General features: G+C 39.6%; 1 protein-coding gene and 1 long non-coding RNA gene across 2 annotated transcripts; both read right to left on the reverse strand.

Moving 5' to 3' along the window:
• Positions 1–28429: 28429 nt before the first annotated feature.
• On the reverse strand, positions 28430–32330 carry lysmd4 (LysM, putative peptidoglycan-binding, domain containing 4). The gene is made up of 3 exons (XM_065279097.2): positions 32218–32330; positions 29679–29965; positions 28430–29578 (listed from the first exon to the last, which is right to left on the reverse strand). Exons 2-3 carry the CDS (start codon positions 29943–29945, stop codon positions 28991–28993), a joined length of 855 nt encoding a protein of 284 aa, XP_065135169.1. The 5' UTR covers positions 29946–29965; positions 32218–32330; the 3' UTR covers positions 28430–28990.
• Positions 32331–44128: 11798 nt separating this feature from the next.
• On the reverse strand, positions 44129–47502 carry LOC135773520 (uncharacterized). The gene is made up of 4 exons (XR_010543538.2): positions 47209–47502; positions 46240–46317; positions 45308–45385; positions 44129–44864 (listed from the first exon to the last, which is right to left on the reverse strand). It is a non-coding gene; the product is annotated as an uncharacterized lncRNA (long non-coding RNA).
• Positions 47503–72089: the final 24587 nt, after the last annotated feature.

Genomic DNA, 72089 nt, shown 5'->3' on the forward strand with positions numbered 1-72089 from the left:
TCTGTTCTCACTCACTCATTGCTGTGCTGAGAGGGGCATCAGAGTCACTGCAAGGGCCTGACAAACCGCCGCAGACCCTGCAGGGCAGGCAGATGGCTGTAATGAGGACGCACTGGGAGAAGGTGCAGGCATCTGGCTCTCTCCCCTTCTCTTCTCTTCTCATCTTTTCTCCTCACCTGAGCTGCGAACAGAGTACTCCAGGCACTCATCTGCCAGAAATTAAGCGAGACGTGATGTAAGGGAAATTTATCACAGAGCGCTCTGAGCAGCTGGTTTATCTCACAGGATTTAGATTTTTAATTTCTGTGCCACACACTCAGAAATAAAGGTACACAAGTTGTCACTGAAGGGAACACTTTTGTACCCAAAGAGTGAATATAAGTACTTTAAAGGTCCCGTTCTTTCTGTGTTTTTGAAGCTTTGATTGTGTTTACAGTGCGCAATATATAACATGTGTTCATGTTTCATTTGTAAAAAAACATGGTATTTTTCACACAATTTACTTATCTGTATACCGCTGTTTTCACTGTCCTACTGTATAAACAGGCTGATGTCTTCCTTGTTCAATGCGTCCCACCTTCAGAAATACGTAATGAGTTCTGATTGTTTAGTTTGTTTAGTGTGTTGTGATTCGATAGAAACTTAGCTTGCAGTTAGCTTAGCTGGCGACTGACGTATTCCTGTGGGCGGAGTTTAGTCCAAAAACTGTTTTATTGACGTCATTAAAGCAGGAAGTAGAGGGCTGTAGTCCAAACCGGCCGTTCGCTGTAGGCTTTGAAATGTGAATCCTGTTTAAAAAAAATATATATCGCCTGGCAGTGAACTTTGAGCTTTATTATTTTACAGGTATTATTTATGCTATTATAGAAACATTACACACTAACTAGGGTTTAAAAAATGGGATCAGACCTTTAAAGGTACATATTGGTAGTTCAAAGACATATTTGTACCTAAATGGTACATATTAGGACCTTTTTTAAAGGGTATTGTCAGTGACAGTGCACTAAGGATTTGGCAGATATGGTGCAAGTGGGCACGTTTGCTGCATTTTTTCTATACTAAAGGTTGTAATGTATACTGTACTGTAGGTTTACAATGTACAGATTTGGATCTAACTGATTTTGCCAAGTGAGGGATGTTCATGCACTGTTAGTCAATATATGGACCCCTGTCACTGGGGTAGGCCTACTGAAAAATATGTAACATTAGGTACAGATAAAGTATGTTTTCATATCTGTACAAATATGTACCTTTAAAATACTAATATGAATCTCTGAGGTAATAAGCTCTAATTGGTTCCAATAGGCGCTGAACCCTTTAGGCGCAAAGCTGTACTTTTTGAAAGGGTACCACCCCAGAGACAGCTGGGGTACATATTTTGTTTTTATGACAGTGTTGGAAAAAATTACAATCAACAAATCATTTTACAGCTAATGTTAAGTTAGGCTTACACTTAAGAGTTATGTGGTTTTACACTATTGTTATTCACCTATAATTCCCTTTGGATTTTAGGGATATATTATGGTTTGGAGTATGGGTAGGAATTTCTACAGAAATGTTTTTCCAGGGTCAAAATCTCAAAAGCTTTTACTGGGATGGTACCCTTTCAAAATGTCCTAATATGAACCATGTAGGTAAATATATGTATACAATTGGTGCAAATATATACCTTTTAGGTATGCACTCTTTTGGTACAAATGTTTACTTTTTTTGTCCCAGTGACAACTTTTGTATCTGTATGAACATCTCCGACATGGCAATGGAAGATTTTTGGGTGTGTGTGTTGTGCAAATTACTCTCTGTGGGCATGTGATCCATCATTTGAAATAATGCTCAATCATTTCCAAGAACATATAAGTAAGAGCAGTTTTGTGTGTGTTGTGTGTGTGTGTGTGTGTGTGTGTGTGTGTGTGTGTGTGTGTGTGTGTGTGTGTGTGTGTGTGTGTGTGTGTGTGTGTGTGTGTGTGTGTGTGTGTGTGGTAATTATCACGTTGTTGTGTACCCACAAAGATAGGAATACCAGTATTTTTGTGACATTGTGGGGACATTTTGAGGACCCCATGAGGAAACAAGCTTATAAATCAAACAGAATGATGTTTCTTGAAAATGTGAAGTATCAAAGTTTTCTGGGATGGTTGGGGTTATAGAATATACAGTTTGTAGAGTATAAAATGCATTACGTCTATGAAATGTCCCCACAAAACATGGAAACCAGAATGTGTGTGTATGTGTGTGTGTGTGTGTGTGTGTGTGTGTGTGTGTGTGTGTGTGTGTGTGTGTGTGTGTGTGTGTGTGTGTGTGTGTGTGTGTGTGTGTGCTTGCGTGCGTGCGTGCGTGCGTGCGTGCGTGCATGTGTGCGTGCATGCATGTGTGTGCAGTGAATCTGGCAGAAATTTTGCTCGACAACTGTTGCCATGCATGTGAGAACATTTATCTGCAATTATTAGTGAATGAGACCCAGTGTTTGTATGGTGGGATAGGACAGGCATTGCTTGGGTAAGCAGTTCTTCTGTTCACACCTTGTTTTCTCATTCAGATTACTTTTGGATTACAGTATTTTCATAATTTAAATCCAAATATCATTAAAACCCATCGACAAGAAGATAAATGTCATATCACAGCGCTGTTATTTCAGTCAAATTCAAGCACCCGGTGTATGGCAGTGCATTAAGAGGAATGTTAAAGACAAATTAATGATAGTCTAGGAGCCCACGCCAGTTCAATTTCTGCCGGAGGGCCAATGAAGGCTGAGTGAATATACAAACTGCATGGAACAGAGCCTTCATTCAATGTCCATTCAATGTGTCTGCTGAACTTGGCTGTAAAACACACACACACAGAGTAAAATAGCCTGTTGGTTTTCAGCAAAGCCAGTAAAGGTGTTTATCTGATCTCGGTTCAGGTCCCAAACAGGACCATCTCCGTACCGATGATGAGAGACATGTGCCTGGATCCTGTGTCCATCCTCAGTGCAAGCTAATCCATCTATCATGTCCGTAGCTGATAACCTTCCCTTTTTGGCCTCTTATGTCACCAGTGCTTTGTACACTTATCTGCACCATACCGTTGGGTTGTGCGAGATCAGAGACTGTTAAGTAAAGCCAGAAACTGTGTTGTGTATGTTGAAAATGAACAGTTTTACAAACAGAACAAATTGGGTTCTCACAAAAAAAATGAGTGTTAGAAATATTGAGATCTACTTGTTGAAAAAAATACATTAAAGTGTAGAAACAATCACAGCTTTTATACATAAAGGGACGTGGCTAAATGTGCAAAAGTTCGCAGCAAAAAATATAGCTTTTTCTTGAACAATGTCAAATCCTTTGTGTAAAGAAAAAATACAATTCAAGAGTTTATCCATAAAACATGTGAGTGAAATCCACGTTTGTGTCTATCAGATGCAGACGTGTTAGATGTAAACTGGATGAACAGTATTTAATCTGCTGCTGACTACAATTTGGAGGCACATTTGGAGCAAATGGTTTGTTTGTCTTTTCCATCATGGCCTACTAGCCCGAGGCTAATTTGCTAAACACAAGCGCCTACATGCAACATGATACACCAACATACACAGTGTTCGCAAACTGTATACAACACATACAAATGATAAACAATACACAGTCACAGATGCACACACAAAAGATCTCAGTTTTTAGGCTGCCCTAAGACAACAGGCCCCGGGTAACATTTGTTTCCCAGCTGTGCGGGCACATCTGGAATGGCAGGAAATTCAGCGGCTGTCAGCGTGACGTGCAATGAATGTTTTCCAAGAACTTCAGAGGATGAGCTACACCCCCCCCCCCCCCTTTCTGAATTGATGGAGTCCTGCAACAAGTGTTTCTCATTAACCATGTCATCTTCCTAACAAATTGCTGTGTTGCTCTCGCAGCTGGGGCTGTGCTTATGGGGACTAATTTTGTTATTTACCCCATGTTGTGCTGAATTAAAATAGCTTGAACCGTTTCTAAGTTCATTCATTCTGCTTTATTGTTTAGGTAGTGTTTAATGTAATGGGAACTTTTTATGTGTTTGATGTGTGCCAACCTGTGCATATACATACAAATGTTTCTTGGAAGTTTAACCCTTTCAGGTTGTTTGTATACAAAAAAGGCATTAAATTAAACGGCTGTAAAAATGTAGCAGATTTTTTAAAACCTATAGCGGATGTCTGGTTCGGACTACGGTGTTTGACTAACCTTCGCCTACAGCAATATGGCACCAGCTAAGCTCAAACGGCTTTTGCTTAAGTTTGTTCGTGTACAAAAAGGCCATTAAATTAAACGGCTGTAAAAATAGATTTTCATAAATCTGTTAATCACCCCGAGTACTGATCAAAAATACCAAATGTTTACAAATTTCTATGATTTTATCTCTTTAATAGCCAAGTTCATAAGTGGTGTCACTGATTTGGGGGGGGAACACACAAATTGACCAATTTTCAATATAAAAAGTGATTGTGGACTGGATGTTTTTACCTTTTTGGTAAACACATTGGCTTTGATGCATTTTTAGTTTTTGTGCAGCATCAGTTTAATTTTTTTTCTCCCTCATTTACTGTTTTTGCCCCATGAATGCATGATAATATGGTGTCGTGGCTTTGCATCAAAAAATGTGGTTATAATGGAATTCAATGGGACAAGCCACAAAGAACGAATTAGGGAGAAAAGAATAAAAAATGATGCTGCACAAAAACTAAAAATGCATCAAAGCCAATGTGTTTACTAATCTTTGACATGCCCAAGACTGTAAAAAAGGTTTTAAAAAATCCAGTCCACAATCACTTTTTATATTAAAAATCTGTAATTTTGTGGGTTTTTTCATCAAATCAGTGACACCACTTATGAACTTGGCAATTAAAGAGTTAAAATCATAGAAATTTTGTAAGCATTTGGTAGTTTTGATCAGTACTTTTTTACATTTTTACAGCCGTTTAATTTAATGGCTTTTTTGTACACGTACACATAGGGAATTTGCCTACGGTATATTGTAGAGTTTTTGAAAAATTTCAAAGCATTTTATCAAAATATGTGTCAATATAAGATTTGTCACCAAAAATCAATCCACCTCCTGAAACACAGAGAAAGTTGTGGCCAATTTAAGACATAAAAATGACCAAAAATGACCTTAACAATCCATAAGAGTTAAAGTGCCCATCTTATGACTGCTTTTCCACAAGTTATATAGGTGTATGAGTTCCATAAAGCATGTTTCAAAAGTTGTTTGCTCGAAATAGCTTGTAGGAAAATATTGTTACCCATCTCTAGTAGCCTCTGTTTCAGGGCAGTTCAGATTGTGCCGTTTTGAGCTAGTCTTACATATTTATGAGCTGCTGCTCCTTTGATCACGCCCCACTACTAACGTCATGTGCCCGTGCGCGTGCTCAGTGGTATCGTGAGCAGTACAGACCATACTGTGTTATTATTTTATATATTATTATTATTAACGGTTTATGTTGCCAACAGACAAATCATGCAGAAAAGTATCACTAATAAGTACACTACAGGAGAAGAAACTCATGACACACAATGATTCCAGAGTAAATTGTGATGTTACGTTAGCAGTCACAACAATAAACTCGTTTTCCCTGGACAATGCTAACATTTTCCCATTATAAAACATTTTCAAGCGCATTATTTTCGCAAATTACAGAAATTAAGACCCGGCGGGGGATGTATACTGCTTGTGGACCGCGTGCTAATTGCTAGAAGCTAGCGGGAGGTCCGGACCGTAAAGTTATAAGAGGCTCGGGGGTTAGCCTCATCAGAAAAGCCGGGGCGGTAAGGCCCGGTCTCGGTGTGTCAAACTCATCATGACACACAAAATTCCAGCGTAAATTGTGATGTAGCAGTCTGAACAATACACTCGTTTTCCCTGGACCATACTAACATATTCCCGTTATAAACATTTTCAAACGCATTATTTTCGCAAATTACAGAAATTAAGACTCGGCGGGGGATGTATACTGCTTGTGGACCGCGTGCTAACTGCTAGAAGCTAGCGGGAGGGCCGGACCGACCGTGTATATATCTATGCGGACCGTAAAGTTATTAAGAGGCTCGCCTCGTCAGAAAAGCCGGGGCGTACGGTCTCGAGAAGACCGGTCTTAGTTTGGCAAAAAGCTTTTAGCTCTAGCATCATAAATGTAGTATTTTGTGACAGAAGATGACAACATGCAAAATATAACGTGACTTCTTACCTTTTGTGATGAAACAACGCGAATCGAATCCAGTCTGTTTCAGATGTGTGAATGATCCATGAAAGTCCAATAAAATACATCCAATTACCATTTTTGTCCACAAATGCTTATAATCCGTGAAATATAGATACATAGTCTGTTGTTTACATCAGATTTCGCATGAAGGTCTTATCGCCTACAATCTGAGGACTGTTTGCGTCGTAACACACTGTATATAAGATTTCTCCGGGTTCCAATAACCACGCGTTAAAACTTTGTTTTTAAAAGTAGGTGGGAGTATAATCCATAATATCCAAATAGCGCTGTTATTTCCGTGAGAGATGATAACAGCACAGAGGGTCTCATTCAAGTGACTGCTCTATGCTCTCTAGCTACCTGGTGGGTGGAGACCTGCGAGTGGGGTGGTGGGCGGGAAAATTCAAACTGAATGTGACGAAACTTTTTGTTACGTCACAACGGAGCTGAGTTTGAACTCCCGCAATCTGAGACTCAAGGCAGAGGACATTCAGAAACCTGTATCTCACTCAAAACAGCATGGATGGATTTTTTTCCAAGTTTGTATGCGTGTGGGAGCATCAGAGACACAAATGAACACCCCAAAACCCAGAAAAAGTTAGTTTTTCATAATACGGGCACTTTAAACAAACTTAAGCAAAAGCCATCGAGCTCAGCTGGCGACTGCCATATTCCTGTGGGCGGAGGTTAGTCAAACACTGTAGTGTAGTCCAAACCAGACGTTCGCAGTAGGTTTTAACTAAAAGTGAATTTTATTAAAGAAAATATATCGCTTGGCAGTGAACCTTGAGCTTTATAATTTTGCAGGTATTATTTATGCTCTAAAAAGCTATTACTAAAGTTTGCAAAATGGGATCAGGAAAAACGTGACCTTTAAAAATAAAATGCTACATGAATTTAAAATTCCTGTGCTGTGCTGCCACAAAGCATTACTGCCCATTATTTGTCATAATTTCGCAATAAACTAATCTAAAAGATTTCTGTCTGAAATAAATGTAAACTCTCAAGTGCACCTGATGCTGTTTGCTGGAAGAATTGTCACATTATTAGATTTAGGATGGGGTTAAGGGTAATTTGGGGTTTCTTTGATTAAAACGTTGATCCAGGACCAACAAAAAATGTTGATTCAGGATCACATCTTACTTTATGAAATTACAGCGACCCTATAATTACGGGGTGGGGGGCTTAGCTGCTCTCCTGATTTTGCCAAGTGAGAGATGTTGTGTTGACCCAAGGACAACATTTTTGTAAATAAAACCTACAGTAAACCCACCCCAAACACCAACCCTAACCATAACCAAACCCTAAAATCAGAGGAAAATGTAAACTTATTTTTGAAATATGATTGGTTGATTAAAATGTTGTCCCAGGGTCAACATAATGTTGCCCTGAGGACATCAACCACTTGGCAAAATCAGGAGAGCTGGGCTTAGCTAGGGGACCCCCATAATATTTGACACAATTCGAACACTGGGCGCTAATAGATTTTATGATACAGTATGTCAGAGCAAGTTGTTCTCAGTTAAGACAGGTCAAACATGCATTTCAGTCTGGGACTAGACTTGAGGCCTTGTCTGCGAAACCGGGCCCAGGAATGTGTATTTTCTATAACTGAAATGCCTCGATTCGAAATGATTTGAAGCATCTGTTTGGTTGAGAGTCCAGTCAAGCTGACAGGAAAAATAATCACAAAGGAGACTTGAAGCTGAGCAAAAGATCCTGAAATGCACACCTTTATGGAGAGGTGTTTTTGTTTCCAAAGCCACCCGGCATTAACAGCTTTCATCTGGTTTTCCTTGGCAGCCAAGAACTAAGACTTATCCAGCAGGCGTTATGGCATAAATTGTTTTTCAGACAGCAGAAACGAACCGACTGCACCTGGACTGACACAGCTGTTTTGCACATAGCATGAAAATCAATAGTCATCCAATTGTTCATCAACCTGAGAAAGCTCTCGAGAGCAAATAAAACATTCAAGCCTGTTAGAATCAAGCAATGGCCACATCAGCAGAAAAGTGATGGTTCTTCACAAAAAGCTTTTAGATCCAACTAAAATCCTCAATACTTTGCCAAGGGTCCACATTCAGTAGAGAAGCAGAAATGTTTGGTATATACTTTCATTTTTGGCATACACAAGTTATATACCAAACAGTATAGAACACAGTATATATTTTTCAAAGACCACCACATTAAGTTTATGTAACACTTGTAAAAAAAGCCACATTTTGTGAGATGATATGGATGTTAAGTCTGGTAAAAGTTTAACAAAACTAAAAAATACATACAGTATATTATAGAACACAGCGTTTTTTGGTATGACACAGTGTACAGTGTTTACTGTACAATATTTGAAGTGTAAAAGAGCTCATACATTTAGCATAGTTCAGGGGATGTTGCTATTAAATAGACATTGTGTGCCACCGTGGAGTTCTTCTGCAGAAGAGAAATGAGACGAGTCCTGCCGCACATACAGATGGAGCTCTTCCAGTATGAAACATACCATGAGCAGCTTGTCATATTTCAAACCCAGGCTCATATCCTGATGGACTTGCACACAGCTGCTGAACAGTACAGTACAGTTATATTGACCCCGAACATGTGAGCACAGTATGGGGCCGGTGTATCAATCAAACAATAATAAATTACTAAATAAAAGGTTTCAGCACCAAACCCGAGGCAGCACATGTGAAACAGATGAAGTGTATAAAAGAGGCTAATTTCACAGCTGAGCTTCAATTATGGGATTTGTTGTGCTTTTGAAACCATAGAGATTTGATTTTGTTACATTTATATTTAGTCATATCTTTAATAGTTCCCTGACCGAATGATCTGAATAGGCCTTTGTTTCCACAGAAAAGTAGCCAAAAGTAGTTTTGAATATGACTAGCACACAAAGTTGGATTCATCTTTTTAGCATTAATCAAACATCTACTTCAGCAACAATGCAAAGTTACGCAGTGCCCTTGGCTGGGATCTGCAAGACAACAAAGTCCATTAAAGCAGACATATCATGCTTTTAAATCTGTCCTTTTTACATATAAATCATCTATTTGTGGTCTATATAAAGCGAAACTGCAATGCTTGGGTCTGAATTCCTCATTATTATAGCCCCACAGGCCCCCTTTCTACCCCTTTTCTGATGTGCATCTGAGAGCAACTCGTTTTGGTACTGTCTTTTTAAATGCACGTCATACCCTGCCCCCTCTCCAGGTTGCAGAGGTGACACTCGGTTAAACTCCACCCCGTTCGGCCATTTTTGTAGTTTTATAGCAGAGATACGATTATCTAGCTGCACAGAAACTTTTTATTTACTCGTTATTCACAAAATGTCAACAACGGAAGACTTGTCTATCCAGCCGTACATGTTCGCGCCAGAGTCGGAAATGGAGCGAGATGAAAATGAAGACGACGAACCTGCAGAACAACGTCTTCATATGGAGGTATCGCAATGGTGTGTTAATGCCGGCTGTCTTATTTCAGAATATTAACAATTATAAAGTTGACTATTACTCTTAGTTCATTGTAAGTTGTTGTAATATGCTATAACTTAATCCCGAGTTGATGACCACATGCGACATCCGCAGGCTGCAGCCTTCGGATTGAGAAACAGCACTGCTAAACCATGACAACCGTGTACTTTACACGTGTTTTTAAAGTTATTTACAGCTTACCGAAGTGCTCTGCTCGTCGTCTCCAAAGATAGAAGTAATTGACCCCTCAATCAGACGAAGTCTATCGGCAAATCCTACTTTATACTGGTGGAGGTTGGTGAAATAGTTATCCTTGAAGTGCTTTGCGCACTAAAAAATGACATTTCCGTGAAAAATAAAACTGAACCAGGCACAGGTTCAACAACCGAACATTTTGATTTACTCTCTCGTAACTTCTGCATCCTTGAGCTTGGACTACAATATCGCAGCGAGAAATTGAAAATGGCGGATTGCTCGTATAGTGTTGGGCTGGAAGTCGATGTCCTTATTTAGCAGTTCCGCTGCAAATACTGTGACGTAATTGTTCAAAAAACGTAATAGATAATAGAGAAATCATAACCTGTTGGAAAATATGACCAAAACAGAATATAAAGATATCAACAAAGCACCTGAAGAGACTAATTTCAACTTTTATGTACTTCTAAACACTACAAATATACAACAAAATGCATTTAAGAGCTAAGAAAGTAGATTTAGCATGATATGTCTCCTTTAAAGTCAGCAGACCAAAAGGTAGCCTGTCATAGATAAAGCCCAAATCCACTTCATACTGCTGTATTGTTTGATGTCCCGTCTCTACACTCTCATAAATAAAGGTACAAGGTACAAAAGTTGTCACTGTAGCTGTACACTTTTGTAGCTAAAAGATGCATATTGGTATCTCAAAGTTAAGTAAAGTTGGGGGTGGCAGTGGTTCATGTAGGTTGTCTACAAATCGGAAGGTTGGTGGTTCAATTCCCGACTGTGTGCAAGACACCTAACCCCAGCCACTCCCAACGAGCTGGATGGTGCCTTCTGACACCGTCGGTGCGTGAATGTAAGGCAAAACTTGTAAAGTGCTTTGGACGGCCATTGGTCTGTGAAAGCGCTATATGAATGCAGTCCATTTACCATATATGTACCGAAATGGTACTTTTTAAAAGGTATCGTCAAAGTCACAACATTTGCATCGTTTTGATTGCAAATGAGAGTGTAAAGTTGTGACACTCATGTTTCTTTGTGAAATGACTTTAAGGGTACCTAACGCAGTAAATAAACATGCAACCTTCACCAGTGGCAGTATCATACGGATGTGTGTCATTCATACAGCATTAAATACAAGGAAAGTGTTTATTACAACGTGTTTCTTCAAATTATATGCATTATATAGATAAATGTCCAATATATATGAAAAACATATAAAGAGTTTGGTTCCAAAACGCAATACATCCATTTTAAATAAATTCGGTTAAAACGTTTTTTTTTTCATAATGCTATAAATCTGTTGAAAATGTACATTCATCTTTGCCATGTTATTTTCATTTAGTTGACTAGTGGTATACACTGATTAAACATTAATGGCATTAATCAAAACACTTTTTCATATTAAGAACACCGCCATTGCTGCGGTTATACTTGGGACGTCGTCGGTGAACTTTTTTTTACAGCCATCAGCTATAAAATGTTTTTGGTTTTGCTTGATTTTCGTTGGCTTTGAGTAAAATAATAGAAAGTTTTCATAAGGTCCCTGGGGTTAATGTATTGGAGGAGGAATGGCGTTTATTGCATTTTGGGGGAAAAGGGAGAAAAGATGACAGAATAACACGGGGGATAATGGAATTTCCATAAAATTATGAATTTACTTTTTAATACTTACCTGATACAATACTGATTTTGGCAATAACTATTTTTTTTTCGTTTATTGAGTTTTGGAACCAAATTCTTCATATATATATATAAGTAATGCAAAATCAGTTTCCTGTAAATGAATATACAGCAAATATTTCTGTGTTCAAATATTTAAATACTTGCACGCAAGCAAACAACTCTGGGCCGGCTCCACACCAGAGCTGCTAACTTTGGAGCAGATCTGGTGCAGGTCTGGCCCGGAGTCGTTTGCTGCCTGTAACCTTAAAGAGGCCAGAAATAGAAGACGCAAAAGGTAAATTGACATGCATTCTAATTTAGGCTACTGATGTATAATGAAGTTACAAGATATGAATGTACATCTATACATAAGCCAGACTGATCTCACGGAAAGTTGTGTTATAGTCACAAAAAATGTGATGCATTTATTTGTGTCCATTGCACGAAATTCAGCTTTTTTCATGCCTTGAGCACGAATGTCTTTTTTGTGTCACTTGCACTAATTTCTATAAATAGTTTGTGGTGTCTGTGGCATTTTATGTATTGTAGCTTTTTCCTATCGGTTGGGGTTAGAATCACTTTTTGTTACATTTTTAGACATCCTAACCGAAACCCCAACTTGAACCCCAACTCCAGGCAAGAGTAGTTTTAAAAGCAGAAGAAAAACATGTAGAAACCAGTACATAAATGTACATCCTAACCCAAACTCCAAATCTAACCCCAAACCCAAGCGAAAATTATTTAAAAATAGGGGTGAAAAAGAAAAAACAATACATAATAGGACATGAAAAAGAAAGTTGTGCCATGGACATGAAAAACTATTTCTAGAAATACGTGCTGAGTGACATGAAAAAGAAATTTGTGCTCAAGGCACGGATAAAGCTGAATTTTGTTGCATGGACAATTAATACACTTTTTCGTGACTATAACACGACTTGCCATGAGATCATGTTGACATGAACAGTGTACTGTACAACAGAAAAGTCCCATTTAAAACAAAGCAGAAACACATGAAAATGATGTGCCAGGAATATAACCTTACCAAAACATTATTACAATTATGTAATTGCGGACTGTACAAAAAGACATTTATTATGTAAAATCAGTCTTAATGTTACAGGCCTTAAGCTAATTCAAATAAATGCTGTTAGTTAGAAAGCACAGCTTTGTCTGCATTTGTCATAAAGATATGATGGCCCTTCAGCAGCAGCAGAAACTTGGATACACCGCAAATGAAATCAGTGCAGAGAAATCACATTTTGACTGCTTTATTCCATACGCCATGCCTGAGAAGCTTTTGCTGGAATCAGACCCGGCTTTCCAGAACCCAACGCCTCTTGGTGGAATGTAAAACAGGTGCCATGCCATTGGTTCCCCCCACAGTGGGGGAGTAAGAAAAACTCCCCACCCACGCTTAAGCCAGAACATGACTGACAACACATCACATTCTTCGGCCAGCTGCCTCTTTGCTGATTTTCCATAAAGACATTCCCAAAGAAACGACGAGAAGGAGATGCTCACCAGCAGGGCAAAAATCATCCGAAAGAGTAACACATGTCTTTGACCACACGCACGCGGCCGTGAGCTTTGCTGTGGTTCGTCTCATCACACCTTGCTTATTGCGTTTTATGCTTTCTCAGGTCTTTTCTTTAGATATATAGCACTTAGAAAAAAAGATGGAGGACTCTGCCAAGAATACAAATTTGCTGAAGAATCAAACAACCCAATTTCTCCCGGTGCCCCATGTGTGTTTCCACGCTGTGTTTTTTCCTCTGCTATGACCTAAGCCATGTAGGAGACTGCTGGCAGGGGATTTAAAGAGCTGAATTGCTATTTGAATCAGCACCAAAGCCTTAAAGATTACCATAATTCTTCTTGGAATAAAACTGCCAAATGCACGCTCGTGTGTCTCATGATATAACCTTCACCTCACACATTGATGCTCAAGTCTGCATATCAATGCAATTCAGTTATTAAAACAAAGCAAAGAAACAAAGTGTGTGTTCTTGGTGCACAAATTCAATGGGAATTTAAAGGGGACATATCATGAAAATCTGACTTTTTTCATGTTTAAGTTCTATAATTGGGTCCACAGTGCTTCTAGAAAATGTGAAAAAGATTAACCAAGTAACTTAGTTTTGGTAAACGATTCTCTGCAAGCATGTGAAAAAATAGGTCATTGAAATTTGGCTCCCCCTGTGATGTCAGAAGGGGATAATACCGCCCCTTAATCTGCACTTTCCAACCACAACACTGCCATTTAGAAAAGAGATCAGCACATTTGCATATAAAGGGACACACACAAAACAGCACATTTTTGCTCACACCAACAAAGTGGCGATTTTATACATGCTATAATAAATTATCTATATGGTTTACCTCCTCTGGAGACACCAAAGATTTATTTTACATCTAACCGTCTTGTGAAATGTCCCCTTTAACATTTGACCTCCCAGAAACAACAAACAGCATAAAGTCAAAAACAACTGTGCATGTGATCTCATATACAGTTGCATGCATAATTTCTCATGCAAATATTTAAAACAAGCTTAGAAAATAACCAGACCTCATCATACTGTAAATGCAAAAGCCCATTAAGTAAATGAGAGTGTGGAAATGTCCATTGCAGTCACAGATTACAGATTCAATTTGACAAATAAGTACAATTATGTTATACTGTAGACAGCAGACCAGGGTCAATGATCATCCTCTTGTTAAGGTGCATCTCACCCCCTCACCTTTACTACCACAAAAACATGCTTGATCTCCAAGCACATAGCCTCGGTGACCCAACCTGCTGCTGTGCAACAATGCTCATATTCACAGCTCTCAGACAGCAAATTGCTTCTCTCGTTCCCCACCACGCCCTATGCTCTCAGCCACCTGCAAAACGAACCCTGCTGGAAATTTCACTACAAATTACCCTGTGTCTGCACAGTCCCCTCGGGAGCAGAATAAAACCCTGTTCTCTCCGGCTCTCACTGTAACATCGCTTATCAACACACATACTGTAAATCCATTAAAAAGTTAAATAAATAAACACCTGAAATGAAGTAAAAATTTACATTCGCACCCAAAGTCCTGTTTACATAATACTTATTCATGTGTATTTATTCGTGTCATTTTTGTATTTATTTTCATAACTCCAGACTGAAATTCCTCGGTGCAATAAAGTTTCGAGGTGTGAATGGAAGCAAGACACACCTGAGGGTTAAATATCTGCATTGTATGCTTTTACAAGTCTGGAACTTTATGCTAAGACTGCCCCCTGGTGGATATTTCACCCAATAACTGCTGACTTGGTGATGGTGTGCTTGCACAAGAATGAGTTCGAGGCACAACTGCTAAAAAGAAGAGTGTTGAAAGCTACTTGGAAAAAGGATTAGGGGTGGTTTTTTGGCCATGTTGAAGTTTGCCAGCTACACGAGTGAGCAAATTCTTTAAAGCCACAGTACAAGAACTGTTTTTTCTCAATGCATGCTTCAGATGGACTAAAGCTTTGCCTGACAAGTACAGTACAAGAAAACAAAACAGTTCTCAACAAACACTAAACAACGTATACTTACATACTTGGCTTTACTTCCCAGACTGAGAATCTCTCACACTTGTATTGCCTATGGCAATCAGCGTTACATATTCTGTGCATGCTTCCACATGAGTTGTTTTGGAACATATTTTAATAAAATGGTAAATGTGATCGCTGATCAGGCCCTTTTCAATCACAAGTCTTGTTAAAGTCTTTAAAGCAGGCACATTTTTGGGACAATACTCCTAAATCAGGGATCATGCAGACATCTAGCACTATAGAACAGATCACATCAGGACTTGCTCTGGCAGCTTTAAGGTTTGCGTAATAACTGCGGTTAGGGTTTGCAGACAAAGAAGGGGTGGTCCTCACACCCCCAGTCTGTGCTGGAGCAGTGGAAGAGCAGACGGAGACGTGGCACAGGGCCAAAGCTGCGGGGCCTGAAGCAGGATCACAGCAGCAGCGCCTGTGTTTCAGAGCTGTGCCTGAGATGAAACTCTCAGGTTGGGAGAGCGCATGGGACTGAGTGTAAGCAGCTGTTGAGCGAACGTTAACAATTACCTTTTCTTTCCATGTGATGTTATTTAGATTTTTTAGGCAAATACCTCGCATTCTCATTGACTTGTATTAGCACATAATAAACATATTAATAAGATGCTTTAATTTGCATTATTGTTTTAATCATCATTTGGATTAATCTGAGGGAAATATTTATAAATGCTGGGAATGTTTTGGGGCTATTTTTGTAAAGTAAATAGTTGTAATTACAGGGCTCATGCTAATGTGGAAAGAAAAAAAGAAGAGGACAATGAAAAAATATATTTGGAACTGAAGCACGAAAAGATTGGAAACACATGGTGTAATGTATGATGGAAAAAGCTGAAAATAGTCTAATTATGGGTGGAGACTATTGGTTGGTGGCCCATTTTTTTTGACGGAGCAGTGAATGACACGATTTTAAGCCCCTCTAAATATGTTAAGACATAACTATTGAAGTTGCTAAACTATTGCAGCTCCTTTGAAACATGTACACATCTAATTTATGTATGTATGTGTAGTGTAATTTAGTGTGACGTAGTGTGAAGTGATCAAGTCAAGCTGAGCCCCATTACATTTCCATCAATTTCCCTTTTTCTCCGTGTACAAGGTAAGTGTGTTCTCATTATAAAAAGTATTTTGTGTGCTTCTATCATTATCACATTTTTCTGTCTTAAATGTCATTTAGCTGCACCACCTAGTGGTCAAAAGTTATAAAGTTGTAGTGATCCAATGTTAAGGGTGTTAAAAATGAATAATAAGAGTTCTGTACATGGTAATGACATGTTGTGAGCCTCAAACACTATTGTTTTCTCATTCTTACCTTTTGCATGCAAAAGACCACTGAAAAACAGGCCAATCTCAACATTAGACCGACTGTGATGTTTCAGTCGGGATGTACGCCCCAACATTAAATTAATTACAATGTTGTTTCAATGCTATAAACAGTTTTGAATGCCAAGTTAGCTCTATATGCTAGTTCAGTGCTCACCAACCATTTTACACCCAAGATCCACAATCATCTGCCTTGATGAAAGGCAAGATCTACCTATCAAAGTGCCCAGAATGAAACTCCAACATGAGGAATTTTTTTAGGCTAATCATAATTAAATTAAAAATGCATTGATCCAATTTCAAGTGCCAAGAAAACTCATAATATTTGACAGTTCCAACTTTCAGTGTTTCAAAATGAGTGGGAAACATGCACCATTGTTTGGCAGTGTGTCATAACAATGAGAAACTTTATCAAAATAATGACTTAGTAATGAGAAAACTTTCTCAAAATTAAACCTTAACACGCGCATGCGCAATATCGCCAGAACACTGCATGCTGGCGACATCCATTGGTAAAAGCGGTGTAGTAAATGCAATGAAAATAAATGATTTTACAAACAAAAAAGTAATGAATTACTAGTTATTTATTACATCTTCAATCATGCAATTAGATTACTGTACAAATTACTCTTTGCAAAAAATATTTAATTACTTATTATAACTTTCTAAATCAGGGATGGGCAACTTCGGTCTTGGAGGGTCGGTGTCCTGCAGAGTTTAGCTCCATCTTGCATCAGCACACCTGCCTAAAAGTTTCCAGTATGTCTAGTAAGACCTTAATTGGCTGCTTCAGGTGTGTTTAATTATGGTTGTAGCTAAACTCTGCAGGACACCAGCCCACCAGGACCGAAGTTGCCCATCCTTGTTCTAAATCCTATTTAGTAAATGATACAAAGATAGGCTTCAAAGGTTTAAATAAATCATATAAAAGTGAATCTATTATTCTGGTCATACTTTTTAAGGTCCAATTCTCACTATTAACTATACTTCTGCCTCAATATACTCCTAATTACTGCTTATTAATACTTAGTGAAGTGGTTGTTAAGTTTAAGTATCTGTAGGAATTAGGTAGGATAAAGGATGTAGAATAAGGTTTTGCAGAATCAGGCATTATTATGTGCTTTTAAGTGTTAATAAACAGCCAATATCTCAGTAATATCAATGCTGTTAACCAACCAGTTAATAGTGAGAGTTGTAAACTACACTTTGTGTTACCAATATTCTTATTAACTCACCAAAGTAAAGTTGAGAAGGATACATAAAAACATGCATTTTAATGTTAATCTTTAAAATACGATGTTAAAGGAATAGTCTACCCTTTTGCCATATTAAACTATGTAATTACCTCAACCTGTCCTAGACGAATTAATACATACTTTTTTTTTCAAAGCGTGTACTGTACAGCACGTTGTGAATGTGTTAGCATTTAGCCTAGCCCCATTCATTCCTATGGTAGCCTAATTGTTTTATCAGAACTGGTCCATGGTTTAAATGTTAACAATACCATGTTGTCTCTGTTGAAAATACATGTTGCAATGTTTTCAAATATCATTATATTTGTTTCTTTGTTGTTTTAATAAGAAAATGCATTATTTAAAGGAAGTCACCAAATAAGGTCTGACAACGTATTGAATTTTATACTAATTGATAAATGAGCTCAATTCAAGCGAGCAGGGATTTGACTGTATGACTGTGTCAAATGATACTTAAAACTGTGCAATCATCAGTTCATCATCAGTCACGATTAGGGTTGGGAATCGTTAAAAAATTTTCCGGTTCTGATTCCGCTTCCATATAATAAAAAATGATGCACAATACTTAAACAATTCAATTTGTGTTTATTAATTACTGATAAAATATTTTAAATGTAAAATGATTAATATTTTCACTTTTTCAGTCACTAGGCCTATATCATTTATTCCTGTTGTAGTCCTCGTAAGATCCTACCTGTTGAAGTGAACATGATAGCAGCAGTAGTTCTCAAACATATGATTTGAGATTTATATGCTGGAGCAAGTGTTTTGTCATATATCCTGAAAAGGCTGCTGTACAAGTAATAATTTTTGTATGTGCATGCGTATAGGCTTATATATAATGCATACATATATTTTGAAATATAAAAATGTAAATGAGGATCAGATATACGTTTCTTAACCACTTACCTGTCACTCCACCCTTTTGAGTGGGGGGTGAAAAGTTAATGTGTAGCTTCAAATTAATATAACTTTGGCATTTTTTGGTCTAAAAGACTAATCTTGGTCTTGTTTTAAAGAAGACAATGTAAGGTTTTTCACTGATGTTTCTGGATGTGAAAATATTTAACAGAAAAATTGTTATAGCAGTTTAAATTTATTATAATAATTAAAAATAATGCAATAACATATTAATTTGATAAATAAAATTATAAAAATGAAAATGTTTCACAAAAGTAATAATGTAAACATGAGGCCATATGTCTCAAGCAGTTGTTATCCAAATTTTAAGTTAAAATCACAAAAAATGAGGTTTGTGTAACACTTTTAGTGGTTTTACCAACAACGGCCACTAGATGTCAACGGTTTGCTGCATTCTCTTGTCACAAATTGATGAAATACTGTCACTGCATTATTATAACTGCTAAAACGTTTTGAAATATGAAAACTACATTCTTGGAGCTTTCCAATGATATATAGTTTGTCAACATTTTTGAAGTTTTATAATATGATATTAGAATTATGAATATATAAAATTAATATGCATTCCTATGGGGGGTGGGGTCATGTATCTAAAAACTGTCACTACATTATGTCTATCATCAGATGACCTTGAAATATAAAAACAACATTCTGAGAGCTTTCCAGTGATATATAGTTTATCAAGATTTTTTCAACATGATCTCACAAAGTTCCGTGGGATAGTCACGGAATTTTGTGCTCATTTTTCCGTGGCATTCTCACGGATCTCCGCATTTTTCCGTGGCCCTGCTACGGACTGTCTTTTTCCGTGGCATTCTCACGGATTGGTTACTCAACTGCTTTTTCCTATTTTCAAACCATTTTCGCTTCGGTTTAGGGTTAGATTTGGTGTTTGCATTAGTATGTCACTTTAACTATTGGTTTATATAATTTTTTCTGATTTATTCTTTTATATTTTCTAAACTTTAAACAATTGTCGCCTGGCGTTGGGGTTAGAGTTGGGTTTGGGTAGGGATGTCATTTCATGTAAATCTAACCCTAAACCGAAGGGAAAATGGTAAGAAAATAGGACAAAACAGTTGAGTAACCAATCCGTGAGAATGCCACGGAAAAAGACAGTCCGTAGCAGGGCCACGGAAAAATGCGGAGATCCGTGAGAATGCCACGGAAAAATGAGCACAAAATTCCGTGACTATGCCACGGAAATTCGTGAGATCAGGTTGGATTTTTTAGGTTTACAGTAGGGGTTTAGTGCTAGACATATGTAAAAACAAATTGGGGTTACATGTTGGTCTGTGACCTTTTAGAAATTGACTCTCACTACGTCATTTCTTTCCCAAAATTTTGATGAAATATGAAAACTACACTCTAAGAGCTTTCCAAAGATATATAGTTTGTCAAGATTTTTTAGGTTTAGAACGCTTAGGTTACTCACGTAACCCCGGTTCCCTGAAATAACGGGAACGAAGCATTGCGTCAGTTTGCTGACGCTATGGGGGGAAACTCCTGTTTACTCCGTGATTGAAGCCTATTGGTTAACGTCTGTAGAAAATACAGACCAATGACGTTTGAGCCCGCGCGGGGGCGTGGCACACGTCCCTATATAAGCCGGTGAAATACGTCAAGAGCTCATTATTATTCGACTGAAGCGCGCAGCCGAATAACACTCGCTGCGTAGACGTTTGTAGCACGGCCAGCGACGCAATGCTTCGTTCCCGTTATTTCAGGGAACCGGGGTTACGTGAGTAACCTAAGCGTTCCCTTTCAATACGGTTCACTTCGCATTGCGTCAGTTTGCTGACGCTATGGGGGAACGTAATCCCATCCCGCCGTGCATACACAACGGACTGAGGTGCCCTTACCGGAGAGACACTGCATGTGGCCCTAACCCAGCATATACATAGCTCTAGCGAGCGCAAGTGTAAGCACCATATATGAGACAGTAATACGCATACAGTGAAGTTTCTAAACGCACCATGATGCATATACAATAGAGCACGAGACGGCGGGTTCCCTGAGCGCGCCGCGAGCTGTGCATGAATTATTAATAGGTAGCCATGACGGTGAGCTAGCAACGCACCGTGAAGGCATACAGAAACGCAGTCGCGTGAATCATTAAGCCGATAAGACCTGTGCTTGTAAGGCAGGGACATCCAGGCTATAAAATCTGACAAACGTAGACGGCGAGGACCAGCCGGCCGCGTTACAAATGTCAACGATAGAAATCCCCGTAGACCAAGCCCAAGATGAAGCCATACCCCTCGTGGAGTGAGCTTTTAAACCAACTGGACAATGTTCATTCAGGGAGGCGTAAGCCAAAGCAATGGCTTCGACGATCCATTTAGATAGCCTCTGTTTAGTGAGCGGCATACCTAAGGAATGTTGTGCGAAGCTTACGAACAGCTGATCTGACTTGCGATATGAGGCAGAACGGTCCGTGTATATTCTTAACGCTCTGACGGGGCAGAGCGTGTTCGGGGTTTGTTCGCCGTCCGCCGTCGGAAGGGCGAGAAGTGAAACCACCTGAACTCTAAATGGCGTGGTCAAAACTTTAGGAATGTATCCCGCTCTCGGTCTAAGGATCACTTTGCTATCGTTAGGACCGAATTCCAGACACGACGGGTCAATTGAAAACGCGTGTAAATCGCCCACTCGTTTAACCGATGCCAACGCCAGGAGGAGAGCGGTTTTAAACGAGAGAGCGCGCAGGTCAGCCTGTTCGAGGGGCTCGAAAGGGGGACCGCGCAGCGCTTTCAGGACCGTGGACAGATCCCAAGACGGGACCGTGTTAGGTCGCGGTGGGTTTAGTCTGCGAGCGCCTCTGAGGAATTTAATGATGAGATCATGTTTTCCCACGGTGCGACCGGCGATAAGGGCGTGATTCGCCGTTATCGCCGCCACATACACTTTAAGCGTCGAGGGCGCGCGACCGCTGTCCAGCATTTCCTGCAGAAAGGAGAGAATATGCTCCACTTCACAGGTGTTTGGGTTTAAGTCTTTCGTCGTGCACCAGTCAGAAAAAATAGACCACTTTTGAGCGTAAAGGCGCCTGGTAGATGGGGCCCTAGCTTCAGTTAGAGTATTTAACACCCGTCCTGAAAGGCGTGATGGTTGCCGTTCAGAGACCAAACGTGTAGATTCCATAGCTCCGGCTGTGGATGCCATATCGTCCCTCTCGCCTGAGATAGGAGGTCTTTCCTCAGCGGTACTGGCCATGGTGCTGATGTTTTCAGCTGCCATAGGTCGGGGAGCCATGGTTGATTGTGCCAAAACGGGGCGACCAGAATTATCGCGCATTTCGTCTCTCTTATCCTCTGAAGGACCTGTGGTAACAGAGCCACCGGAGGAAAAGCATACAGAAGACACGCCGGCCATGCTTGCGACAGGGCATCGTGGTGTCTCGAGAAGAAGATCGGGCAATGCGCGTTCTCGTCTGACGCAAACAGATCGATCTCCGCCCGGCCGAAGACGGTCCATATTCTCTCGACCGTCTGAGGATGCAGTCTCCATTCTCCCGGCGGCGGACCGTTGCGCGAGAGAATGTCTGCACCCGTATTGGCTACACCCGGTACGTGAGTCGCTTTTAACGAAAGTACGTTCACGTGAGCCCATAATAAAAGCCGTCTCGCCAGCCTGGATAGGGAGCGAGATCTCAGCCCTCCTTGGTGGTTTATGAACGAAACCACCGTCATACTGTCCGACCGCACTAGAACGTGTTGATGTTGGAGTTTCGGTCGAAAGTGTCGTAGCGCCAAGATAACCGCCCACATCTCGAGGTGGTTGATATGTAGCTGAGACAACTGGTTGTTCCACGCACCGAAGGCGAGCTCGCCGTCGCAGTGAGCGCCCCAACCCGTCGCAGACGCATCCGTAGTCACCACTTTCCTCCTGCTCACGGAGCCGAGCTCCATGCCCGAGAGGAAAAGGTGAGGGGATGTCCATATCGAAAGCGCTTTCACGCAGCTGTACGTGATTTTGATTAATAAGCGGCCCGACAACCAAGCACGGGGCGGAACTTTCGCTTTCAACCAAAACTGAAGCGGCCTCATGAACAGCATTCCCAACGGTATTAGTGGGGATGCTGCTGCCATCAGACCCAGCATTTTTTGGAATCGTTTGAGAGGGAGATGTGAACCCGCTTTGAACGATGCCGCCTCGCGTCTGACCGTGAGCGCGCGTTCCTGTGTAAGCCATGCCCGCATCTTTAATGAGTCGAGTGTCGTGCCTAAGAACGCGATTCGCTGCGTGGGGGTGAGCAAACTCTTCTGAAGGTTGATTTTGAACCCCAAATTCTCCAAATGCTGGAGTACAACGGTCTTGTGCGCAGTAATTTCCCTCTCTGACTGTGCTAGAATAAGCCAATCGTCGAGGTAATTCAATATGCGGATGCCGCTCTGTCTGAGAGGGGCGAGAGCCGCATCCGCACATTTGGTAAATGTGCGTGGTGCCAGAGATAATCCGAAGGGCAGAACTTTGTACTGGTATGCTGTCCCGTCGAGCGCGAATCTTAGGAACGGCCTGTGACGTGGCGCTATCGGAATGTGAAAGTAAGCGTCTTTCAGATCCACTGATATGAACCAATCGCCCGGTCGAATTAACGCCATGATTCGTCTGGCTGTAAGCATTTTGAACGGCCGTTTGGCAAGAGCGCGATTCAAAACGCGTAGATCCAATATCGGTCTGAGGCCGCCGTCTTTCTTTGGAATGAGAAAATAACGACTGTAAAAGCCTGATTCGCTTTGATCCGCCGGGACCGTCTCTATCGCGTCTTTTAGTAATAAAGAACGCACCTCTTCCCTGAGGATCTGCATACGATCGTCTGGGACAGTGGTGTAGAGAACGCCGCGAAACCGGGGTGGTCTCCGGGCGAATTGAAGTGAATAACCGTGTTGGATTACGTTTAGAATCCAGCCCGGCATACCGGGGGTGGATTGCCAAACGTGAAATTTGACGGCGAGCGTCGATATGCTTATGGACGTTAAGCCGTGTGTGTGTGTTTGTGTGTACAGAGGAGGAAATTTGCTCTTTTTGTGAAAAGGTAAAAATTTGTGTTTCGCTGTTACAGCGAGGGTGTGTCCAGCGCCCGAGGGGACTGAAACACGCAGAACTTTCGAGGGCGGGCCGGCCGAAGCGGGACCAGAGCCTCTTTTCCTCCTCAGACTCTCTTCAGGGAGGCGGCGCCGGGTCCAGCGTAATCCGAGGACGGGGACCGCGGCGTCGAGGCGGGCCAGCCGGTCGTGCAGGACGCTGGCGCTTGACCTCCGGTTCAGCTCTCTGCTGGGGCTGAGCTGGTGCTGGCTTAGGGCGTTGAGCTGGCGGCGGTTTTGGGCGGCCGGTCTCAGACGCTGAGGCAGATCGTTTTGGTAGAAAATGCCGCATAGCCTGCGACGATTTCTGTGCCTCAGTGAAGCGCTGGGTGAACCCCTCCACAGCGGAGCCGAAGAGCCCCGACGGTGACACGGGCGAGTCAAGAAGGGCAACCCGATCCGTGTCCTTTATCTCCGTCAAGTTCAGCCACAGATGTCTCTCCAGAACAACCAGGCTGGCCATGGCTCTTCCTACAGCCTGAGTGGCGACTTTAGTGGCGCGAAGGGCCAGATCAGTCGCGCTGCGCAGGTTCTGAAAGGTCGACGGGTCCGGACCTGTCTCGTCCATGTCACGGAGGAGTTTTGCCTGGTATACCTGCAGCACCGCCATCGCATGGAGAGCGGATGCAGCGTGGCCGTCGGCGGCGTAAGATTTCGACGCCAGGGTCGATGTCAGGCGACAGGGCTTTGACGGATGGTTCAATTTAGCCCTCCATCCGCCGGCTGAAGACGGGCAGAGATGGGCGGCGACAGTTTCCTCGAGCGGCGGCATCTTGGAGTAGCCGTGTTCATCAGCGCCGTCCACTACGGAGAGGACGTGGGAGACGGCGCTCTGAGCTCGGGTGGAGTGGGGAGCACGCCAAGATTTGGTGAGCTCCTGGTGAACCTCAGGGAAAAACGGCGCCTGCCGTTGGCGGGACGATTGACGGCGCCCGGGCTGCAGAAACCACTCGTCCAACCGGCTGAGTTGAGGCTCTGACGGCGGCGACCACTTGATGTTGAGCTCCGTCGTAGCTTGTGTCAAGATGCGGATGAGCTCAGAGTCGTGAGGACGCGACTCGGTAGGTTCATCAGCGGCGGCTGCGTGGGCGTCGTCATCCGAAGCCGCCCAATCCTCTAACTCCTCAGAGGATGACATCACTTCCAAGTTGTCACCGGACCCAAAGGAAACCATGCCGCTAGCACTCGGCAGGGGGCGTAGGTCTTCATGGGCGAAGGTGACAGGGTGACGGCGGGGAGACAGAGCACGCGGGGGATGAGCCGGCGTGGACTCGGTCTCAGGGCGTCTTCCAGCTTCACGGCTCCGCTGCTGTTTAGGCGGGAGAGCACGGGAAGCCTTCCGTTTAAAGATCTCGAGGCGGGAGCGCAGCACCGCGATAGGAAGGAGCTCGCAGTGGGCGCAGCCCGCCTCGGCGAGTACGGCCTCGGCGTGGGCAGGACCCAGACAGATGACGCACTCCTTGTGGAAATCCTCCACAGGCAAAGGGGCTCGGCAGGAGCCGCAATGCCGAAGCGACATTATCTCAACGCGCTTCTGCTCTTTTAGATAACTCTCTTTTAGGCTCACCGGAAAGCGGCAGGGGAACACGCTGGTGTGTTGTAGTCCGCTGCAGTGCTTGGATCGACAACGAGTAAGGGCTTCTTCTTCGGAGCAGCGAGAAGGTTCGCGCTGAAGGAGAAAAGTAATGAGCTCTTGACGTATTTCACCGGCTTATATAGGGACGTGTGCCACGCCCCCGCGCGGGCTCAAACGTCATTGGTCTGTATTTTCTACAGACGTTAACCAATAGGCTTCAATCACGGAGTAAACAGGAGTTTCCCCCCATAGCGTCAGCAAACTGACGCAATGCGAAGTGAACCGTATTGAAAGGGAACAGGGTATTAGTGCTATACATATGTAAAAACAAATTGGGTCCACCTGTGGCCCGTGACATTTTAGAAACTGACTCTGACTACGTCATAATTTTCCAAAAATTGTGATGAAATATGAAAACTACACTCTTAGAGCTTTCCAAAGATACATAGTTTGTCAAGATTTTTAGGTTTAGGATAGGGTATTAGTGTTATAAATATGTAAAAACAATGTGGGCCCGCTTGAGGGCCCGTGACCTTTTAGAAAATGACTCACACTATGTCAATATTTTCCCAAAATGATGATGACAAATGAAAACTACACTCTTAGAGCTTTCCATTGATATACAGTTTGTCATGATTGGATAAGAATTAATATGCAAAACACTGAAGTAATTGTAGGCATCCCACCGGTGGGACAATGCCATTTAGCAGTACATAAATGTTTTGAGGCGCACTCTCTTTAAAATTGAATCAATTACTCTCCCTACATAATTTATTTTATAAAACACTGCTGAAATATGTATTCTAGGGGCTTAGACCTTTCCAAAAATATATAGTTTGTCATGATTCAATAAACATTTACATCCAAAATATTGAAGTAAACCTAGGTGTTCCTCTACAGGAACAGTGACACAAACATTCGTGTTCATTTGCGCTGACTTCTTTTCGCCGGAGGTTGCTCGTCACAACATCAAGCAATGCTTAGGTTACTTAGCAACGGCTTTGGAGCGTCCACGCGCTTTGGAGAAAAGTGGAGCGATCACGTTTTCCGCGTGGGTTTAGATGCGAAATGTGAAGCAATTGAGCATAATGTGCATGGCCATTTCGGTCGGTGATGCTCGAGCCCCGGAGCGACCACGGGATCTGCGCGGCTATGTGCGTGTTTATTTTATCACTTTCATCCGTGAAACAACACACGGTTCAAGTGAGGAACCTTTTTGGGGTTATAATGTCTGCACAGTGCTGAAAACGCATGTTGCTATACTGGTAGTGCAGATTGATACTTTTTCGCAACCTTGACCAAGAATTTCTTACCTCATTGTTCCGCCCCCACTGATATCGGTTTATAGCGCATTAAAGGGCGATTTATAGTCGTGCGTAGGTCCTACGGCGTAGGCTATCCGTAGCCTGTGCGTAGCCTGACGCGCACCTCACAAAATTTCTAACAGCGCGTCGGCTCTACGCGGACCGTAAGCGCTGTGATTGGTCCACCAGAACCCCTCCCGTCAGGTAAAAAAACTGCGTCATAGGTATTTCCGTTTGAGACGGTGAAAACAAAGATGAGCCAAGTTGAGGAGTGATTTAACTCAAACTGCAACATTAGTCGCTGTTTATTTACTTCCATCATTGCTGGTCTTCTCAAATTATACACAAGAAGTTGCTATTTCTTCTTCGTTTGTGGGTTAACTTGCTTAGCTTCTTCTTCTGTGACGACTTCTGCTGCTACTGTGGTTACACGCGTGATTACTGCCAACCAGCGGACGGCGACGCACAAGTATAAATGAAAACCGACGCGGAACCTACGCCGTCGCTGCTACGCCGTAGGACCTACGCACGACTATAAATCGCCCTTAACTCTTGAGTCTTATGTCTGTTTGCGTTCACGCAAACTTGAAGACATCTCGCTGGGTGAGACTGTACTTTATATTTTTCATAGTTTTTGAAGTGCACGGCATCACGGGTCGCACTGTACCGTCAACAGCCCTAGAATCCACACTTTTGACATTTAGACATGTTTAACACGAAGTATACAAAGCTTACCTCAGCAGCCTGAGTGTTTTCTGTGGTAAGCTGCGTTAATTTGGTTGCGCGAGTGACTATAAACAGTGGCTCAACGTAATTAATATTCATGAGGTAAGAGACATAAGCGTTTTGCACGTGCCTCGCATCAGAACCGCTTTTAGAACCGAAACTTAAGAATTACGTGCGGTTCCGGTTCCTTTTAAAAAACGGAACCGGTTCTGAATAAGAACCGGTTATCGGTTCCCAACCCTAGTCACGATCACTGACAGAACAGCTTATCATTCATTAGGCTACTATAGTATGTGAAGAACATTTTCCGTCATACGTTTTAATGTTGTCGAAGAAACATTCATGCACAGTCCACAAAGCAAGGTTCTTATGTGTTTTTATATTATGTCTATATAAAATACAGGACAATGCACGTCATGGTGTTGTGACGAATTATGCCAAATGATGACTCATCCATTCACCAATCCACACAGATGCGCATGTGTGCATGACGCGAATGCTCTGCTCGCACATGCAGTGAAGCAAAACTGATAAATGACTTTAATATTGAATGCCGAATTCTGAAATTATGACTTTGGGACATAAAAGAAATACAGCGGCTGACTGCGCACGCAGCAGGACAAATGAGTCGCCAGGCTATCGGGAATTGCCCCGGTGATCTCGATTTCGTTTATTCTCTTGCTTGCGGGATCTACAGAGTAAGTCTCAAAGATCGACCGATCAAACACTGTGCTAGTTAATGCTAAATGCTAGCGTTCAGGCTGAACTTCTATTATTGACGTTACAGTTACGTTTTGCAAGTCTATACTGAAAAAAAAACCCCGTACTACTCAGAAATGTCCATTCTCTCTGAATAAATGTTTGCATACACACAGAACTACTGAAATGAGCCGCTCTGAGAAACAGCCAATCAGAGCACAGCTCAACATTATTATTCATGACCCTTTCAAATAAGGTAATAATAGACAGATTCATTCTGGGGACAAATCCTAGGGTTGTGAATGGACATGTGAAACCATCTCTAAATCTTTTTTTGCCACATACCTTCTATGTAGATATCAGAAAACAATGTAACATATTGTGATAATGCATTCTTTGGCACCTTTAAGTTCTCAGACTTTCTTTAAATATGTCTTCTTTTATTGCACTTCCAATGACTGGACAAACAAAGATTTAATACACTTTTTTGGCACCACTGGCACTACAATACCATTATAAAGAAATGACATTAGAGTTCTGCCAAGAATACTAAGTTGACATCATTTTAGCTAGCATGAAATATCAGACATTTCATACACAAGTTGTATTAATACATTGGTGAGCAGTATTATATCCAGATTTTTTTGCATATTATCCCTCAAGCAACGACACACACACAAAACAAACAGTAAAATGACAAATTCTAAACTAAAAGTAGAAGATATGCTTGATATGTTTTATATCTTTATAGCAGTAAATATAATAAAATGTTAATTTAATTTAATTAAAACTAGCACCCATTAAACAGCTTTAATGAGTGTCAAGTCAAGTGTCTCATAACTGACTCATGTGCCTTCACTACACATGCCATTTATCAATGTCAACATGTAATACTAAGGTTATAAGTACTATGCTAGGCATCAAACCAAAATTCAAAGGCCACTTAAATATACGCAACACAATACAATATTTTCTTTTGCTTATACTTGATTCTCCTCAAGATGGTTTCTGACTACATTCCCAGGGTTCAATGTGTTGACGCTCACCACTGTACTAGTTGAGGTAGGCATTGAGATAGTACCAACTCCATTATTCACTACAGATTCCCCACTATCTTGAGTTTTAATATATACCACATAGAAAATAGGTAAGACAATGCCTATTAATAACATTGCAACCACAGCATTCCACCACTGGATTCCCCAATCTGCACCGTAGCTACGCAAACCCCGATTTCTCCATCCCCATTGTCTGGAACCCCTGGAAGTTCTAGAAAATACCTCTTCCTGGGGGTCTGTGCTTTGAATAAGACGTTCAATGTCACTGTCCACTTCTTTCAGAAAGCTGGTATATTCCTGCACCTGAGGTCTGCCCGATATGCTTGTTTCAGCACCGTTCGATTGCTTATTTGTTGACACTACACCGTTAGAGGGTCTCTGCTGAGGTTTCCTGAGCTCGGAGTTGGACTCTGTTAGCAACCCATGCTTCTTTACAGGGATTTTAATAGACTTGAGTGCATACATGTCCTGCTCTTGAATAAAGTTGTTCACTCTCTTTATGTCAGCCACCTGAAAACAGTAGAATAGGGTTATAATAAGTGTGCAAAAGTATTGGTTAACTTTAATATAAAATGAAACTGATCTAAAATACAAAAATTGTATAAGATACCTTGCATCCATACTGCAGGGCGAGTTTGTTGAGATTGTCCTCATGGGAGATGTCTCTTTCCAGCAAGAGCATTTCCACTCTTTCTCTCTCCTGTGAGGATGACTCTCTGCTCCTCGGCCGGAGCTCCATTAAATTGAGTTCTTCATCCTCAGAGGGCTCGTCCAGTCCTTCTTGTCTATGTCTGAACATGTACACCTGGCCATCTGCACTGGCATGGACATCCACTGGAGCCTGAAAGGCTTGTGGCAGAAGATCTCCACGCCTCATCACTGCGACTACACAGATTTCTATGAAAATAAATATGATCCTCTTATTTAAAAACAGAAACATAACCCTTGCAGAGAAACAGAGCAGTCTATCATCCTATTGTAATGTGAACTCAAAATAAATCTTAATTATATATTTTATAAAATATAGCCTCGTGATTATTATGGATTTCATCATGTTTTTGCTATGTTGTAATAAAGGGATAGTTCACGCCAAAATTATAATTTTGAAAGACATCGCCAAAAAGGTCCATGCTCCATCAGTAGTTCAATAATAATATTATAAAGCGACAAGAACACTTTTGTGTGCAAAGAAAACAAAACAAACATTTTATTCAACAATTTGTTTTCCTCGCATTCAGTGCGTGTTTACGAGCAGACTACGGCGCATGCTGCTGACGTCACCTGTTGACATAGTTGCCAATGTTTTTTTTTCTTTTCGCTTTTTTATTTAAGCCATTATGTAAACATTGTAAACAACAGTTAGGTTATGTCCACACGAAGCCGGTGCATTCCCTATCCGATCATTTTTTTCCTTTCTCTAAAGAAATAATCCGTAAACACGAAACCACTGAAACCGACTGAAAGCGGTGTAGTATATATGCCGGACCAGTATGGGGCGCTGTAATACTGCCACAGATATTCACTATACACGGAGAAGACTTTGAGCATGCGCATAACCAACGTATGGTGTTGTCCATTATCGCTTGTTGGTCACCACAATTGCATAGAAGCAATAGATTTTGCTGTAATAAAGCTAGTAGGCTTTAGTAGCTTCTGTAGCACGAACACAATCACGTAGTCCAACGTTATTGTTGTTGCTGTTACGTGTGACGCTTCCGACACGTGATGTGATGACGTTTTCGCTTCACAAAATATACAGATTGGCTGTACAGACGAAACCGCAAGGGTGTCGGTTTCAGATTTATCCACTTTAGGACCCGGTTTCAAAAAATAGCGGATTCAGTCTCCCATAACGCCGGATACGTGTGGATGAAACGCCAATACGATAACAAATTTATACGTATACAGTGATACGCGTCTATGTGTGGACAGCCCCTCACACAGCCCATATAAACTACTTGCCAGTGTATTCTGTGTCTGTACGCTTGCAACTATGTCAGCAAGTGACGTCAGCAACATGCGCCATAGTCTGTTTGTGAACACGAACTGAATCATTTACATTTTTTTAAAATAAAATTGTTTGTTTTGTTTTGTTTTCTTTTGTTTTCTTTGCGCACAAAAGTATTCTTGCCGCTTCATAATATTATTATTAAACTACTGATAGGACATGGACCTTTTTGGCAATGTCTTTCATTCTTTACTGGGGAAAAGAAATGTGAAACTAACTGAAGTCAATGGGACAGTCACTCACAAGCCTCACGGTTTTTATCAAAAATATCTAAAAATGAGTTCTGAAGACAATCGGAGCACTTGGTGGTTTAGAACGAAACAGGGTTAAGGGATTTATGATAAAATTATCATTTTGGGGTGAACTGTCCCTTTAAATGTTTTAATGGTAACAATTTAGAAAAATGTTGTATTTATTAACATTAATAAATACATGAGCTAACAATTAACAAAATAGTTACATGCAATTGTTCATGTTAAAAAGTTACAACTTAAAAGTTACAACTTAGATTTTAAGTGCTGAAATTAACATGAACTAATATTAATAAATGCTGCAGAATTGTTCATTGTTTTTTAATGTTTCCTAATGCATTAACAAAAACCTTATAGTAAAGTTTAAATGTATTGAAGTGTTTCGTTATAATTAGTTTTACTTTGTTAATAATGCTTTAATATAAGTTTAGATGTTTAGGCACGTGCATTCAAGTAAATGATGAACTAAATTAAACAAAACAAAACTAAACTAAACTACAGATTAATCTGAGCCTTTTAAGAGCAAAAGACAAACAACACAACGCATTACCGATAGTGTGGTGTGTACATTGGTTAGTGACGTTGTGCCTCGTCAGTGTTCTTGTTCATAAAAATCAGAGGCGATTATCTGTCGCCGAGCGGGACGGCACACATAACCGTTACACAAACTGACACTAACTGACTTTAGATGCATAGATAACTAAATATCTTCCCGACAAATAAACAAAAAAACAAACTAACAAGCGACAATTTCTTAAGTATATAAAGTTACGGTTGTGAAAGTCGATGACTTGTTAAGTGAGTCAGTAAGCTACAGTGTCAACTGTTAGTTAAAGCTTTGGCTTTCAAAAATAGAATTAATTATTGATTCGAATCTGAATTCAACTTACCTTTCTAGACAAAAACAGCCACATTGCGCTGACAAAAATATCCCAAGTGTCCCTGAAACTTCACACAGCAACTAAACTTGCTAGTCAGGCGACAGTGTAGATTGACAGAAAATTCAGCCAATCGGTTTATTTAAAAGGCGGTTCTTCTGTGCAACCCTGATCGACCACATGTGGCGCTGCGCAGACCGTTCGGCTCATGACAAAAAAGTACCGCGAGAGCTACTCGAAAGCACAGCATCTCGCGGTACTCAGATGTCATAGGACGATCGTTCTGCGCAGCAACGCATGAAGATCAACTCACCTATTGATATCTAGGCATTTGTAGTAACTCTCGAACAGCTAATGTGCGTGATGTTTTATGTATGTTATATAAAAATCTGCTTATTTCGCAATGAGAAAATCTGCAGTGTAGTGAGCCATTACAATGCTGTAATGTCACGAAAGATTGCCCGTGGATAATGACTGGTTCTCCCAATAAGTGTGGTTGAAGATACAATACGGGCGTCGCGACGTGTCACGGCAGAGAGAGTGTAGGTGAGGCAAGCCGTTTCGTTTTAGGTGTGAAACAAAAAACCTATATTTATATAAAAAACCTATATTTCATTATATACATATATATCTATATTAACCTGTAATTGATCTAAATAAATAGTAACTTACTGATAAATATGATTCTTTTATTTATCTCCGTTATATGTGTGCATCACCTTTTCACTCAGCCACACGTACGTTTGACCTCAAGATGGCGATATGTATCTTCAATACTAACCCATGGTGATTTTAGCATTTTAAACCCCTCTCTGCCACATGTCCATGTCCCCCCTTCTTCCTCCTTGTCCATCTGGCCCAGAAGTCAGTTGCCATGCCAGAGCTGTATCAGTGCTATTAGGTATGTGCTTCAGGTTATCTTTGTCACTCCTGCTAAAACACAGGTCAACATTCAGGCTCAGTGGTTCATGATGGAGGACACGAGCCTGCCATAGTAGATCTAGATTTGGACAATGATGTGAGGAGCCTTGGGACATTTGTCAGTTCTCTTTAAACTTGGCTTAGTGGGGTTTAAGCAGACAAACACCCTCTGCCTGCCATTATAGGTTTAAATGTAATCACTGAGCATATATGAGTATATGAGAAGAAGGTGCATTTGCTGAACAAGTTTTATTATTTTACTTTGTTAACAAGAATGATTGGGAAGCATATAAAAATACATTATTTGATATTTCCAGTTTGGATACGAGTAAACAGTTTTGTAATTTATTTGACATAACTAGTAGATTTTATTGTATTTTGTGTATTCGCAAAAAAAAATTATTATGTTCTAAACAAACATTTAAAGGGATAGTTTACCAAAAAAATGAAAAATCTCTCTTTATTTACTTTCAAGTTGTTCTTGAAATGAAGAATTTAATAACAAAACACATCTTAAAATTCATTGTTTTTCTACTATGTTAAAGTTATGTCAGGTTTAGTTTAAATGCATATTCATTCTCTAAACCCACTTCTGCAGGTTGGCGGAGCAGGCTTAAGATTGCATTTTGGCCTATACATGGTGCACCCTGGAAAGATAATTAATCTAATCTCTAGACTTTGGGATAACTAGAGTTTAAGGCGGGGGCATGATTTTTGAAAAATACTTTGGAAAAGTGTTGGGCCGACTACCAAAACACACTTGCAGCCAATCAGCAGTAAGGGGCGTGTCTACTAACCAACATCATTTCCCGGGTTGCGTATGTGTGGGGCGGTTCTATCAAAAGAAGATCCTGATTCATGGGGTAGGGGCGTGTTTGTTTAGGTGATTGCAAATGTCAAAATTGGCTTTCAGAGATCATAACAAACCTATTTAAAGACAATACTTAATATAGAATCAGCGTAAGATGTGACAAGAAAGTATATTTTGCTGTTTAATCATATTTAGGCCTACCTATGACATGACATGATATGAAGTGTTACTACATTTGCTGTTTCTATTAATGCATTATTATAGTAAACGTACAGAAAGTGTTCTTTCCTTTTCGGTATTTGCTCATGTAACACCGTAAAAATATAAAAACTGCAGACCTGTCAATTTCATTCATCCATCCATCATCCATACTGCTTCCCCTATGCTGACTGGGGCGAAGAACACCCTGGACAGGTGGCGAGAACTGTTAAATAATTATCATGTTTGGACTTGAGGGTGTTAATTAACATTACACACTGTGTTGTCATGATTCAATGCCCATTGTGCAACGCAACAAATAAATAGCAGGGAGAGAGAGAAGTTTTGGTTGAGGTTACAAGAATGTTTTCTGGTTAAATCTGAAAAATAAGTTTAGTAAAACGCAGTTCCTTGAGAGACATCTCACAAAGTAGGCTACTGTTTTGTACTCATATGGGACTTTGTTGTTGTTGTAAACATGGAAATACAGGTGCAAGACTTTCAGGTGGAATTCATGCATGCGGAGGTTGAATCTGGACAAAATAATAAGATGTGAGCATTAAAGGCCGTAAATCAAACAGTAAAATCTGCTTAAGCTGAAACTACAATATGTTTAAAATCACTTTGCTATTTACAAGCAACAGATGTGTTTATGGACAAGATCAGATGTGTTTTGGGTTATTTAACACTGAAAATCTTCAATAAATATTTAAATGAAATAGGAAACTCAATCGATTAATAATTAAACAACTATCAGACATCACCCCAGTGGTCAGTGATAACTGAATTTGCCGTTCATGCTGAATAGCACACTTAACCTTCCCATAGCGATACTTCCAAGAACTGGTCATATGTATGTGCTTTCTCAATGGCAGATTACACAGACGACATGATCTGATGAGCATACAAGCTGTTATCTGGGTCAGCGCTAGTCTCCAATTTCACGCCCCGAAAGATCCATCATATCTGTATTGTTTCCTTGCACTGAGCTTATTGACCTTCATTCCTTAGCAAAATCAGACTGTCACCAAATTTCCTTTGACAACACGACAGAACCGCTAAGCATGTGTTTTGAAGTGTAGCATGTTAATGGCAAGAAGGCTTAAGTTGAGCTTGAGCTAATTGAAGCTTTACACTGCTAACTTGAATGAACTGCTGACATTTAGGTGACCCCAGGTTATATAAACAACTGCAAAAATGTGTTTAAGCTATTAAATAGGCTGTGAGGACAATTTTGATATATGTAGTGTGTCACATTAATGTCCACCACCCCACACACACATTCACAATTTATGTCCTTCCAGGCCTTCCCAAAATGAGCAATCATCTGACCTTCAGTTGACCCCATGTGGTACATTGCAGCAATACAACCAAAAGCAAGCCACTTAACTACAGCTGACCTATTTTTACCTAAATGCACTGTGTGAATTTCAACACTTTCTGACCTGAAAACACAGTTTGTCTCCAAAAGTACAGTACAGTATGGATTTCAAATAGTTTCTCGGGAAACTTATACTGTATAGCCTTCATATTGATTTTAAAATTGGGTCCATTTGTCACTTGTCAGTGGATACCGGATGGACACTTTCTGGTTCTCTTGCCGATATCTTCATTAAATCTTTGTAAAAACCTCCCTGAAGAGGGAGCACGTGCACGTCAGAATATGACAAAACAAAAATTAGCACTGAGCAGCACATCATATCATTTACATCACATTCAAATTCAGGGTGCAACTCTGAACACGGTGCAACAGAGTGGCATAACATGCTGTGTTTCTGGGCCACTGAGCAGCTTGTCAAACTGACAGAGAGAGAACAAAAAACATGGAGAGTTGCGATGAGAGAGAGAGAGAGGCTGGGAAGATGAAATATAACAATAGATAATTCTTGGAGAATATAACACAGAAAGAAAAACATATCTATATATAATTTATATCTACATAGACATACACATACACATAGCTAGCGCTCTTAAAAATAATGCTAATATAATGCTGATATAAATAATAATAAATTATTGACAGTACATTTATGACATTATATGGACTATGGGGTGGTTCCCGGACAAGGATTAGCTTAAGCCAATATAACTTAAGGAAATATAACTAGTTTTAACAAACATGCCTTACATTAAGAACATTACTTGTGTGCATTTTGAGGCAAAACAAAGGGCACCGATGTATTTTAAAGGTGCAGTGTGTAAATTTTAGCGGCATCTAGTGGTAAGGTTGCGAATTGCAACCAACGGCTCAGTCCACTGTCCAACCCTCACTTTTGAAATTCATAAAAAAGCTACGATAGCCACCACTGGACAAACATTTCATTGTCGGAGACAACATAGTAGTGCTGCCTCACGATTAGTCGCGACTAATCATTTGTAGAATAAAAGTTTTTGTTTACATAGTTTATGTGTGTGTACTGTGTATAATAATTATGTATAATTGCACACAGACACACGCATGTATATAATTAAGAAACATTTACATGTGTATATACATGTTTACATTTATATAAAATTTAAATTATATATAAATATAAATATTTATTATATAAATATATTTTTTTCTTAAAATTATACATGTATGTGTGTGTATTTATATATACATAATTATTATACACAGTACACACACATATATGATGTAAACAAAAACTTTTATTCTGCAAACGATTAGTCGCGACTAATCATGAGGCAGCACTACAACTTAGTAAAAAAGTTTGTCTGTAAAGGGCTTCTGTAGAAACATGGCGGCACAAAATGGGGACTTCCATGTTCATGTATATACATCAGACAGTATTTAGATTAAAATGTCTCATTCTAAGGTTATAAAAACATAACGGTTCATTTTAAAAGGTCTTTATACACCACTGATAATATAAATTTGTATATAATTTTGCATTTCTTTCAAGAGATCCTTCTAAAAATTACACACCGCACCTTTAAGATATGTCAGTGCAAGTTGTTTCAGTTTGGACAGCTCTTACATTTATTTAAGTCTATGACTAGACTAATCCCTGTCTGGGAACTATATGTATATACAGTATATATACAATATACACTTTACAATAAGGTCGCATTTGTTAACAATTAGTTATTGCATTAGCTAACGTGAACTATCAATGAACACCACTTCTAAAGCATTTACTAGTCAATGCTAAAGGGCGATTTTTAGTCGTGCGTAGGTCCTACGCCGTAGCTACACGCAGAACACATATTTTGAAATAACGAACCACACGCATGATGGGCTACATACATGTTGTGACGAACTTCGCATCATGCAACCTTGAAAAAAGAATTCACCGGCCGCCACTGTTACTAATACAATCTTATTGTAAAGTGTTACCCAAAATAGTGACATAAGAATTAGATAAGCTAGTGCTAGAATCTTAAATGTACTTTCTTTTCATTTAGAATAAGCCATTTACTTATCAGCTTTATATAACCATGATTATAATTGTAACCATTTCATTGAAAGACATATAAGTCACTCATTTTTAAACCCATAGCATTCTTAAAAAAGGCTTAAAATGCCTAAAAAGGACACTTATTGTACCTGCTGTGTTGATTGTAAACGGTTTACATCATTCAGACCACAAGAATCTCAGCTTTCCAAAGATATGTGACATGTTGAGCTTTTTGTTTTTGAGTTGTTTAATAATGCAGTGTTTCACCGACATTGGAACTTTAAGGGGTTAATGATGTATTCTTATGGCAAAATCTCTCTCTGTTCATCTTACATTAAAATCTATTTCCAACTGTAGATGGCAGCATAGTCCTTTGATTTAAAATAGATATTTCACATGAGATCTTGATGGATGGCTCTTTAAAAAAACACTATAGTGGAATATAAGGGAAATGTAGGAGAGAAGTATATTGCAGAGATTAATGCTTATGTAAATTTGATCGACACAAATATCAATCTTATTGCTAAACGTAAATCTCCATTTACATCATTTTAAAAGACCCACACAATGAATATTCCAATTGAAAAATATTAAACTGTTTTCTAAATAAAAAAAACTGTTAATAGGGATAATCGCGATCGTTGTGTTGTTTGTGTATTTTCTCCGCATGTGTTGTTGGTCCAGGTGATTTGCTCATCAGGGGGCAGTCGTTCTGTCTGTGAGGGTTCAGCAGAGGCAGTGTAGGGAAACAAAATTAATCCTCGTGGCTCCAGGTTATGGCAACAGGTCAGGAGTTTATTGATTAAACGTCAGCTACCCAGGTGAATGTGATTCGTAACTCTGAGGAGGCCTCTCCGCACAATCCATCACATAATATCCACAGAGATTAAAGCCTACAATAGACTAAACACTTTTAGACAGGATTGACTTGTTTAGCGGAAGTTCTGCTGCAATGTGTGAATGGTATTGTTTTACTGTCGGTAGAGTTACTAACCAGCTGAGTTTTCTGTATAAAATCCTCTACCATAATGTAAAGAACATTCTGTGAAAATATAACCTTGATTTATTTAATCATATTGAGTAAGGGCATCTCAAAGAGTGAAATTAAAATGAAATCAGCGATTAAAGATAACATTAACTGTTATTGAAAAAAACCCTATTCTATCATGTCATCAGACATAATTTTTAAGACAGCAACATGTTCCCTCAGGAACGATGCGTAAGGCATCATAATGCAATTTGATTGACAAGTGTACTTTAAGGCCCAAGGTTAATGGTGTTGACACAGAAACCATTCAAAGGGTTAAGGGCCAGGATGAGACTTCTGAAGATCGTGCTCACTTTAACAAATTAATCTCTGTGCATTTGGTCCCCATGCATATGTGGAGCAGAGCTGGAGGCCTCCTCAGGGTCACAGAGAAGTTATCCACTGACTTCAACTGTCCACAGGATCTGCTACAAGGGATGGTGAAGCTCTGTTTAGCCCCACAGCACCCACAGAGCCTCAGTTGGACGGTCTCTGTACCCTAGGGGTGAGTTCACAGGGCATAATGGACACTGCGGTAGCTCGGAGGACTGGGTGACACGTAACCTTGCCCTGTCACCACCCTCACTAGTGTGTCAGCCGATGTTAGACTGATTGACGTTGACCCGCCACTCAGACTCTGAGGGTTTAGCGGCGGTATATAACCTCGCCCTGGCTGTTCACCAGGCGAGGGCATTGGAAGCAGGGCATCCTCAGCTGTGTCCTACAAGGCCAAGCGGTTCTGTCGTGTTATAAGAATTACAAATGCCTGCTTTGATTTGCAGATTTTTTGGGCATGCACATTACCATATAAACATATGACTGTAGCGATATTTCCTTTGCTGTCTACGGATTGTATTATTTATTTATTTTTTAAGTTTTAAGCTTTGTTTATTTGATTTTTTTATGCTGATGCAAGTTGACGTTTCATTCAGTGGATTCTGGGTTGTAGAGCCTGGCATGTTTTGTATTGTCTTGATCTCCAGGTTTACTTTTTTGTCTGCTGCTCTACTTTCTGTGCAAAAATATAATGCCGGCTTTTAAAAGAACTCAAGAAAGTAGCACGGATAAACACAGCGAAGAATGTGTCCAAATGTACATTTGTCACTTAAAGGGATTGTTTACCCCAAAATGCAAATTCTGTCATTGTTTATTAGACTTCGTGTTTTTGCAAAACATTTTCTCTTTATTAAAAGTGTGAGTACACCTAGTCAACACAATCTGTGTGCTACATGTATATTCTAAATCCTCTGATGAAATAAGATAAAGATTTAACTATTATCATATACTCTAAAGATCCAGGTGATTTTAAAGGTTTGGAATACAGTCTATAGATCGTGTGTTACATCATTAGTGCTTTATAATGAGTTTTATGGTCATCATGAACTGACATTGTATACAACAGTGTTTCCCAACCATGTGCCACGGCACGCTAGTGTGCCGTGACCACTTGTTTGGTGTGCCGTGGAAAAATAACATTGCCACAGTGTTTGAAAAAGCGCTCGAAGCTAGCTACCAGGTTGCTGAGTTGGTCACAGCTGCATGTGTCACTGTCATTAATTCCAGTCGGCATATCATTTGTGTTCATCAAAACAAGATCAAGTTTTACATTAAATGTGAATACTATGTTATATACTACGTATAATATTCCAGTTTAACTTAAGTCATTTAAGCATTGCAATACAGGTTTGTGCAGATCTGTTAATGCTTATTGTGAAAGTGGTGTGCAGTATGTTTTTTTACTTTTAAAAACTGCGGCGTGGCAAAAAAAAAAAGGTTGGGAAACACTGCTATTGAAAGCAACTTAAAGGTGCACTGTGTAGATTTTAGCGGCATCTAATGGTGGGGTTGGGAATTGCAACCAAAGCTCTCCACTGCTTACCCCCTCTCTTTCAAAGCACATAAAGGAGATATGCCACAGGACAAACATTTCATCATTCAAGACAACATAGTGACAAACAAGCTCTGTAGAGCAGTTTGTCTGTTAAGTAGTGATGGCGAAGTGAAGCTTTCTTGAACTAGCAAAGCTTTCAGCACATTTATATCAGAAAAAGGTTATTTACTCAAAGCTTTTGATACTGAACTCTTCTGGTGAAAGTGGAGGAATGCGCTATGACCCTAAATTTTTCATAACAAACCAATGCATTCATTTTAGAAGCAAAAATGAAGTCGCAAGCTACGTTTCCATTACCCGTTTTGCCAATTGACATTGCAAATTGAAAATACGTCCAATTGAAACACATACATTTTGCATAAACTACCATACGTATATCCAGGGCCGAATTATCCATAGATAGGATTGGGCGGCACCAAGGGCTCCACACTGTAACCAAAATAGAGTTTTTGACACCGTTCGAGCAGTTTTTTTCGTACTCGCGAATGTGTGGGCACCCATGACAAAAATACAGAATGCGTGATCGGGGTTTTAACCGCACATTTGCATGCCGCGTCAATATTTTTTGTCACCATGATCAGTTGATTCTACCGATGGGTCTACGCAGCCCGGGTAAAGTAAACACATCTCACTCAGAATCGCGAGAAGATGCACCCGCGTGGGTTTAATTAGACTTTGCAGAGATGAGAGATAGAGAGAGTAATTTTTCAGTAATGCAGAATTTTTTTTAAATAATTGCATTGCAGGCTGATTTAAAGTGTGCCCTTAATGTTCTGCTTGCGCTCCTAAAATTTTTAGTCAGGGGCTACAGTGCTCCTAATAACAAAAAGTTAATCTAGAGCCCTGAATGACTAGACTTTAAAAAAAATTTGGGGAGGGGGGCACTGTCACCCTAGGGCACTACACTGCTAATCCGGGCCTGCATATATAGCAAACAAGTTTTTACGCTCGCATAAGGTGATTTCTCAGGCAATTCGGTAAAGGTGTATTTTGCAAAAATGCAATGGAAACCTGATGCAAGTAAATCACATATTATTATTTGAGGATGACGCCGGCCGCAGCAAGCGTCTTTGAAGGAACGCTGAGAGCGGAGAAGCGCCCGACGTCATTTTCGTCTTTCCATTGTCCAATCGAATGAGGGGAGAGGCGGGCCTTACGTTGTGGTGAGGGACGTTTACAGTTGCTTTGAAGAACCGGACTCCACTCGCTCACTCTCTCCTGCGTGTTTGTGCACCTCTCATCCTCAAACAAGGTCAGACCAAGCGCCCTCTTTTTAAAGTTTCTGCTAATATGACAGTTAACACCAAAATAGCATTCACGCCTCAATATTTGATTGACAAGACAGCTGACTCGGTGGTTGCTTAGCAATATAAAAAGCTGCGTCGCACTGCTCTTTTTTTAAAAAGGCAGTGCTTCGCGCCTTGCGTTTCGAAGCGTTTAAAGCGCGGTTGGTGTGATTAGCCCCTAAGTAAACCTACCAACATCAGTCGATGTGATGTTTGTAATGACTAATCAGGACAGGTCAAACTACGTTTCAGTCACATTTTATCAATGAATGGAAAAACCCATAATTTCACAATAGTCTTTTGTTGACATTTAGAAAGCTCATTGGTCATATGATTTTGATAGAACAAAACAAGCATCGATACAAAGCTTTACTTAAAATTGTTTCATGTTTTTCACACACTCTTTGGTATCAAGGCTACCATCACTACTGTTTAGGGCTACTATAGAAACATGACAGAGCAAAATGGTGACTTCCATGTAAGGGGGAGTTTCAACTTTCAAATACCGCTACAACCAAAATGAATGATCTTGATCTTGCTCGGTGGGTCCAGTGCATCATTGAGACATGATTTTAAGCCTGCACAAAAAATCCAGAAATGGAGAAAAAACTGTTGTAATGATTTAACTCCACAATTCAGTACTACATTTCACTTTGTAATGTGTTTCAGCAATACATTTCTAACATTTATAGTGTATTAAAAGGGAAATTTCACAAGACTTTTTGAAAAGGTATATAATAAATCTTTGGTGTCTCCAGGGTACATATGTGAAGTTGTGCTCAAAATAGCATATAGATCATTTATTATAACATGTTAAAAATGCCACTTGGTAGGTGTGAAAAAAAAATGTGCCGTTTTGGGTGTGTCCTTTAACATGCATCCTTTTACTGGGTTGATCTTTTCCACATTTTCTAGGTTGATACAAGCACATGTGGGCCCTTTTATAGCACTTAAAAATTTTTAAGCTATAATGATTTTCATGATATGTCCCATTTAAGAAAAAATTCCCTGAAATAACTTTACACATACTATTTAATATTATTTCAGATCACAAATCGTTAACGCCATTTTGCCAGCTTACTCTGTACTGTAAGCAGCTTCGAAATAAAATAACAGCTGAAGTGACTTGGAAACAAAGAGAATTAAACATGGATGACAGCAGCGAGAAGATAAATGTCATTTCCAATAATATCTAAGTCTGTCTGCCATTAAATGTGCAATGACCCACACTGCATACAAAAATGATATCATGAACATTAAGTTCCTAAGTTAATGTTCTGTGCTGTGCTGGGTGCACTGGGCTGCCAGTGTGCACTAAAAGCACGCTTTTAATATGCTACATGCCCCCACTTTTTCATTTCTACAGGGACTCCTTCTGCTTTTTCAGCACACTGACAAAGTCTTTCTTTTGATTGCAAAGTTCATGGCGTGAATTAAGTGGTCTCTTTAAAAATGGACTCTTAATAGGTTGTGTTGTGACACAGATCTTACTAACGCATAAGGAATATTTTGACAGCACTAGAATGTAAAGGAGGATGGAAACACCTTGCATGTCCAAGGGTAAATGCTATTACTTAGGTGGAGGTCCTTGTAATGTTTAAATAAACAGCATTATTTACACTTACTTTAACACATTTGGCAGATGCTTTTATGCAAATTGGCATACAGTACATTTCATAGTATAGGGATGATATACACTCAGCGTTGAATCAAAAAGGGATGAACCCAACCCGTTGGGTTGTAATTTTACCTATTTCAAGTTCAGCCCAAAATCCTGGCTCATTTTAACCCATTGTTGGGTCAAATATAAAATTTTTCTGGTTAAATTTAACCCAACATCTGGGTTTGTCCCTTTTATTTTTACCCAATGTTACAGTATGTCGAAAATAACTCAGCAATTTGTTATGTGTATGGTTATGCAAAGTGTATGGTCTGACCTGACCATGAAGAAATTACTGTCAATAGGAAACCCATTTACATAAGAGAGACTTTAAATGTACAATTTCACAGTCTTAAGTGCACACTAAAAACTCCTGGGTCAAAAACAACCCATAATGGGTTATTTTTGACCCAACTCCTGGGTTAAAAAGGGACCAACTAATTTCTGGGTTATTTCAACCCAGAAAAATGGGTTATTCTTTTTGACCCAACTTCTGGGTTAAATACCTGACCCAACTTCTGGGTTAAAATAACCCAAAATTGTAGTTAATATAACCCAACTTCTGGGTCAAAAGAACAACCCCAATATCTGGGTGGAAAAACCCAGAAATTAGTAGATCCTTTTTAACCAAAGGTCAAAGATAACCTAAATTGTGTAACTATGGCACTATGCCTTATTTCAGAAAAGAAAAATTCAGACACTTACACACTTCAAGCAGTTTTAAATTTTTATTGGATTCAATTAAATTCTATATAAAAATGCACACTTGAACCTATTTATTTTAGGTCACACTGTAATAACATTAGAAAGGGAAAATAGAATAATAAACAACTCTCAAACATTCTCTCTCACACATTTGACAACATTCAATAATTGGATTGAACTTGAGGCTTTAAGTCTTCAAACATTGGTTGTGTGCAGCTTGAGATCTCCCAGAGGGGAACGGCTTCGATTGCTGAAGGTATTCCACTAGTGGCGGCCGGTGACTTCTTTATTCGAGGATGCTCGATGCAAAGTTCGTCACAACATGTATGTAGCTTGTCATGTGTGTGGTTTGTAATTTTAAAATATGTGTTCTGCCCATTGAGAGATCCTGTGTGCATCACGTGTCATGTCAAAATATGTTCCTGCTGCAGACGCATTTAAAGGGTTTATGATAAAACAGATGCTCGCGTTTGCCAGATACTCGCATAATCTCATGCATAATAGGAGTTTACTGTTAAGGAAGTGTCTGGCGTGTATTTTAGAAACATGAGCTCTTTTATCATAAAAGGTTTTGACGCGTGTGCAGCAGGCACTTATTTTGACAAAACACGTGGTGCACACAGGATCTCTCGACACGCAGGACACATATTTTGGAAAAGGGAACCACACACGTGACAATCTGAACACTTATTTTGAATTAGCGCATCTTTGGATGAGCAGTTACGAGCCGCCACTGTATTCCACCATATTTGTTCCAACCTAAAACAGACAGAGACAGAAAGATATAAAGTGAATATTGTGTAGAACGTAAATTGTAAGCAAGATAATAGACTACCAGTTTGTGTTATAATGCTGATACTAACTGTACAAGGAAGCCAAATGAGCTGTGGTTCTTAATTGGTGTCTTCATTTTGAGTGGGTACAAGAAAATGTGGGTTGAGAACCACTGAGTAATAAAACTTAACATCTTTAACTTAACTTTTTAGTCAGATTGCTACCTTAGATGGCATCGCCCAAAACTGAAATACAACTGCGAGGATGCCGAGGAACCTTGAAGTTGTTTTTTTAAACCAGGATTCACCCTTTAGCTTCCACATGAAACATGTCCCTTGTATAGCCTTCTTTCACATGAACAGTATAGTTATAGAATTAAGAATATTCTCTCTCAGAGTAGTGCTGAGAAACTGGTCCATTGTACTTACAGACATTTGGTGTATGAACGCTGTCAGGGACTCTTCAGTTGAATGCCGGATAGTCTTCTTCTCAACCCTGTAGATGGCCTGTAAATGATGACAGAATTTTCATTTTTGGGTGAACTATCCCTTTAAGCCCTATTAAAGAAAAAGTATTTCAATATTTTACTATGTTCTTACCTTAACTTAGACGAAATAATACATCCTTTTTTCTATGCATGCAGTTCATCTTTGTACAGCGCGTTATTAATGCATTTAGTCTAGCCCCATTCATTCCTTAGGATCCAAACAGGGGTGAATTTAGAAGCCACCAAGCACTTCCATGTGTTCCCTATTTAAAGACTGTTACATGAGTAGTTACACCAGTAAATATAGTGGCACTAAATATTTTTTTAAGCTGATAAAAATGAGAACTATATTGTATGGCGGAAGATCACTTAGTTTGCAGCACTTTGACCTCTGGTGCAGTAACATCATCACTCATCACACTGATTTTGAAAAAGATGAGAGAGTTCACAGGAGTGATGTTACTGCACCAGAGGTCAAAGTGCTGCAAACTAAGTGCTCTTCCGCCATACAATATAGTTCTAATTTTTTAATCCGCTTAAAATATCGTCACCTCTTATTTTGTGCCACCATACTTACTCGTGTAAATACTCATGTAACAGTCTTTAAATAGGGAAAACATGGAAGTGTTTTGTTGCTTCTAAATTCATCCCTGTTTGGATCCTAAGGAATGAATGGGGCTAGACTAAATGCTAACACATTCACGACATGCTGTACACGATGTACTGCACGCATTAAAAAGACAGGGATGTATTATTTTGTCTAAGTTGATGTAAAAACATAGTAAAATATTGAAAAACGGTGTAGTTTTCCTTTAAAGAAAAATGTTTCGGTATAGAGAGATGATTTGAGGGCAATAAGAGTAAAATGCTCACCTCAAAAATGTCTCTGTCAGCTCAAACAGCCGCCACTCAGTTAACTTATCAGTGACAAAGCTGTCCATTTAAAAAGACCTGGAGAAAACATATAGAGGTTAGCAACAATTTGAAGACTTGACCTGCTTCTTTAAATCTCACTACTTCAGCCAGTAGAGCACTGTATAATATTATAAGCATGGTGCAGCTGGTAAACATAACTCAAAGCAACGCAACGGTTGGTTTTGCCGGTTGTTGATGAGTAACAGCTGTGAGTGATCACAACACGCTTAAGCAGCCACATCACAGGATAATAAGTGAACAGTGTCCCAATGTCAAGTGAGCTAAATTCCTTACCAGTGCCCGAACCTGTGTACATGATAAACTGATTCACGACCTCGGGAGCTAGGGAACGAAGAGACACAGGGTACAGTATGCGTGTGTACCGGCGGCACCATTTTGCGTCTGTCTGCGGCGCCGAGCGCCATGTACATAGTTTTAAATTTACACTTATTTGTCTCAAATTCGTCGTTAATGTATATACGGACTTCACCATGTGCTGTAATGTACATTAAATTTTACATTCATTTACAGAAATGAGCTACTTTCATTAAAATTGGTTGATATTGGATTTTCAGGTGATATCCTAAATTCATTCAGTTTACGGACGCTCTGAGGTAAAGTGTTCAGACTGCAGACTCAGCAACGATTGTATCATAACATAGTACTGATATATCTTAATTCCATAATGTCCTTAAACATAACAATATTGCTGGCCATAATCTGAGAAAGTGCGGGATACCTCGAGTGGTCTTATATACGGCGCGGCGCTTCTCGTCCGGTGTTCCCCCTTAACCCCCTTAACGTTGCACGAAGTCATAGCTGCCCTGTACTTATCGTATTTTTACCGGTATTATAACAATGAGATAAGCAACGGGGACATGGACACAGAAAGTTTACGTTACATTGACACTTAAAATACTTGCTTACCTTGAATACACAACGAAGAAGCCCAGGCCAAAACGGATCGAGCGCGCCGCGAACTCCGGTGACAGTTATTTCAATCGACTGTTGTGAGAAAATTCCAGAACAGCGGGGGGCGGGGCGTTAACCCAGAACATGGGTTAACCTTTGAAAAATAACCCAGAAACCCAAACAACCCAGGAATTGGGTCAAAATATTAGCCCTATAACCCAGAAAATGGTTACTCTCTGAAAAAATAACCCATAATTTTAACCCAACACAAATAACCCAGAATATGGGTTGAAGAAATAACCCAGGAGTTTTTAGAGTGTGGCAACTGTATTTGTTTTGGACATTATTGTAGATGCATAAAGTAAAAATTTTAGATTGAGTTTATAAATAAAAAATAAGACATCTTGGGGTAATGTGCTCAGTTTCAAAGCTCTATTTTTAAGGTGATTAATAATGAAATGCAGAGAATTATGCATGCTGATGCGACTTTTTTCTCCTTTGTTCTGAATGCACTAATTCACACAGAGTTCAAATGAAACCGCACAGGTTAAGCACTGCTTGTAACATACCATCGTAGGAGAAAAAACGGCGATGTATGAGACGAAGACGAGAACTATTGAACCTGTAATGGTTTGTACCCTCAGTGAGGGTTCAAACCGGAGTCAGATGCTTCACTAGCTTCCTTCTTCATCTGACAGGATGAGAGTTTGTTCTGACCTGGGGATTTTAATAATGCATACCCATCACATCCAAGCTCTCCACTGTGAAGCCTCCCGCATCAGTTTAACCACCACATAACCTCGGCACTTCTAACTGTACATTATAGTTCAGACCATGGAGAACATATACCTTAAAATATTAATCTCTTCTCTATCGAGGTCCTTATACGGTCACTGGCACATGACAACAAGAGGGCGCATTTACAGTAACAGAGTCTTCACTACAGTGTCTATGAATGCTATGCTTACCGTTTAACTCACTAGTATCATTTACTTAATTAAACAGACACACACGCACACACACGCACGCACACACGCACACACAGGTTTCCATAGTTCCACCCACTGATCTATATAAATGACTGGATTGCGCATGATATCACAGTTGTGAAGCCACCACGCCGTCATATTGGTATGCCCAAACATTCTATTAAATCAATAGACGTTATCAGATTTTAATGATAAAACATCACTTTATTAGTCCCCGTTTTTATATCTGAAGTCTCCTTGTACATTATTACAACCCAAACGTCCTAAGCATGTACATAGTTATTTACTGAATGTTGTACATTTAGCTTTTTAAACAGTTAGTTCAAGGATTAATCAATTTTCTTAAAAAATGCAGATAATTTACTCACCACCATGTCATCCAAAATGTTGATGTCTTTCTTTGTTCAGTGAAGAAGAAATTATGTTTTTTGAGGAAAACATTCCAAGGATTTTTCTCATTTTAATGGACTTTAATGGACCCCAACACGTAACAGTTTTAATGCAGTTTAAAATTGCAATTTAAACAGAGTTTGATAGAACTCTAAACGATTTCAAATGAGGTATAAGGGTCTTATCTAGTGAAACGATTGTCATTTTTGACAAGAAAAATTAAAAATATGCACTTTTAAACAACAACAACTCATCTATCTCTCAATACCTGTCCATGGCATTACACAATTATGTGAGGTTGCGCTGGCGCTTCACAGGACCGGAAATAGACGAGAAGTTGTAGTTTAAAAGTGCATATTTTTATTTTTCTTGTCAAAAATGACAATTGTTTCCCTAAATAAGACCCTTATACCTCGTTTGGGATTGTTTAGAGTCCTTTGAAACTCCGTTGAAACTGCAATTTTAAACTGTTACGTGTTGGGGTCCGTTAAATTCCATTAAAATGAGAAAAATCCTGGAATGTTTTCCTCAAAAAACATAATTTCTTCTCGACTGAAGAAAGAAATACATCAACATTTTGGATGACATGCACTCTAAAAACAAACGGTGCTATATAGCACCAAAAGTGGTTCTTTGCTCGTAATCATAGAAGAACCGTTTTTAGTGCCATATAGCACCGGTGAAGCACCTGTGTAGAACCATATAGTGCTATGTAGAACCAAATGTGGTGCTATAGTGGTGCTATATGGCCCCTATATGGTTCTACACAGGTGCTTCACCGGTGCTATATGGCACTAAAAACGGTTCTTCTATGGTTACGATTCAAATCAACAGTTTTGGTGCTATATAGCACCGTTTGTTTTTTTAGAGTGTGGTGGTAAGTAAATTATCTGGATTTTAAGAAAATGGACTGATCCTTTATTATACATTCATCTTTATTACAGTATCAGATTAGCGGACAGACCGCAGCATATTTAGTATTAATGACAAACGTGCTCATTCTGAAATCTAAATAAATAATCATGCTTTGTACTGTATGTGCATGCAATAATTTGCTGGTTTTGTAATTATGTTATCTTTACAAATTACTTATTCAGAGAAATAACACTGACCATGTAGCTTAATGTCAAAAAACTTTATTTATACCCGTGTCATTAACAAAATGTAGCAGACACACTCACCTTAACGTTTTTTTTTTATAAATCCCTTATCCTGCCCGATTAAAACATAAACGTTGCAAATAACCAGACATGGGGACTTGTGACTTGGTGACTTGGACTCGAGTCGACTCGAGTCGCTATTTTTGTGACTTTTGACTTGACTTGACAAAAAATAAAATACTTGAGACTCGACTCGGACTTGGAAGTTAAAGACTCGGGACTTGACTTGACTTGAGACACGATGACTTGAGTGTTAATCACATCATGTTTTCAGTTTAAATATAAAATATATAAATTATTTTAAAAAATAAAGTCGACCCAGCTGGAGCGCAGGCTGAAAATGGTGTTGTCATGACTGAATCACGACACTATCATTCGTCATGCCCTCTCGTACCTTACGCACACCACGCCCACTTAGATCAGATTTCAACATGTCAGCCGGAGGGGTACGGAGGGTCATCGTTTGGCTTTAACAAGATTGCAAAAGACGAGCAGTGCTTTGCAAGACATGCAACATTAAAATCACAAGCAGCAAGAAGGCAACCTCCAATTTTGGTCGTCATTTAAAGAGCCATTATGCCCAGTAAGTGCTTGTCAATTTGTTAATATCTGGTTAGTTGGTAGTTAGCTAATGTAATAATAGCTAATGTAGCCCTGTGTAACGTAGCATACTGTGTTGGGGACAAATGTGGGCAAAATAATTGTGATTTATTTTTTTAAATACTTATTTTTATTTTTGAATACTTCTTTTTCAAGTTTGCCACCTGAACACACACACAGAGAAAAATTACTTGATTCTACAATGTTAGGGGCGGTTCACATGTCGCGTCTTTTGCGCGCTCAAGTTCGTTATTTCAAATTTAGGCGCGCGAACGGAAGAGATGCGACGCGCTCGTTTTTTCTGGGCACATGTTTGAGAGAGAGAGAGAGAGAGAGAGAGAGAGAGAGAGAGAGAGAGAGAGAGAGAGAGAGAGAGAGAGAGAGAGAGAGAGAGAGAGAGAGGAGAAATGTAACAAAGTTTAATGTTGTACGTAAACTGTGTTTGAGAGAGAGGGAGGTGTTCAGAGAGGGGTCTGTTGGATGTTAAGCTGTTATTTGTTTTATGGACTCAATGTGGAAAATTTCAAACACGGTAGGCAGAAGTGAAAAATAAATAATTTATGAAGTTACAATTTTGTTTGATTCCAAGATGTATTTTACTGAACATGAGTATTTACAATGCAAATCCAAATTATTGTAATTTACTGATAGTTACTTACTGTATATCTTGTCACTTTATTAAGATCAGATTCTGCAGGTAAAATTACAATAATAAGGTGACTTGACTTGGACTTGACTTGACCTACTACAGGACTTGACTTGACATAGCCTGTGACTCGACTTGACTTGACTTGCCCAAGAAAAAAAATACTTGGGACATACTTAAGCCTTGAAGGTTCAGACTTGAGACTTACTTGAGACTTGCACATGTGTGACTTGGTCCCATCTCTGCAAATAACACCAGAAGTAACAATTAATTTACGTACACATATCCTAAAAATTCATGTAGTGTGACTGATACGTTGTAAACCGGGTGAATTTAGATCATGATTTTGAATGTAAGTCAATGACGCCCTCTGTATACCAAGATGGCCGCTCGAACTCTGCGCTGGCTTCATCTCACGCTGTTACGTTAAGCGTTTTATGTGCAATCCAGTCTTTAATATAGATCAGTGGTTCCACCCTTACAGAAAACTTCAGATTTTCAAGAAACATCATTCTGTTTGATTTATAACATTTTTTCCTCATGGGGGACCTCAAAAAGTCACAACAAGGTCAAACTGGTATTTCTATCTTTGTGGTGATGATTACCAGGTACACACACACACAATATCATTAATTTGTTCATACAGAATATATCAGTTTAAAACGAAACCCTGTACTTGTGGTATTATCATCAAATATGTACCCTAATTTCAGCCACCCTTGCTCTTCCCCAAAATAAACCTTTACCCTCAACATCTGTCGTTCCACTTTTAGCATGGCTTCAAATAAGAGTGCAGGTAATGAGTGAAAGACCTTCCACATGGTTTAAGAAAGGGTGGTTTTGGATGAGGGAAAGTGAGTGAGAGAGAAAAGAGAAATAGAGAAAGGAAAGAGAGAGAGAGAGAGAGAGAGAGAGAGAGAGAGAGAGAGAGAGAGAGAGAGAAAGAGAGAGAGGGGATAACTTTGGCTTGTCAAAATCGGTTGAAATTAAGAAAATTCTTGCATGAAGAAACTCAGTGTCCTTTGAATGAACCAGTGGAGAATAGGAACAAAATGATGTAAAAAGGAGGATGTTGCTTTGGAATAGATGATTGTAATCCATATAATCCACAATAAAACATCTTTAATTCTCACATGGTTAAATTTAAAAAGTGAATTGTGAATTTGGATTTAAATGATGGATTTAAAAAATACTTAAAAATGACAATCTGAAGTATGTGACTAACACAGGCATTGTCGTCTCAGAAACATGGTAATAATCTTTTCTGCATGCATTACATCCCCTACAGTGTACACAAAATCTTTTGTGACTGCTAAGCAATACTGTACAATCTGAAGAATATAAATAAACAACATACACAAAATCATAAAAAATAAACAGACTTTACATTTAATTTGTGCAAAATGTAAACAGTGTGCTCCCTATCTGGTGACATGACAACATAAACAAAGCAATGGCACAAATTTGTGGGCAAAATTGTCTGTTTGTCTTTTGAAAATGTGTCTAATTTTGCAAATTCATTTATCATTCAGAATTATACAGGAATGTAGCTCAATAGGTAGAGCACTGTGTTAGCAAATGCAAAGGTCGTGGGGTTTGATCCTTTTGAACACACGTGCTGATAAAATCTATTGCTTAAACGAAGAGTAAGTTGCTTTAAATAAAAACATCTACCAAATGAATAAAAGTATGTCCCTTATGCCATACACTATCCAAGCAGGTTAAGTAGTGGCAACCCAAACTCAGTAGGCTTTATGCCCAGCTGCACTACTTCCTGGACTTCAGCTAGCTCCTTGTTTCCTGTCTTCCATTATTGGACAAACTGATTAATCCAGGTGTGCCTGACCTCAGTAGTCACAACAACAATAATCAGACACACCTGGATTAATCAGTTTGTCCAATAATGGCTGACAGGAAACAAGGAGCTGGCTGAAGTTCAGGAAGTAGTGCAGCTGGGCATAAAGCCTGTTCACACCATCAGTTGAGAGTGCTCAGACAACAAAACATAGTAATAGCCACACTTTTGGAAGACAACCTACAAATAGCTTACATACATTTCATGTTAAAAGGTGCAATGTGGGACTTCTAGAAGGATCTCTTGAAACTAATACAATTTAATATACATAACTATATTATTATTGGTGTATTAAGACCTTACTTAAGGAACAGTATATTTTTTATTATCCAAGAAAGAGATGTTTTTATCTATATACAACACTGGACCCCTTACTCTGCTTTCACACCGCCACCGGAAAAAGCGTCAAAGTGACTGAAAGTCATTCATTTTCAATGAGAGCTGGCAGCGAGCATCTCAACTTTATGGAAATGAGCTATGACGCGGTTTGGCAGCAACCAATCGGAAGGCGGAAACGTTCGGCGACAACCAATCGGAAGGCATAAACCTCTGCTTGAGAGGATTCCAGAGAATGCATTCGAGCATCAGAGCGTCCATTACACTTTTTCTATAGCGTTCTACAGTTGCCATAAACAGAAAACGGTTCTACAGAGCAGGATCTGTCCCTACATTGTCTCAGACGACAACATGTTTGTCCTGTGGCAGCAACCGTAGCTTCTCATTGCACTTCGCAGAAATTGAGCTTGGTTGCAATTCACAACTAGATGCCACTAAAAATCCGTGACATTTAAATAAACAATCCAAAACCATTTAGTATACTAAGTCAAATTGAAGGTTAACTGGATTCAGAAGCATCAAACAAGTGGTAGTTCACCCTGACCAACTCAAACTTTAAGGCAAAATAAACAACCCCACCTAAGTGCAGTTTTATAATAGTTCACTGCCCTGCTGAAAAAAACAGCATACCAGCAAGGCCAGCATATGTTGTGTTTTGGTGCTGGTTTGCTAGTGAACACCAGCTAAACCAGCATCAGCACCAGCATTAGCACCAGCTAAACCAGCATCAGCACCAGCATTAGCACCAGCTAAACCAGCACCAAATCAGCATTAGCACCAGCTAAACCATCATTAGCACCAGCATCCCATGCTGGTCATACCAGCATATGTTGTGTTTTGGTGCTGGTATGCTGGTGATTTTCAGCAGGGTGGTGTCCATAAACTGAAGAGGGGAATGTTTTCATACAAGCAGAATTTTTGGCGTGTTCTCAAATGCATGCACATGAGTTTCTGTGTGTGTGTGTGTGTGTGTGTGTGTGTGTGTGTTTGTGTGTGCTGCAGAAGCAGTCTATTAGAAGCTGGCCTGCGACATAACCTTCTTAAGAAACGACAGGTGTTGGCAGCACCATATTACTGGCACCTAGCTGAACGTGACATCTTATCGCCCTGAGTTAAAAAGCCACCACCCATTGCCAAATGACAGAGGTCTGTTTACCAACGCACCCCACATGGATGTATTTGATCTGAGCAAGGTCTACAACTGAAGCATGCACCTCTTGATTTGTTGAAACAGTACGCTGTGAAAGGCAAGGGTGTCATTTTACAATGGGAAATAGGAGCGAAGCATGAGCAAACATACTGTATGCTGTAATTGTGACAGAACAGTTGCTATCTCTGATATCAGCAACAACCCTGTCCCATCTTTTGCCAATCACCCCGACCAGTGCTCTCTATACTGTATGTGACGTGACTGGAATTGTAATAACAGCAGAAAATGAAAACATTGCCATATTGTACAATGTATTCCCAACTACTAGAGGATGTCAATGACAGACAATATTTTGACTTGAAGAGCACTTAAGGTCCGATTCACGTTTTAACATTTCCTTTGGTGTGTAAGTGTGTATTAGTACATGTTAACGATATACAAAAGGTACAAACCCCCAAGTAAACAATGACGCGAGTTATGGTCTCCAACTTAAATATCTTTTCTTGGACTAAAACAAACACACGGATTGTAGGCAACAGTTTACTTCCTGAGATTGGTGATGTAGACAAGAATGACATTATCATAATTCCTCCCGCTTTGGACTCAAAGCCTGTAAGGGTGTTTTCTCACACACACTGTTTTGGTCGACCCAAATGACGTGTCGGTGTGAGTATGGTTTGTTTGGTTCAGTATGAACACAACAGCCTCACTCTGGTGCGCACTAAACGGCCGCTCCGAGACCGCTCTAAACAGGTAGTCTCGAAGCGGCTGCCGCCGAACTCTGGTGTGCCCTATCTGTGGTGTGAACGCTGCTCGACCTCGGGCCGAACCAAATACAGGAAGTTCTCCACATGTTTGAGCCACTGGGCTTCCGTCGTGACGTGAGCCGGGTGTTATATTGTGGGTAAACAACACACAAGGCAATCTTGGTCCGTTGCAGAGATTCACTGTCTCCTGGACGTTTCAGCTGATGATTTTATAAATGCACAGCTGTCCTCCACACACAAAAATAGTGCTGGCTCCGTGAGAAGGGTTTTTAATAGAACAGTTGCAATTTTGCGTTAAAGCAAAGAAACCTCGCAAAGACGTGCATCGTTTATCTCCATATCTTGCTAGCGTCGCTCTTCCTGTCAGGCTGGTTGTCGTGGAATATGGGGGGTATTCATGAGATGGTAAGAGCTGTCAGAGACCAATCACAGCACTGACGCTTGTCACATGGTGTACAGTGCGGCGTTTCGACCAACATATGTAAAAAAAAAACGTAGTTAACTTCTGTTGGCATTGCATTGTGACCGAATCTTTCAAACATGGTAAGGAGCGTCACATTTCTGGCTGACCATTCAGGGACACAACGCTTTTCAATTCAAGTCTGTTTCATGAAGAGAGTGAATTCTGGAGCTACAAAAATGTACGGTATGTAGAAAATAATGTGTTTTTAAACCATAAACCACCAAACAAATTGTATTATACCAAATACACAAAATAACGTTGCTTTTTACCAATGAAATAGGTGCACTTTAAAGCCAATATGCTGAAAGCTCATTCTTTTCTTTCATTTTCCGATGCATCGAACTGTACAGGAATGTTTTTCAAGTTAATATTTGGTGTTATTTACACCAGAATGCACTTTACTGAAAGACTTTTGGCCAAAAATGTGTCGATGTAAAGTAAGGAAATGGATTTCTCCATACTTTTTGTTATCATGTGAATAGAGGATGCAGCGAGAAATAAATAAATAAAACAAATTTCAAAAGCGAGGGGGACTGGAGGAGAATGTTCACTTTTAAGGTTAATTGGAGCCAAAAGTGTCACATCAATCTAGCAGTTTACCAAAGGAAATTGGCCTGGCCTTTTGTTGAGAAATGGCGGAGATCACCACATGGGGTTTTTCTATAGATACTGGGTTGTTAAATTTGTAATGGGCTTACTGTGTTGCTGCCCTGGTCTGGTCTGATGTATAACTCTCTGGTGTGTAGGCAGGACCCAGCCACCTCCACAACTTGTATTAAATTCATATGTTAGGCCACCTGGGGTGTGATAACAACTCTCTTGTATGAAGTTGCCTGCACAACATGCCCTCCTGTTTGTTCACATGAAGAGGTGAACATTTGAGTGAGCTCACGTGTTTTCGGGTCATATTAAAGTCTTTGTGCTTTATGGTGGTCTATCAAAGGTTGGTGGTCTTTATTGCTTCCTGTTTTGAATGTATTGAATTAACTTTCGCTAATGCAATGGCTTTCCCATGTGTGTACATTTCATTTCAAAGTGATATCAGACATTCTTTGACCCCCCCCAAAAAATACTTGGCAATAAGTCAAGGTCTCTACAGTGTCTTCCAATAAGGGAGAAGAAATTCTTATCCCCTTAGATGAATGCCCAGTCTAATGATAATAAAAAGGATTACTCCTGGTCTGAAAAAGGATCACGCTGAGCTGAGGTCTAATTGGCGAGTTCCTTTACAAAAGTTGATCAAGTCCTGAAGCTGGAAGTTACTGAACTGGTCAATTAATCTTTTTTTCCCTTAATGAGGTGGGGGATTTCCTGTGGCTGGAGCCCAACACAAAGACAGACATAGCGCCCAAAGGATGCAGTCTCCTGGTACCAATTGAACCCCCCAATTAAAAATGGACACCCCCAACTCTACCCTCCTCTCCAGGTGGCAAATTGGTCTGACCTAGACTCCAAGAGAATGATCTTTGCTATGACTTCAAAATCAACTTTACAGGAGGACAATAAAAAAGGGGAAAATAGGATTGCCATGGTTTGAAGCTTGCCCGCGCAAGGCCCAATCATTTCTTTTGCTAAATAAAAATGAAACTTGTTGAGTCCCTCCCGCTGAGTGGCAAAGGGTTTCGAAACATTATGTTGCAGACAGGGATTTTCTTTTTTTTGGGGGGAGGGGGTGAATGTCAGTATGCAATAAGCAGTATGAATAGGACGATAAATGCGCTTGACATGGCAGGTTGGGTCATATAAAATCTGTGCTTATCAGGGGTCACTCCATCAAGAAGGGATCAAAGGTGAGCAAAGCAATGAACAATACCGTATGCCACGATCTCATCAAAGAAAACGTGTACCGGAAATATGCATACATGTCTGGCTGTCTGCTTTTTATTTGCATAAGTTCTAGTTCGACCTTAGATATGACCTGTTACTCAAAGCTCGGCATGCACTGTATATGTTTAGTAAAATAAGACTCTTTTTTATTGTTCACATTAATGCCACCGACCTTAAACCTTAAACACAGCCTGTGTTTAAATATTTACACAACAGCGATAGCTAAATCCACAGCCATATGACTAATATTTATCAGGTTCACTAACAGCCATCATTTTAGGACACAAATGCAAAAAGCAATTTCCTCCTGAATTCACCTGCTCCCATGCCGAAACAGGTAATAAGGGCTAATGTGTGGTCAAGCCTGCTGAACATGGCTGGAAGATCTCTATATCAGACCTGGCGAGACAGCTCATATAGAGACACTCCTGGGTCAAAAATCAAACCCTCTGCCATGTTTAAGTTAAGCTGCTTCTCATCAAGACTGTAGAGGCCCAAAAGCAAATCACAGAGCGCTCCGTTCCCTTGCCTCTACAAGCCTAAGCAGGCTGCAACAGCAGAGGCAGTTGTTACTTTGCGAGTCACTGGAGCACATTCCCCAAGGCAAACCTGCCTTTGTCTACAACAGTGGAAGTGCACAGTGGTAACTTTTACAATGCGAAATACACGCAGAACCGAGAGCCAGTGATCCATGTTGTAGGAATTGCTACCATAGCCTTTGGAAAAGCCGCTTGACCGAGCTCCCCTCCCTCATTAGATTGATAACACGGGTCAGTCGTCTAAAGAGCTTATCGTCTGCTTCCGGACTCATGTTGGTACATATAGTAAATTACACCAAATCCACTCTCATACAGAAGGACAAAGCTTTTTCCTTTACATCAATCTTTCTACATTTAACATCCGGTATAATCCAATGACTCTTGGAAGGGTCAGGCCACCGAGGTGAGCATGATTGACTCTATAATTAAACAAAGGAACGGCACAGCATGTTGGCACTTAATATCATAACAGGGAGGTATGAGAAGAGTTCATGCTAGCTGCTTTCAACTTTGCTTAGGGTAGAAGGCCGAAACAAGCAAACAAACAAACAAGGTTTCTCTAGTTTCATTACGGGTCGCTTCGAGAGCCAGCTGTGACAGTTCTGTCTTAGACTATTAGTGCTAGAGCTCATAAAGGCATGAGGAAACAGTGGCACCGGGGACTTGTATTTCTACCAGTAGGTGGTAGTCACATTACATCAGAGCACAAGCTTTGGCATGGCTCGAAAAAAACTTTATGGGAAGGAATTATAATCTTCATATGAATTATACCCCAAGCATAGCTTTCAGCTGTTTGGTTAAACCCAGGACAAAATCATAAAAAAATTTAACTAGGGGATTCTCCTCCTACTAAACTTTAGGAGTCCTGTTAAGGCATTGGTTACATTTGGCTACTAAATAGTTTTTTATGTTTATTATAAATGGAAACAAACAAACAGACAAACAAATATGAATAAATCAAGGAACAAAAAATATAAAAAAAATTATATTTAAATATATATAAGCTTACTATATAAAACTATAGATAAATACTTGTAAATACCCTTAATGTTTGAAACTCCAGATGTGTTCATGCATACAGCATTGTATTAGCAGTCCAAAAGGTCTTGGGTCTCAATTCCCAGAGAACACATATACTGATAAATGTATATACTATGTGCACTGTTTAATCGCTTTAGATAAAAGCATCTTCCAAATGCACAAATTTAGAAAATGAATCTATGCATTTGGCAAAAAAATGATCACTTTAAGTGTAAACATATTACATGTTTTCACATAATAAATTTGACCTAAAACAAGGCTTCAATAAAAATGTCCCAAAGATGTAAAGCTCCCCCGGTGAAAAAGCTCTGCACTAAATACACTTTACTTAAGTACATTTAGTAAATGTACTATTTTCACAGACTAATTTTGTACTTAATTTATAAAAATTGTCAGAGCTGATGTTGTAGTGGGGAGTGCTGTGACAAATGGTGCAGATGCACTTTCGGCGACCTGAGTTTAAATCCCTGCTCGAGGTCCTTTGCCGATCCCGTAACCCTCTCTTCACCCAGAACTTTCCTGTCTTCTCTTTACATACTGACTATCAAATGAAAGCAAAAATGCCCTAAATATAACAAAAAATATATAAAAAATATATGTAGTATTTCTAAAGATAAACTAATAACATCGAACTGTACTCAGCTGTGCTACACTAAAATCAAGTATTTGGAATTTAGTTAAAATATACTGCACTGAAGTAGCCTACTACTGAAATATACTTTTAATTAGTATATTTTAGTGTATAACTTTTTCCATTTTATTAAGCACATAAAATAACTATGTACTACAATACTTTAAGTATAATTTTAGTTCATTCAAGAATATGTTATGTTTACCTGGGTCTACACAAAAGTAAAACACATTGTTGTACAGTATGTACAGTATAGATTTACCATCATTTGTATATTGTATGTGCATGTGCACGGGTCAAGTGTAGAGTCAAGTTTTTTGCCCATGCCTTGCAGAGAATGGACTGGATGGAGAGTAATTATTTGTGGTGAGTCGAGGGCCCTGGGGGTTGCAGGGTGGGTGAAAGAGGCATGGGGTGCGGTGAGATGGAAAGCACGCCAGTCCCGCTCGCGCTTGATGCTCAGTGAATCTGAAAGGTCATGTCATGTTTTCTGGCAATTGACTCGATGGGTTTGGATTCTGCAGCATAAGGCTGGTACGATGTTCTGTGTATGTGTGTGTGCTCGCGTGTTTGCTTCTGCTCCACACATTTACTGGGAAACGTGCCCCTGGGTTGTTTTTCGCATTGACCTTATTACCCTGCGCTGTGACGAGCTTGCCACAAAACTTGCTATCTCTCCTTCTCTCTCTCTCTCTCTCTCTCTCTCTTGTTTTCTTTTCTCCATAGCGCAATTCCAATGCTGTAGACATTAAAACAACATCAATTAAAATATCAAACAAACAACAGACACATTTTGTACATGAATGTTGTGTACGGCTTGCAGAAGAGAGAAAGGGGGAGGGAAGGCAAAAAAGAAAAGCATTTTTCAACCTCCGTTGCTTTAAATGAGAGGGGACAAACATGGAGTTCGGGCAATATTAGCACATTTAATTAAGGCCGATCGCAATCATCAAACTCGGGCGGCTCAGACGCATCCAGCAGCCAAGCTAAACCACACAGGACCTCCATCTGCATTTGGCTCCATTCTCTGATATATCTCTTGCCTCGCAGCCATTTCTCCGAGTGTAATTTACCAGAACAATGTAATTTTAACCTTTCCCCTTTCCTCATCATCAGGGACTTTAAGTCATTTCACTGGAAATGAAGAAACACATCTGTGTCTTTTACGGCAGAGGACACACCATAAAAGCCGAACGCTTGGGTTATAAAGGATCCTCTTTCTCTGAATTAATCCCAAATGTGCTCACAGAGTCATGTGAGCAAAATGTTAATCATCCTCAGATTGCTCTGGAAAGCTTTGTTTGAAAGCACTTCCTTATGGACATTCAAACCGCTGCTATCGGTGACAAATTGGTCATTGGATTCCACATTATGCTATCGCTACAGTTCTAGCTGTTTGTTATCTTTACTAATCGCTCCCTCACCATCCTTTCACCCTCACATTATGACCGCTCAGTGGCAGAGCTCCAGAATCACTTAGATCATTTTACCTAGGGCACAAAGAGGGCAGATAGAAGCCACTGACCCCCGCTTGCCCATGCAGCGCTTTACGCCTCGCTGGCTTTCCTGGTGTGACATTTCCCCCATATCTGCCCTCCCCCATCCATGATTCCCCATCCAATCCAACAAACGCATCGCAAAGGGGAGGAATAAAAAAGGTCCAAACGTTTGTTGTCTGCACAGATATCAATCAAATAAACAGCATGGGTCAATCTGCCGTCAGAGCTTTCACAACTCACCACTACGGGCTCATGCAAAATGACAATAATGACAGAATGCCACAAGTGATATCAAGTCTAATAACTTTTGTAAAGGTAAATAAGAGAGATTAGAGGAGAGTATGTGTATCCATCCCTCTAACTCTCAGCACCTGACCCCTTGCCACATGTTTGCGAGACCCGGAAGCCCTCCCCGTGTGAAGACAAATACAGCCCCTGCTACGGGTCACGCCATGGTCATGACATTATTAAAAGATCAATTGTGCCTCAGAAACATTGCCTGACCACTGTACAGCTATGGCTGCCACAGCTGTGACTTATGTAGACTTGCCTTTAATATCTTTTTAAAGAGGTTTTACTGACAATGATCCAGAAAGACAAACACATTAGAAACCTTTGACAAAACCCTGACCCAAGCTGAAGCGACGGCTGTGCCGATGTAGTTTATGAAATGTGGATTGATTCTCAAGCACAGCATGTTTGGCACTGTAGCATATATATATTATATATTGTGCTATATTATCTATATTTTATAACTCTTTTATCTATATTTTATAACTCTTTATTATGAAAAAGCCACATTAATTTTTACATGTGCAAAACGTGTTTTGAAAAGATTTCTACACAAAATTTTTGCATAAATAATTTCACGTCAATCCCCAAAATCACATGTTGCATATATATATTTATATATAAATAAATAAATAAATACATACATTTCAAAATGCGATAAACTGCATTTTTTAAAAAAATATTAGTTACCACCAAATTCAATATTGTATCAGGTCAGTATTAAAAAGTAAATTATAAATTTTACGGAAAATCCGATATCGCTGTGTTATTGTTATCTTTCTCCCTTTCCCCGAACCGCAACAAACGTCAAACAAAAAATCCGCTCAACAAATCACAGCGCACCATTCCATGCATTGGAATCAACATTGGCGGTGGGTTGCATACACAACACACCACCAATGTTGTTTTTCTCATCTACTTTGTACTTCATGATCAACAAACAAACAAAAACTAAATAACACTTTTGATGGCATTGATAAACCTGTGGTGGTTTTCTGGGGTGCAAGAAATGTAGGCCACTCGGGCGTACGAAAAATGCCAGCTGTTGCTTGTTCTCACACGACAGCATCGAGCTTCTGTCTTGCTAACACATTGACCCCAGGGGATCTTATGAAAAAACTTTCCATTATTTTACTAGAAGTCAATGAAAATTGCGCAGGACCAAAACATTTTACAGCTAATCGCTGTCACAAAAGTTCAGCAACGACGTGCCAAGGATGGCAGCAGCAATGACATTGTTCTTAATATAACAAAGTAAGTGTTTTGATTAATGCCATTAATGTTTATGTTTTATCAGTGTATACCACTAGTCAACTAATAAATATAACATGGCAAAGATGAATGCACATTTATATATTAATAGATTTATAGCAATTTGAAAAAAACGAACTTGGATTTATTGCATTTTGCGGGGGGAAAAAATGATCAGTTTTTATGATAAATCTTTGAAAATCAAATTATGGATTTGATTTTTTATGTTTTTTATAACCTAAAGATGCTATGTGAAAGTTTGTGACAGAAAATTGTGTTTTTCATCTTGTCACTTTCAAACTCTTTTCATGTGAAAATCATGAAATTGATTAGGCCTATGGTTTTTCTGTAAGGTAAAATATTTGCCTTTAAAAATCTATAATAAAAAAAATCAACCATTTAAAAAAAAATATAATGCATGAAAAAGACAGCAAAGTGAAAAATAATAAAAATAACACAAAGTAAAATGCAGAAAAATATCACAGAGATCGAAATATTAATGAAGGATCAGGAATACAGTCAAATTACAGATACTGGTTCAGATACTTTTCCAAGTATTAAGAAAAAGGATACAACCTTATAGTTCAAGTGTATCTTGTATACAGTACACATTTGTCACGGGAACAAGTGGCATCTTTAGCTTTCAGAGACCTCAAAACATCACAGACATTAATGGAGTGGAGTGTTTTAAAAGTTAGCATGAAGACTGATGATGTAGACTAAGAGCTAGCATGCCGTGTTCTTTGGCTGATCCTGCTTGTTGCCTCCAGGGAGGGTGCTGTTGAGTGCTTGTAGAGCAGATATTTAAGGGCCACTGCCACGGTTGAGGAGTTTGGAGTTTCGTATATTCTGTAAAGCCAGAGCCAAGGGAGTTGACTGAGGAGACGTGAAATGGCAAAAGTGTGTGTGTGAAACAGAAAGGGTGAACTAAAAAAGCAGGAGACTCTGTAGTAAGTTCAACATGTGTCTGTGAAAACAGAAGTTCAGTAACAATCTTTTCAGTTTGATTCACTGTGGTGTTTTGACCTTGATTTCTGCACTGCTGTTGAGAAGCTCCTTAGACTATTGACACAAGCACAAGATCGTCCTTCTTACTGCCACCCTAACTTAGCAAAGGCGTTAAGATGTGTGAGTATGTATGGACAGAAAGCTGCCCAGGAAAGTGCTGCTCCCTCTGCCCCCTGTCTAGACCGGGACGAACATCTCTGCAGAATGGCACTGCTGAAAAATGACACTTTCAATTGGGGTCAATTGGACCTCTGCCTCTGCATCTGAGATGGCAGGCATGACGAAAGGTAATCTCGGGATGAGGAAATAATTGGCTTTTCTGGGGGAACAGTCGGGCCAGGCAGTAGAGATGGGCATGGGAACACTAGGGGTCAGCGGAAGTCCACTTTAATACCATTTTAAATATGAACCAAAGTGCAAGACAGTTTCATAAATTATATTTCTTAAAATTTAATTTTAGTTCAGTTTTCATTTTTGATCAAGGGCAACCTTTTAATCTCACTGATGAATACTGAAGTGACTTAAACTGCAATTCATCGATGGGCCACTTGAGGCAGGCTCCAAAAGGGAGTCAATCCCTATAGACCCCCCCATGTTAAAATGCCCAACTTTACAGCAGAAAATAATGTGTTAACAGTCTGAAACAAAAAGCGTTTTTGGTCTGTATAGCTAATTTTGCCCTTTATATCAACTGTGAGAGGGGTGAGTTTTTTTGTAACTCATCCATTTAATTTATATTAAGCCTTAAAGTTCTGCATAATTAAGGGCGTGGCCACATAAGTGACGGGTAAACTGTCACTGCTGTCACTACCGTCAAGCTAGGTGGGCATGGTTTCAGCAACCAGCCACCTCAGCTTTACTCACGTCCCGCCTGTTCACCCGTTTTTGGTTATCCGTGAGTGATGCACGGTGATGCGCTGCCAAGATGGCGACGGCAGGGTTCGCCAACTCTCTCCACGACCTATGGGTGACATAACAAACACTATATCCAGATTTTTTACAGTCCTTTGGTTAAAACAACATAGTATTTTGGGTTGAAATATATACTTTACTAGGGGTGTGACGGATAACAAAACTCACGGTTCGGATCACATTATAGTTTTTGAGGCACAGATTGGATTATTTTTCTGATCAGCAAAAAAGGGGTGGGAAAAATCTAATAACAAATAAAGAAATTACAAACATTTATAAAAAAGAACAAAGTTACACATTAAGTAAGGTCTGAAATTAGCATTAGGTACAGAAATCAAATTAAATGAATCATAACACTGTCTTTATTGTACAAATTAAATATAATTATTATTATTTTTAGAGCTACAGAAGTGATTTTCTCTTTTTCTTGGGTTGTTTGATTAACATTAATGACACAGACTTAAGTAGGTTAATTGAGGTTACTGTCTCTTTAAGACCAAATAAGCACAGACTGGTTTCTGACTGCAATTTATACATACACTTAAGACATAAACAAATGTTTTTATTAGAAAAAGAATACTGCGAGATCATTTTGTTTTCTATGTGCCCTATCAATAACAGAAAGATTTTATGTTCGCTTGCTTTTTGAAACGCATCTCTCCATGTATGCACTACTGAGTGCACTTAAACACGCGCGCACACAGAGACTGAGGGCAAATCCCAAACAGCGCAGCATAAACAGTCGCTCCACATAAAAACGTTACATTGTTTTTCATTGCTTTATTCGCCAAATGTATGTTAATGGACTACAGTATGAGACACATTAGCGCAACTCTCTCTTACACATCTTTAAAGGGCATAGGGATTATCACGTCTGAATGGAGCTGGACCGGACACATTCAACCGCATGTGCATGCATCTGTGCGTACAGAAAGCTGCTCACTTTAGCGCCTTTTTGCGGTTAAATAAGTCCATACCGCAGACAAGCATGCACAGGTTGCAGTTTCTGTTTGCATCATCATTACATTTCGGCCGTATTGTTTCGGTGATAAAAGTATTTCGGTCAAAAAAACGCTATTTTGGGCCATTTTTCGGCTGAACATTTTTGGTGGTTGAATATTCGGTGCATCCTTAATACATACATACATACATACATACATACATGCATGCATGCATACATACATACAATTTTTTTATTGATTTCAGAAATTGATTTAACATTAATTTGACATGACTCTACTCAGTCAATATTAAATATATCAAGTTGATATTTTCACACAATGTTCTTTGCATTATGTAAAATGATTTTATATAGAAAACAGTAAATCAATAACTCAATAACAATAACTTTTGCTGGGTCTTCACAGACTGGGTCACATATTCAGCATTTCAAAATTATTATAATCTGCACACTATTTATCATACTCATTCCACATATAAGTGTATACAATACAGTGCTATTGTTCTAAATGGCAATTTAAAACACCAAGGAACACCATTTTAATCGTACGCCTGACAAACCCTATAGCAACGTACTGTGTTACTCATCTATCACCTATCTTTCTCCTTGCCTCTCTCTCCAATTTGCTCCAGACTAATTATGGCGGAGTTTATGGAGCGTTTTTACCACCCGCTCCTGTACCTCCAAAGTGGTTCTTTAAAACAGTGATGACATGGGGCTGTGGTAATTATCTAATTGCTTCAGCCACGTCTTTCTTTGATTTATGGTGTTGCGTCAGATCCTGACCTGATTTATAATGAGGTCCCCCCACTTGTGAAAACCCCAACCTGAATTATGCGGCACAAGCCCAATTATTCCTCTGTGAAATTTTTGGCGACTGTTGACATTGATGGCGTGCATTCTCAAACCTAACCAACAATAATATGATCCATCATTTTAGAATAGACACGCCTCTTCTCTCTCAACAGCGCAGTTCTCATCTCTGGCATAGGGGTGCACAGGTTCCCCTCCTCATCCTGACAAACCGATACTTCCTGTCTTACTAATCTGTCTACAGGGAGAACGACAACAGGAGTCGGCAAAGGACGCGGCACCCCCGGGCCCCATAAATCCCGCAGGCACCCGATTACCCATTTCGGGCCACAAAGTCAAAGAACCGGGCATTAAGTGGAGCAAGTTGCTTGGCACCAAGGACAAAGCTGACAGGAAACATAAGGCCCCCACATGCAGTCCGGACAGCGGGAGGGAACGGGCAGAAGCGCGTGAAGAATAGGCCTGCTAGTGAGGACATACACTACACAGATGAGACGGCCCCTCTCAAATTAGCACCGAACAGGGTGACTGCCGCTCCGCCGACTGATGAAGAGACACGCTGCTGCCACTATTTGTGCCGCTAAGGCATTCATCAAATTAATTACTGCTGCGCCCAAGCACCTCTCTGATACCTCTTTATTTTGAGTCCTGTAAATGGGCCCTCAGACGAGTCCTGACAGGGAGACCTAATACACACACTGCCTCTTCCCCGGCAACATAATTAATTGAAAACTTCGCTGGCTTGACAAATTGGAATGATGAATCTATCTTCTATGAATAGCTTAAGGAGAGAAAGAGAGAAAGGGGATGAGAAAAAATGCATAATCAGTCAAAAATGGAGACGCAACATCTCTCCCTCTCTCTTTCTGGCTTTACAGTGTATTGAGAGCCATTAGGGCCCACAGAAGCTGACTGACTCTCCTTCTATACACATCTCGATTGATAACTTTGGCTCTTCGATTTAATAGAGCGGTCAAGGTGGAGCTGTTCCTCTATACGGTTCAAGAGAAATAAAGAGAAGTAAGATCATTAATCATGCACTTGTTATGTTTTTTAACTGTGGGATATAGATGGGCAGGATTCCCTAGTGTATCTCCACTTCTAACAATGTTTATGGTTCGTGTTGTGTTTGTACAGTAAAGCTTTAAAAGCGTGTTTATGCCCTCCGGCAAACTTTATGTTTTCATTCAAGCCGTAAAAAGTCATTTGAAATGAATAAACATTTAACCTCTTTACTGGTTTAACGGCACATCATGCAGTCTTTATGCACGTCTTTCATTAACAGGGTAAATAAAGGGTGATTCATTATCTCTTGATTAATTAGCTGTCTTTACATATGAAGGCCCTGAGCTATGTTTTGGCACCTTGTGGGTATCCTCACTTACTGAAGTGCAGTAGATTCATTGCGGAGTATATCCGATAAAGTTATAAATCAAGTCAAGTCATGCTTATTTGTTCAACGCTTTTTGTAATTCATAGGTTCAAAGCAGCTTTACTGAAGTGTATGTCTCATTGTTTTCTGTGTCAAAGTCTAACTTTAAATTAGACCCATCAAAGGCTTTAAAAACCTTTAAAGCCTCAGAGTTGAAACGAAGATTAAATAACATCATCAATCAACGCTTGCTTTAGTGCTTTGAGCGATGAATTCACGGAAATAAAAGCCATAGTTCTTGCTTCATTCATAATTATTCACATTCATAAGCACCGGACGTCAGTTCCACATTCATAAAATTGAAGCAGCACATTCCTAAAGTATAATGTCTACCTAATAACGGTTACAGGTGCAAAAGACATTAATGTATCAATGTAAAAAGATTAGACTTCATAAAAACACATTTGGTTTTTAGTTCGTGTCTGATCATCTATATGCTTCCATTTCCCTCTCAAAGTAAACAAAATGAATTTTTGGCAGACAGAAGTGCAAAAACTAAGTTCCTTTTGTTCCTACACTGTAAAAAATCTTTGCTGCCTTAAATTTTTGTGGTTGAATCAACTCAGATTTACAAGTCATATCAACTTGCTATTATTTATCTTGACAAGAGATGAATTGCTACAACTTATAAAATGAAGTTGACTTTTTTCAACTATATTTTATAAGTAATAAAAACAACAAAATCTCACGGAAAGTCGTGTTGTAGTCACACAAAATGTGATCAATTTATTTGTGTCCATGGCACAAAATTCAGCTTTTTTCGTGCCTTGAGCACAAATGTCTTTTTCGTGACACGCGCACAAATTTCTATAAATAGTTGTATGTATTGCTTTCTCATTTTTTTTCACCTATTTTTAAATCATTGTCACTTGGGGTTGGGGTTAGATTTGGGGTTTGGGTTAGGATTGGTCTCACTCTCTACATGCTTTTCTTCTGCTTTTAAAACTATTCTCGCCTGGAGTTGGGGTTTGGATGTTAAAAAAAATTATTCTAACCCCAACCCCAAGCGACAATGGTAAGAAAATAGGAAAAACCATGAGAAAACAAACATAAAATTAAACGAAAAAGTCGTGCCACGCACACGAAAAACAGAAATTCACGAAAAAGACAAGAAAAAAGCTGAATTTCGTACCATGGACACAAATTAATTATAATAACTCATCGTTTGTACCCCTAAATTACAAAATTGTTCCTTAAAGTACACAATTGGTCCTTATGGTAGAATATTGTCCCCCAAAAGATACACTTTGAATGTGTTGTATACTCATAAAAGTACAAAAATGAACCTTTGAGGGTAACACCCCAGTGACAGAAAAGGTACAGTTTTGTACCTTTTTCTGACAGGTAAGCCCGGATAAGTTGAGTTTACTTAAAAAAATGAAGCAAACTGTGTTTTTGACATACATTGTCAGTACTGTGGAGAGAAATACAATAGAATGTTCTGCACAGGGTTCATGTACGGAAACACTGATCACCTGAACGGTGACTTCACAAAATAATCATTTACAACATAACAACATTAATAATATAAGAGCTTGAACCTATATGACATTTTATTAACAAATATTTTAAGTAGTGAAAGTTCTTATCAGTTTTTATTCTGTGAAAAATAAGAAAATAATCTAAATATTCAGGCACAAAGGATTATGGGTATTCCTCACAACATGAACTAATAATTTTAAGTTCCTTTTACTTGAATGTTTTAGTTTAATGGATTTTGTAAGCTTAAAAGTTAAATCAACTAAACTTTTTTAAGCTTTGGCTTCAAGTGATGTTTACTTCATTGTTTAGGTATCTGGGTTAACAGTGTAGAGTAAAGCCATAAAACCAATACATAAAAGGCATGGTCTTCAATTCAATTTCAATGTGACCTTCAAACAACAATACAAAGTTTGTTGTAGTTTAAAAAAAAATTCATACAGTAGCATAAAAGCGCCTGTTTGAAAAAAAGAGCCATTTTTATTTGGGTGCACAAATGCATTTGGTATTTGCTGTATTCCCTGCAGTTGTGCGTGCATGTGATTGTGAACTATCATACAGTACATGTCTATGCAGAAAAATATGAGAAGGTTGCAGATGTGAAGGACACACCTTTTCTATGGTAAGCAGTCATCTTTAATAGGTAGAGGACTGTTTGTGAAATATGAGAGGAAAACTGGTGTGTGACATTACTGTCGTCCCCTGGGACTGAGGCAGACTGATTTCAGTTCAGAGAACCCAGACAGGACTAGAAAACTAAATAAAGTCTCAGATAGATGAAACTGAACTCCCACTAGAAAACCTGAAAGACAATGAGATTTCACGTGCCCTCTGCGAAATGTTTACATGCTCTTTAAAGTCACAGACATGAAATACAGACTACAGTATACATTCATGACTGTGCAAAATATAAATAGTTGTACTGCCTTTTAAATGAATGTAATTTGAATTGTTTGATATGATATCAAGTTAAGTATGGTAAACTTTATTAAAAAATTAAAAACATATTTAGCAAAAAGAGACAAAATAGTTTCATACACTGTAAAAATGATAACATATAAACATATATTTTTGTGTTACTTTAAAGAGCTAAAAAACAATGTTATGTTGTGTATTTGGTATAATATAATGTGTTTGCGTGGTTTATGGTTAAAAACACATTATATTCCAAAAATCGTAAATTTTTGCAGATTTCACTCTCTTCGTGAAACATACGGATTTCAAAAGCTCTGTGTCCCTGATTGGCCAGCTAATCTGTACGTTGCGATTGGTCTGAATACCTCTGACGTCAGCAGGAAATGTGACGCTCCTTACCATGTTTGAAAGATTTGGCTAACAGGAGTTAACTTACAGGCTGAGTGTCCGAAGCGGGAGGAATTATGATAATGTCGGTCTTGTCAACATCACCAATCCCAGGAAGTAAACTGTTGTATACAATCCGTGTGTTTGTTGTAGTCCAAGAAAAGAGATTTACATTGGAGATGATAACTCGCCTCATTGTTTACTTTGGGGTTTGTACCTTTTGCATATCGTTAACATGTACTAATACACACTTACACACCAAAGGAAATTTTAAACCGTGAATCAGACAATAGGTGCTTTTTAACGTAATGAATTTTAAAATTGTTACAAATGTTTTCCTAAGTTCAACTTATTGGGCCCTATTTTAACGATCTGAAACGCAAGTGCGAAGTGCAACGCGCAAGTGAGTTTGTGGGCGGATCTTGGGCACTGCTGCTATTTTCCCGGCAGGAGAAATAACTCTTGCGCCGGGCGCAAACCAATAAGGGGTTGGTCAAAAGTAGGTTCATTATTCATAGGTGTGGTTTGGGCGTAACGTCAAATAAACCAATCAGAACGCTATCCAACATTCCCTTTAAACGCAAGGGCGCAAGTTCCATGGCGGGTTGCTATTATTATGACGGATTTACCAGGCGCACGCCAGGAGCGGTTCACAGCCGAGGAGACCGACGTTCTTGTACGGGGGAATCCCAAGCTTGCCAGCATAAATCGGGCATGCCGTGTAACGGGAGGTGGATCTGCCTCTACACATGACCTGACGCCAGCAGAGGACATCGCTGCGTCCACCCTCACCACTGAAAGTGTTTGGGGGCTTTGAAATCGGACCCAAGAAACGCAAGCAAGGTCCAACCCCAAAGTACTCTTACAAATCAGGTTCATATACATTAAGGTTTCTTATGAAAACATTTTAATTATTATTTACATAAAATAAACGTAATACAGCCACACAACAAACGTATGAAAATATTTTAATCGTTATTTGCATGAGAATTTTTTAACGCAGCATCACAATAAATAAAAACTATCACCACAATGCTCACCACTATGATTCCCCTTATCTCGTGTATTAATATTTTTAAGTGTAACAATTTATGATTTGCAAAAATAACTGTTGCATCTGTGTAGATTAGATGCAAAGTGTATGCGCGCCACTGACTTAAGGGGGCCCTATCTTGCACCCAGCGCAATTGACCTTGTCAGTGACGCATGTATCATTCGTATTTTGCACCGGCGCACAGCGGGTTTTTCCCTCCACAGACGCACGTCGGCAAACTAGGGAATGAACTTGCGCTCCCTGAGCGGTTCAGCGCAAAAAAAAGAGGCGTGTTCCGGCGCAAACCATCCCTGATGCTATTTTGCAGTTTCAAAAAACAATTGCGCCACTGACCAGAAAAAAAAGTTTAAAGTCAGTGGCGCGTTGCGCGTTGTTCATTATGCTATTTTAAGGGCGCATGTTTGACCATAATGTATAGTGTGCACAACGCGCATACACTTTGCATCTAATCTACACAGATGCAACAGTTATTTTTGCAAATCATAAATTGTTACACTTAA

Source organism: Paramisgurnus dabryanus, chromosome 9 (assembly GCF_030506205.2).
Source record: "Paramisgurnus dabryanus chromosome 9, PD_genome_1.1, whole genome shotgun sequence".
NCBI classification, from domain to species: domain Eukaryota; kingdom Metazoa; phylum Chordata; class Actinopteri; order Cypriniformes; family Cobitidae; genus Paramisgurnus; species Paramisgurnus dabryanus.

Excerpts from the sequence above, each read along its gene's own strand:
- lysmd4 (XM_065279097.2), bottom strand. The coding sequence starts at position 29,945 with ATGAGGCGTGGAGATCTTCTGCCACAAGCCTTTCAGGCTCCAGTGGAT. Across the intron at positions 29,579-29,678 it reads CCCTGCAGTATGGATGCAAG|GTGGCTGACATAAAGAGAGT; the intron begins GTATCTTATACA and ends TACTGTTTTCAG.